Source organism: Alosa alosa, chromosome 7 (assembly GCF_017589495.1).
Source record: "Alosa alosa isolate M-15738 ecotype Scorff River chromosome 7, AALO_Geno_1.1, whole genome shotgun sequence".
Lineage (NCBI taxonomy): Eukaryota > Metazoa > Chordata > Actinopteri > Clupeiformes > Clupeidae > Alosa > Alosa alosa.
Window position 1 is genome coordinate 25,462,835 of NC_063195.1, and position 71,207 is coordinate 25,534,041.

The following is a 71,207-nucleotide window of genomic DNA, read 5'->3' on the forward strand; positions in this document are numbered from 1 at the left end:
ACAAGGACGCCCACAGCCGGACACAAGAGGACCCCTGTGCCTGGACCTAACGAGCACCAGGTCTTATCTGCTTATCTCGTTTGCGGTGCCAAAGCAACCTGGGATATATATAGCCTTGGCCGTCAGCCTGCCACATTAGAGAGGGCCAGAGCACACGGCTGGGTGTGGGAGAAATGAACAGCAACAGTCTCCTCTTTGTCACCCTCTTTCACTTTAGTCTCTCTTTAGACTCTCTTTGTCCTCTCTCTCTCTCTCTCTCCTCTTTCACTTTAGTCTCTGACTCTCTTTGTCCTCTCTCTCTATCTCTCTCTCTCTCTCTTTTTCTTTAGTCTCTGTCTTTTGTCTCCTCTTTCTCTCTCTCTCTCTCTCTCTCTCTCTCACTTTAGTCTCTGACTCTCTTTGTCCTCTCTCTCTATCTCTCTCTCTCTCTCTCTTTTTACTTTAGTCTCTGACTCTCTTTGTCCTCTTTCTCTATCTCTATCTCTCTCTTTTACTTTAGTCTCTGACTCTCTTTGTCCTCTCTCTCTATCTCTCTCTTTCACTTTAGTCTCTGACTCTCTTTGTCCTCTTTCTCTCTCTCACTTTAGTCTCTGACTCTCTTTGCCTTCCCCCTCTTCTTCTTGGTCCCCCCCCTCTCTCTCTTTCTCTATCTCTTTCACTCATGTTCTTGTTCATCCTCATTTCCTCTCTCTTTCTATGCATCTCCTTCACACTTGTTTATATGTCTATTTTAAAAAAATAAGTTGACATCTATCATATGTATTTATGACAATAAAAATAACAAGCACAGGATATTTGTAGCATGAAAGAAGGATGGAATCAGACAGCATCACATTATCTTCTTCTTCTGAGAGTCAAACAGTGTTGCTTTAACAGCTCATTACGCCTATTACTAGTGACCAGACATTGACCACACACGTCTGTCTTGGTTCACTATTGAGAATGGGAAGTTTTGTCTTTCTTTTTCTCAATCACATGGCATTTAGGGGGGGTCTAGGGTTGGATGCAAGTAAACCCTTGTGGAGCAAGGCTTCTGCAAGAGAAAAGAGAAAAATGGTAGTGGAGGAAATGCATAGACAGGAGGAGACTGTAAAATGTACTAAGGCAGTGTCGCAGGCAAAACAAGGCCAGTGGGTGAACTGGGAAGGGGTGCAAAGAAGATGGATTAAATGGAAAGATCTATGAGGCATGGAAGCTGGTATAGGATCAGATTTTATTTTAGGTGCTACGTATGATGTGCTCCCATCTCCCAAGAACTTAAGTCAATGGTTTGGTGAGGATGATAGATGCACACTTTGTTTGTGTGTGGGCAGCCTCCACCATATCCTATCAGGGTGCAAGGTCAGTCTCACCCAGGGGCGGTATACATGGCGTCACCACCAGGTATTGAAATGTTTGACAGCGGCTATTGAGGATAAAAGGAGAGAAGTCAATTCATTAGCAGCTAGTAAAGGGGTTAGGGAAATTAACTTTGTACGTCAGGGGGATAAACCTCGTTCTGCGAAGGCCAGGTGTCCAAAGTCCTTTTAGGCAAGTCCCTCCACTCGGCGGCCATATTGCAACGCTTTTTGGGCACTTATCGGGCATCTATTTCGGCAGAAATGCGCGTGCGCAAGGCTTCACGACACCAATCTTGCTCCAGCAGTGATATCACAACACATGATTGGCACGATGTCTTCACAGCACACCACATTATTGGCTCAATGTATTCACAACACACCACATGATTGGCTCAATGTATTCACATGTCAACGTTTTGCCGCGGAAGGGGTGGGATAGGTGTAGACAACTGCCATTTTGGTGTTACAAACTAAGCCCATGCATTTCTATGGAGTGCTGTGTCTCCTCATTAGAAAGTCTCTGATAAAACCGGCCAGTTGGAAAATGGAGCGGGCTGGGAAATGAAGGTTGATCTTGGCCAGCAGATGGCGGTACCTCAACATATAGTGAGTACTAGGTTAAGACCCGATTTACTTCTGTGGTCAGATTCAAGAAGATAGTTTATATCATTGAACTTAGTGTTCCTTGGGAAGACAGAGTGGAAGAGGCCAATGAGCTGAAGACAGTGGCATGATCTGCCGACCCGACCTTCTACCAGAGACTTTCTAATGTGGATACACAGCACTCACGCCAATATGGCCATTGTCTACACATATCCCACCCCTTCCTCGGCAAAACATCGACATGTGAATACATTGAGCCAATCGTGGTGTGATGTGAATACATTGAGCCAATCATATGGTTTGTTGTGAAGACATCGTGCCAATGATGTGTTGTGATCTCGCCGCTGGAGCAAGATTGGTGTCGTGAAGCTTTGCGCATGCGCATTTCTGCCGAAATGGATGCCCGACAAGTGCCCAAAAAGCGTTGTCATATGGCCGCCGAGTGGAGGGACTTGCCTAAAAGGACTTTGCTTCTACTAACCACGCTCTAGCTGCAGTTCCATTATTGGTCGACAGATTTACATAGACAAACAGCAGGCGCTGTTCAATTTCTTCAGGGCAGTGACGTCACTGCCCTACCAGAAATGAAATGTAACGTTACAGTAGGCCTACAACAACTACGGATATGATCAATGAGATCTTTGCGATCTTTTCAAAATTTCTTTGCAAATCATACAAAAATGTAACAGGATTGAGTACTTTGCAAGTGATTACAATAATAAACAAACAACATTTTATTTAAAAAAATATTTTGTGGATCTACTTTTCTAGTGGATGAATCTTTAGTAGGGCTCTGCCCCTCCTGCCCAAGTGAACGAGCCGCGCCTGGATATTGGATATTTCAATGTGGTAATATGGTGGCAGCATGGAGGGGAGTGGTTTCACTGTTAAGCCTTCATGAGGTGTCGTGGGCCTAATTTAACGGAACATCGGTGAATGAGGGTGCCTACTTGATAACCCCAATGATATGCTGCATACTGTATACTGCTGTTAAATGGGCCATTGTCATTTGGTGGTTAGCATGCTTTTTTAAAAATTAATTTGGGTAGGGGCTTCTGAATGTGTTTTTACCTTGGATTTTGGCACAAGGGATTATAACATCTCATCCTGTGTATTAATATAATTGGCAGATTTTGGCAAGGGTTCTTTACACACTCACAACAATATTTCATTAACATGTGACTTCAGAATTCCATACTGACATTTCAAATGGAAATTACATAATGTCCTTAGTAATTGCAAGGCAGGTATATAAAGAAGATATTTTTTTTCCTATGTTACTATTTTTTTCTATGTTTCTTACTGTCATGAAAAAGGGAGTAATTATGTGTGTTAAAACACTACACTATATTAATCCGACTTTTTCACTGATGTTATGTCAGTATTTCATCTGACACACAACAAACAATCAAGCAAGAAAGGAGGAACAAGGCCGCACTCTGCATACACATTTTTTTATAATAGGGGTGTAAAGGTACATGTATTCATACTGAACTGTTTAGGACGTTAGGTTCAATCAAAGTCCTTTTAGGCAAGTCCCTCCACTCGGCGGCCATATGACAATGCTTTTTGGGCACTCGTCGGGCATCCATTTCGGCAGAAATGCGCGTGCGCAATGCTTCACGACACCAATCTTGCTCCAGCGGCGAGATCACAACACATGATTGGCACGATGTCACAACACACCATATGATTGACTCAATGTATTCACATCACACTACATGATTGGCTCAATGTATTCACATGTCGATGTTTTGCCGAGGAAGGGGTGGGATATGTAGACAACGGCCATATTGGCGTGACAAACTAGCCCCATGCATTTCTATGGAGTATTTTTTGAGTGCTTTGTCTCCACATTAGAAAGTCTCTGGTTCAATACAGATGTGTACCGTATGTACCCAGTGCAGTACCTAATGTAGTAATCAACAGTAGCCGAGGCTTTTTTGTCCTAGCACTCTCAAAGACAAAAAAGAGAATGAGTGAAGCCTGCTTCTACCAAGCAATTCCCTGAGACAATCAAGCCAGCCATATCCAGCTAATAAATTATTGAGTGAGTGAGTGAGTGAGTGAGTTTGTTTTAGAGACCCAGTGATTCAAACTGCCTTGGTTTGCTAGGTCTGTAACCTAGCTAAACTAACAAGGAAATAAATACGAATTTGATAGTGATGTAGCCAACCTTTGTATGGAAAGACAATAACATATTTGGAAGCTTATTTTTACCCTTGTCCTCCACTAGAGGGCAAGAGAGTGTTATAGCCCACAAGCATTGCAGTATAGCCAGAGACTTTCTAATGTGGAGAGACAGCACTCAAAAAATCCTTCATAGAAATGCATGGGGTTAGTTTGTAACGCCAATATGGCCGTTTCTACACATTTCCCACGGCAAAACATCAACATGTGAATACATTGAGCCAATCATGTGGTGAGATGTGAATACATTGAGCCAATCATATGGTGTGTTGTGAAGACATCTTCCCAATCATGTGTTGTGAACTCGCTGCTGGAGCAAGATTGGTGTCGTGAAGCCTTGCGCACGCGCATTTCTGCTGAATAGGATGCCCAATGAGTACCCAAAAAGCGTTGCTATATGGCCGCCGAGTGGAGGGACTTGCCTAAAAGGACTTTGGTATAGCGGCTAAGGCAAGATTTTTACCTGAATTGTTCAGTTTTTGCAGAAAGCACGAAACTTGGTACAGTTATAGCAGAGATTTTCTAATGAGGAGACACATCACTCAAAAAATCCTCCATAGAAATGCATGGGGTTAGTTTGTAACGCCAATATGGCCGTTGTCTACACATTTCCCACCCCTTCCTCGGCAAAACGTCGACATGCGAATACATTGGATCATGTGGTGTGATGTGAATACATTGAGCCAATCATAAGGTGTGTTGTGAAGACATCTTCCCAATCATGTGTTGTGATCTTGCCGCTGGAGCAAGATTGGTGTCGTGAAGCCTTGCGCACTTGCATTTCTGCTGAATAGGATGCCCAAAGAGTGCCCAAAAAGCGTTGTAATATGGCCGCCGAGTGGAGGGACTTGCCTAAAAGGACTTTGGTCATACTTTTGTCATAGATCTGTAAACATACAAGGATCCAAACGTCAAGTATTGGTGTTCATTTACACACATCAAAACAAACACAAGTGTGTTTTTCCAAGTCAAAACACAAAATAGCTCTTTCACTGAGACAAAACAAATCAGTCTACCTGTGGCTTATCTATAGTGCTTAGGCTGATTGCAAAGTGAACTAATGATCTAAAACAGTTTTCACATGAGAAAGTGTGCCAGAGAGTTGGCAAAATAGTGTAAATAATACCCATACATGTGTATAGATTTCCTAGGAGTGTGTTGATCATTTGGAAATTGAGTGAAGCATGAGTTGTGTTTACAGTTCCGCAAAAAGAGTGCTGTGCAGTGAATTGTGCCTACAGTGTGTGTTACAAAGTTGCAAACTGAGTGCAAAGCAGTGTTTGTGCTTTTAGTTTTGCGAACTCAGTGAGTGGTTTTGCTATAAGTATTAATAGTTTTAGAAATTGTACTATAAGAATCACGGTTGTGTTTAAACATTCAGAAAAAAAATGTAGACTTTTTGTCTGGCGTTGTAAAAAGTAGGCTATCAATGGTCCTTCTTTATTTTGTTGTGAAGTTGGATGAAGCTCTATTGTGGGCGTTTTTGGTGACGTATATTCGCCTAAATGCCCGGACAGTCTAAAGGAGGGACTGTGAAGGGGCAGTTCTTACTAGCTTTCACCAACGTCCTCTCTGTGGAAATTAGTAAGACTTGCGGGTCACAGTTTCGACACATTCGCGCATTTCGTAAGAAGTTTGAAAATGTCCGGCAGAGGCAAAGGAGGCAAAGGTCTTGGAAAAGGAGGCGCAAAGCGTCACCGCAAAGTTCTTCGTGATAACATCCAGGGGATCACCAAGCCTGCAATCAGGCGTCTGGCTCGCCGTGGTGGTGTGAAGCGTATCTCTGGTCTCATCTACGAAGAGACCCGTGGTGTACTAAAGGTGTTCCTGGAGAACGTGATTCGTGATGCCGTCACCTACACCGAGCACGCCAAGAGAAAGACTGTGACCGCCATGGACGTCGTCTATGCTCTGAAACGCCAGGGTCGTACTCTGTACGGTTTTGGTGGATAAAGGATCAGATATCTCCCGACTAAACCAAAAGGCTCTTCTAAGAGCCACCCAATTTCTTTTAAAAGGCAGTATTACAATTTGTATAGGCTACTGTGAATTGTAGAAGCCCCACTTGTTCTCGGTCTCGATGGCAATTTTGGGGATACTAGGGCGTTGCGATCCAATGGAAGGCTTAACATACACGTAGTCCATGTAAACTACGTATTCATAATACATTTGGTCTCACAGCAGGAGCGTCAGAATGTATTCATGTAAATCCAAGGGGTGTTTTTCCTATGATACTTATATATCCTATCTTTTTGCACAGTCCTGCAAAAACGTGTTTACTTCATAGGCCTACTGTGAAAAGCCCTCTTTCATGGCCTATAAGAATGAGCTTAAACAGTACTTTAATCAACTTCAATTCTGTCCTAACTCTAAAGCAATAAGAACTATTACAGTAGTAGCCTGCACATTTTGTTTTGGATAAGCTTTGTGATCTCTTATTATAACCTTTCCTAGCGTCTGAATAGCATACATGTTTTTTTGTCTTTATCTTTGTAATGTTGAATCGTTCATGGTACCATCGTGATTTTTAACTTGTACTATGTATGTTGATGTACCAATGTATATTCATAATAAAAAAAATGTCTGTCAATGTTTGCGCGGTTATGTCGCGCAAACGTTAATGATGATTCGAGAAGTGCACCAAAGTGACTGACAAAAACTCCAATCATGAATTGCAACGCAAAATGAAAAAACGATTTAGTATAGATTTCGAAGGATTCCCTTCCTTTAGAAGAAAAGTGCGGGAAAATAACAAAGAATGGTGTAAACTGATGATCTGTGGGTGGTGCTAACATTCTCTCACTGACTGCCCCCTACGACACAAAATGACCAACCGTGTCTGGGTATTTGGTTTAGGAGGGAAATTACAGCCATTCTGGTCGTTGGGGTGTGACGCAGTGACGCAGTCCTCTATTTGCATATAACCTGGAATATATACTAGATAACTTCGGTAGTCGTGTACTCTCATTTTGTTATTGAAATCATCATGCCCGATCCAGCTAAGCCTGCACCGAAGAAGGGTTCCAAGAAAGCCGTGACCAAGACGGCCGGTAAAGGAGGAAAGAAACGCAGGAAGTCCAGGAAGGAGAGTTATGCTATCTATGTGTACAAGGTCCTGAAGCAGGTCCACCCAGACACTGGTATCTCTTCCAAGGCGATGGGTATCATGAACTCTTTCGTGAACGACATCTTCGAGCGCATCGCTGGAGAGTCCTCCCGCTTGGCCCACTATAACAAGCGTTCCACCATCTCTTCCAGGGAGATCCAGACGGCAGTGCGTCTGCTTCTACCCGGAGAGTTGGCCAAGCACGCCGTGTCTGAGGGAACAAAGGCCGTCACCAAGTATACCAGCTCCAAGTAAAGAGTTCATCGAACACTTCACAACCCAAAGGCTCTTTTAAGAGCCACCCACATTCTCTTTGAAAAGTAATTCCACTTCAGTCATACATGCCTAGCTACAGCTAAACAGTCGTGATACCGCCATTCTTTCTAATAAAGAATGGATATACGCACATCCTATTGATTAGATTATATATATAGGATATTGATATAAAACTTTAAAAAATACTACTGTTGCGTTACAATACAAAAGCCTAGCAGGTGACCTTTTTATGTAGGTTCATAAAAATTAGAGGAACCGCGGAAGTGGGAGAAAATACAGTTGACCAAACACAGTTCTAGTGCTGGGTGAGACGCTAACGTCGAAAAATAAGACACGGGAAAACCTACGAAACGTACAGGGTCCAAGAGAGCATAGTCATGAATGCATTCATTATAAACATAACAGTACGTGTTTCTAAAAGAGCATTAAGCGGGTTTCTGCAGGCAGTTTGGAAAATAGCTTTTCTGAATGTTTGGGTGGCTCTTAAAAGAGCCTTTGAATTGAGTCTTGACTTGGATTAATTTAAGCACGCTCCCCACGGATACGGCGAGCCAGCTGGATGTCTTTGGGCATGATTGTGACCCTCTTGGCGTGGATCGCGCACAGGTTAGTGTCCTCGAACAGGCCGACGAGGTAAGCCTCGCTAGCCTCCTGAAGAGCCATGACAGCAGAGCTCTGGAAACGCAGATCAGTCTTGAAGTCCTGAGCAATTTCCCTGACCAGACGCTGGAAGGGCAGCTTGCGGATCAGCAGCTCCGTAGACTTCTGGTAACGGCGGATTTCTCTCAGAGCCACTGTACCAGGCCTGTAACGGTGAGGCTTTTTCACGCCACCGGTTGCTGGTGCGCTTTTACGCGCAGCCTTAGTGGCGAGCTGCTTCCTCGGAGCCTTACCCCCGGTAGATTTACGGGCTGTCTGCTTGGTTCTTGCCATTTCTATTTATTATTCCGGTTGGAGGGGTATGAACACACATGCGGAACCTGGGTATATAAAGCCTACGACAGCAGCCTGCCCCCCCTGTTTACGTCAGGTTTATTGTCTCCGCTGATTGGTCTTCTAAGTTTCCTCCGAGTGGCGCCTGAGATTCAAAATACAAAGCCCACCCCCTAAATGCCTTCATCGTTGCTTTGATTCACCATTCAAAAATCAAAATAAATCATTTAATTTAAACATTCCATCGGCCAGTGCATATAAACTCATGTAGAAACAAAAAAAATAACTAATAGCATGAACACAAATTATTACCTAAGGTATACAATGAAAAAATGAAATATTGAAACTAGTTACTGATAACTACATTATGTTGAAGTAGAGGCCCCAAGACCATCCCGCAGTCCTGCATAATAACTTGTATGCATCATCCCTCAGTACTTCCTTATTTTATGCTTGTGTTTGTGTACACATGTGGATGGTGGGGAGTGGGTGAGAATATGTCTGTGGCTTGGATATATTGCCTTTACATTTATTGAATGCACCATTGAAAGACTAACCAATGTTTAACTCCTACGCAATGGCAAGAAAGGAATTCTGTTTCTGAATTCTGCATTAGAGAGGAATGGGTATTGATCCAGAGTATAAAGGGGTCGTATTTATTAATTACTTTCCAGACGTATGTGATGACTTTCTGAACTAAAAGGTAACTTGGAAAGTACGTTTCAAGTTATTTGGGTGGCTCTGAAAAGAGCCTTTGTATCAGAGACTTAAAGAAAGCAGGATTACTTTGACTTCTCGGTCTTCTTGGGCAGCAGCACAGCCTGGATGTTAGGCAGCACACCACCCTGAGCGATGGTTACACCGCCGAGCAATTTGTTCAACTCCTCGTCGTTACGCACAGCTAGCTGCAAATGGCGGGGAATGATAAGGGTCTTCTTGTTGTCACGAGCAATAAGAAGTGTTACCGGATATACGGTTTCTGAGATTCTGAGTTTCCAGGGCGGAGTTTAGCGTGAATATTTATGAACGGAGGATTTGCGCGAATGCCTAGACGCCCATTGCTGAAGCGTGAATGAAATGGAACTGAAAATGTTGTCAAAGAAAGTAGAAGACCACGGCGTTGTAACACGTTTTTGGATGTTGTCATGTGTTATTAATGGAAAGTATGACTGTGTCGTGTTCGAGTATAGATGCAATTTGGCGTCAATGTTGTTATCTTGGGTCGCAGTCAGTCAAACAAAACTTTGTGTCAGATTCAGTGGATCGCTTACCATTAAGGATATTGGCGATTTTTACACAGTAGGCCTTGATGGTAGTCCTAGCCTAGCTATTATGTTTTTATCGTTTTGATTGTAGCCTAGCCTCTCATTGTGCATCTGTAGTGATGTTAGCCCAGGCAGCAACATAGCCTACATCAGATTGACCCACTGTATAGCCTACAACACAAATGTCTGTGCAAGAAATAGCCCATGTTGCCTGTGTATGTCCTAACTCTGAACAAATGGCATCCTGTCATTGCCCTCATGCACATGTGATATGTTATTCTGAGACATAATCTATAGGAATTACTACACATAACTAAACACACAAAAAGTTGTAAAAACAATGTATTGTATTAGTTATTTACAGCCAGGGCAAATAAACTGTCCTTCAGTGTCAGGCCAGTTTACACATTCAGTGGTAGGCCTACCAGATGGCAGCCATCACATTTTATCTTCAAGACAAAAAACATTGGCTTGACATCAGTATTAACTCAAAGTTAAACAATATTATCATACCAAAATACCCACAGAGTATTGTGTGCAAGGATAAGGATATACAAAATAAAGTTTGGGTAATCAGCCTTGAAAGGGCAGAAATGGGGTGCCCTGTCTATCTATTGTACAGCAGTTTATTCTTTTCAATTTTACATTGTAAGAGGTAGTCTGGCCAAGTTAGCCTAATATTCTTAGGGAATAGAACATAACAGCAGATTTGGTCGAAAATGTAAATTCATAAGCATATACATATAGAACAGCATGATATGAGCCTGTCTGGCATCAAATGCACGAGTGGAGTGGTGTCTTTTGGTAAGTGCTGGTGAACATATTTTCATCACAGCAGGCAACTAAGTAACTTGTCATCTTGATGATACACTACAATAAGAAAGCAATAATTCATATTATAATGAACATACTGTAAACATAATTCTGTTGTCTGTTTCTCTGTTCCTACCTGAAGGACCTAACTGTTCCTACCTAAACTTTCAAAGCGATAAGACCTGCTCAAAATGCCATCAACTCTATTAAGAGTGTATGGGCTTTCAAAATTATTTTGGAAATGTTGTTTTAAGGTAAAAACTCTTCAGGCGTCCTTTATGCATCACATGACTCATTTGGGGTTTGAAGGGCCAGATTACTACCTGTTATAATCAGCCCATATGTAGTCATTCACCTCAATCTGATGAACTTTATGTTATAGTCCCCCCAATCATCCTCATTGAGCACATAGGTTCTTGTAAAGTACTAATTAATTGCATTTGTAACCATTACCTTTTGAATATACAGATTCTATATGAACATACCCCACATTAACCCATTCATCTTGTGTATCTGAAGGACTTATGTAAGTAGGCATCATCCATGTAAAGCTAGACAGTGTTTGTAAGGTAATAAAGCATATTGACTTAATGTAGTTATGACCTTTATGGATAAACATAACCAATATACTTTAAGTGCATGGCCCATATTGATGCCCTGCTTCCCTAATGGTACAATAACAACATGATTATATAAAACAAGTTTTATTATTTCACAAGACTCCAAGATATCAGAACGTCCAATAAAGCATGCCTTAATGATCTGTTTTGGCAACAGAGGTAGCTGGGCATTGTAATGCAGCACAAGTAAATTTGTCAAACTAGGCTAACATGTTTGTGTAGGCAAGCATGCATGACCAAACCTCGAAACTCATTGGACATCACACACAAAAAAACAGATGATGTACTGACACTTAAAAGACATCTACCATGATGTCCCACTGACATTACAACTAAATAGCCCATTTAAACAGGGCTAAATGAAAGTAATGACAATTTGATAGGCTGTAGTCTGCCTGTCTAGGCTACACAAGATCAAAACATGTACGCCAAATTGCATAATCGTACACTTACTCGACCACCGGTGGTCGTCGAAATTGTCAAGTTTTTCCACAATAACCCATATCAACATTCAAAAACGTGTTAAAATTGCTGTAGTCTTCTAGCTTCTTTACCAACTTTCAGTTTTATTTGAGTCACGCTTCATGAATGCTCTCTAGGCGCGCGCGCACGACATCCTCCGTTTATAAATATTCACGCTAAACTCCACCTGACTCCACCCATGGAAACCCAGAATCTCAGAAACCGTATATCTGGTAACACCGGCCAACTCCAGAATCTCAGCAGTCAGGTACTCGAGCACAGCAGCCAAATACACTGGTGCACCAGCGCCGACACGCTGAGCGTAGTTGCCTTTCCGCAGCAGCCTGTGCACACACCGACGGGGAACTGCAGTCCTGCCCTGGACGAACGAGTCTTGGCCTTAGCTCCGGCCTTACCACCGGTTTTGTTTTTTTTTTTTTCAATCAGAATGGGATCATAACGAAAATAAATTCACAATCTCAAAGCAAACCATTCATCATTTTGATACATATGTATATTTTTTTCCTTTTTTTTACCAACATTTCAGAACCCCATTTTTACTCTTTTTTTCCCTTCTTCTTTTCAATAAAATACATGAGTACATGCAGATATATGTGAAAAATAATATTCACCTACTATCACCAAAAAAAAAAAAAAAAAAAGGCACATGTATACAAGAAAATCAAAGATTTAAGGTATCCCATGGTATGTCCAACCCTCTCTTCATATCTATATTTTTCCTCCGCTTTAATTCCTTAATTAATTGTTTACATACAATCTGGCTGGAGACATATATATGGTCAATTGTCATTCGGCATCTGATTTTCCAAATTTGTGCATTTACTAAGAAAATAATTTGTTTGTACAATTTCCTTTGTTTGTTTGACATATTTCCTTTAATTTCACCAAAAAATATTGTCTTACTATCTAAATCTATATGTACACCAATTGAGATCATTTTTGTCCATATTTCTTTTGATCTTCTACAACCTAATAATAAGTGTTCAAGAGTTTCTTCTTCACTACAGTTTCTCATAGGGCATTCTGTGGTGGTTACATAACAGCTCCACCTCACCACTGCTCTAACAGGGAGCCTCCTTACAGAAATTAACCAGGTTGTGTCTCTGATTTTCTCAGGTAAATTTTTTGACCATATGAACTTGGCAAATTTTTCACATTCTTTCAAATTTAGATCTCTATAGTTAATAAGGCCTCCGTACAAAGATTCTATGACACTATAATATATAGCTTTTGCTGATAGACTATGCCAATTCAAGTTGTTACATTTATTTATAAAGTCTCCAAACATTAGTTTATAATATGGAACATTGGTCCTTTGTCTTCCTTTCTTTTTGTTCCATTCTGCATGAGTAGCCCATGGTGCTTTTCTCATCAAAGCCCTGCAAACATAGGCACAAAATTTGACTTTTAAATAAAGTGTCATGAGCTCTCTCTCTGCCTGGTAACACACGCTGATTGAAGTCTGACCTCCACCTGTTCCTGCTCTGCTCTGCCTCACCCTCGTTACCTACCAGCTGCACTGCATTCACCACTCATCATGCCCTGTATATAAAGCCTTGCTTTTCAGTCCACACTTGTCAGATCGTCTGCAACCAGCACCAGTTACCTGCCTGTTTTGGAAAACGCCTCTGACTCTTTGCCTGTGATCCCGGACCAGCTCGACTACTTCTGTGTTCTCCAGCCCGGTAATCTTGGCCTGCCTTCCGTCCCTCTTTCTGAATACCGCCTAGTCCTTGACTGTACTGCTGCTTCGTTTCAATTGCTGTTTGTGTGTGTGTTTACCCCAGGACTTCCGGTCATCCAGCTCCTGCCATGGCTGTTAGGCTACTGGGGAACACACACACGCAGACTCTTGGAACTCCTGTACCCTGAAACCCCCTGGAACCCTGAAACCCCCCCCCTGAAACCCCTTAACCCCAACCCTTAAATAAACTTTTGAACGTGGCGGCTTTTGTGGTCCTCATCCTGTTTGGTGTCTGACATAAAGACCTATGCATATTGCTCCAAGTCCTCCATATTTCCGTGGTTTGTACATTAATACTCTTTTTGCTACTTCTCGTGTTGAAGACCAAATTAGTTTAGTACATTCACGTTCTATCATTTGAATATTCTTATCCATAGGTGGGAAAATGATGCTTAAAAAATATAATTTTGATAAAATATATATTTTGATCAGATCAATCCTTGTCTTATATGTACTTTTGTTGGTCCATTTTTCTATTTCTTCCTTAATTTCATACTCTTCTTCCAATTATTTTCTGCACTATTTTGATTACTAAAAAAAATCCTAATTTTTTTATTTCTTCCTTTACAATAACATTTATTGGCAATTTCCCTTCAGGTCGACCAATCCATACAGCTTCTGTTTTAGCATCATTTAATTTAGCTCCTGATACCTCTTCATACTTTTTAAAATGTTCGTTTATTATGTCCATTTCATTTAGAGATGTAACTAGAACAGTCAAATCATCAGCATATGCCAATATCTTAATTTTGTTTTTCGGATTTAAATTCACCCCATTTAACCGGGTATCCTGCTTAATGTTTGTTATTAGAGGGCTGATTGCAATTATATACAAAGCTGCACTAAGTGGGCATCCTTGTTTCACTCCTCTATTAACTAGAAAGGGGTCTGTTAATTCACCATTCACTTTAGCTTGTACTATTGATGTATTGTACAGAAGTTTAATAAGACTAATAAAACTGTCAAGAAGACCAAACCATTCTAACACTTTCCACACGTATTCTCTTGATATAAAGTCAAAAGCACTTTTTTTGGTCTAAACCCACAATATAAAAACCTATGATTGATCTCCCATCGCAAAGTTCTCTCAGGGTGCTTAGATTATCCCATATATATCGGCCCTTAATTGCACAGGTTTGTTCTTTTTCAATTTCTTGTAATAAGGGTTCAAGCCTTTTCTTTAATATTTTTCGCAAAAATCTTGTAGTCAACATTCATGATTGTTAAATGCCTATAATTGTTAATATTAGACTTGTCCCCTTTCTTATACAGGAGGGACATAGTGCCATGGTAGAAAGATTGGTGAAAATAATTGAAAAATACCTTCGTTGAAGACTTTCTTGAGGATTTCTGCCAGTGTGGAAATAGACATTTAGTAAAATTCTACCGGAAACCCATCCGGTCCAGGAGTCTTACCTTTATTCAGGCAGTTGATTGCATTTTCTACCTCACCAGAAGATATCGGGTTTGCAATTTGCTCCTGCAGATGGTTATTCTTGATGGTTCTACTTCCTAAAAAATGATTAATTTCATCTCTGTTGATGGTGATTGAGCTGTACATGTCTTCTAGCTGGGCCTTTGTTTCAGATTTGATTTCGTCAATTAGATGGACTTAACCATTTGCAACCAATTTTCTCTTTTTAAAACTATCCAATAAGGAATGAATAGTTGGTGTAGATTCATAAACGTGGCCACTATAAAGTTTCAAGTTCGTTTTTGATTCTTCATTGAATACATCCAATTTCTTCTTTAGTTTTTCCAGTTCATGTTCATTATCCTTGGCTAGTTTTAGTTCAATATATTTTCTTGTTAGGTCTCGATATTGACTTTCTTTTTCTTGGTTTAAAGCTTTACACTTGGAATGAAAAAAAAAATCCGTAGACGATCCGTTGACTGATTCCCAAAAACTACATTCTGATTTCCAGAGAGGACGTAAGTTTTCCAGGTTTTGAAATTCCTTCTGAAGAGCATCGACGACTGAATATTCCTTTAAGTATCGAGTATTTAACCTCCATAATCTCTGAGAGTTTCGTTTCTCAATTTTACATTGGTTGATTACAGCTAAATGATCCGAATCTACGTATTTTGTCTCATAAGACTTAACAAAAACTTGGCTCGACACATAAATTCGGTCGATCCGAGTTTTAGTATTCGAATCTATTCTCGTGTAACCTACCTGTGTAGGAAAAATTACACGATAAGTCTTTCAGGTTCATGTTTTTACATATATCTCGGAGGATTTTCCCTTCTCTTGTTAACTTAAAAGGTTTTATAGCTACTCTGTCATTTTCTTCTGTTACTGTATTAAAATCACCATACACGAAAACATTTAGCCCACCATACAAAGTGTTTTAGTACATTTACAGTCTTTAGTACAATTTTCTAAAGATAGAATTTTTTTTATGCCTGTCGGGTGGAGTGTATATATTAAATCACTCGATTTTTTTTCCCTTTGAAAAAAAAAATCGACTAAGAGAAGTCTTCCTGGAATGATTTGTCTCACTTTTAAAACAGCAAAACTCTTTGATTTTAAAAGAATTCCTACACCGTCCGCTTTGTCTTCACCGTATGAAATGATGCAATGTCCATGTGACCATTGATTTTGCATATCCTGAATGTCTTTATCATTAGTTATTCGTAATTCTTGTAAACAGGAAATGTCAATGTTTTGTTGCTTGAGTAATTGCATCATCTTTTTTATGTTTTCCACTGACTGAACTCCACGTACATTGTAAGATAATAAAAACATTGAGAGGAAAAAAAAAAAAAAGCAAAAAAAGTTTTAGTTAGACTTTAGCCCATCATCCGGACTGGTTTGATCTTTCTTTTTTTTTACTTTGTGGTGGTGTTAGGGATAATTGTCTCTTTACTTTATCAGAGATCCTCGAGTTACTTGGTGGGCTTATTTGTAAAGGAGGGAACTCCGTATCATATACTTTTTCTTGTGAGCTTTTTGTAGGTGCACTCTCTACTTTTACCTGTCCCTGTTGAACTTCGTTCACCTGATTGTCCTTCGCCAAAGAAGTCTCCAGGTCAATAAGATCACTACTCTCCGATTCTTCCTCAGATTCGTCCTCCTCAGGTTCATCTTCTTCAGATTCCTCTGTAGATTCACTTTCACTCTCGGATTCATCAGATTCCTCGGCGACATTATCAGCCCCAAAACTCGACTCACTAGCACTTTTAAAATGTTCTTCCTGTAATGCTTGTACACCCTGGTTCTCATTAGTTTGGTTTTCTGGTTGTTTTTCATTAGGCTCACCAGTCTCAGTTGTTTGCGGTGGACTTTGCGCCGGGTTTGGTTGTGGTGGAAAAGGCGCCGGGTTTGGCTTAGGCTTTTTGATACGATTAACATATGATTTAGGGCACTTGAAGTACGTGTGGTTTTTCTCGCCGCACAAAGTGCAAGTGCTTTCACTGACGCAACTGATAGCTTTATGCCCGCACTGACCGCATCTCCAGCATTTAACTGTTGGACATTCCTTATACTGATGTTCAGTGGAGTTACAGGTGAAACACCTTTCGACTTGACCATTATAAAAGATCCGTCCATGGTGTGGACCTAATGAGATCGATGTAGGTAGCTCGGATTGCTCTCCAAACTGCGTCTTTTTTAGTTACACTTTGTACCTTCGTACTCCATACCAGATTCCATATTTATCAACAGGTTTTTCGAATAAAGTAACCGAAGAACAATATCGATGTAAGAAAACTTCTACATCAGCGTCGAAGATTCTCCCAGTCCAAAATTTTACTACGATTACTTTTTCGTTGGCGTTATGTGATGTTATTAATTCCCAATCTTGCCAGATCTCTCGTTTTGAATTTACTTCGTAGAAATCATTGAAACGTTTAAATGCCAAATCATTCACAAAAACTAGCTCGTATTCTTTGCGATTTGGAAGGGCTATGAAGGATACTACATCTGAAGTTGCCATCCATTGAGAAGCAAAGAGAAGATTATCCCCAACATACTCTCTATTTGGTGCCAAACGACACCAAAAAACTCGCCTATCTGTGCGTGGTGTGTCCATTATAAAGCAACATTTTTGAAGCTAGTTAGGTCTAAACACGGACTAACCCGCCGGTTATGCCTCTGCCGCTCATTTTTTTTTCTATTTTTTATTATGAGTTCGTCTACTGACTTAAATGGTCAGCTTAGCTATAGCCAGGCATGTCTTATTATACCACACCAGCACGGGCTACTCAGTGCCTCAGTGGCTGAGAAAGGAATACTGAGAGCCAATCAGCGTGTAGCTCGCTGCTGCACGTCAATTTCAGTTTCATTTGGTGGTGGTTTGTAGCACTTCCACCTCCACAACAGCACATCGTCTTCAATCATTACATTTAACACGTGGCATAGTAGAAAAGCAATATACTAGATTACATTATAGCAAAGTTTCCGGATAAGAGGTTCAATCAGAGACTTTCTAATGTTGAGACACAGCACTCAAAAAACACTCCATAGAAATTCATGGGGCTAGTTTGTCACGCCAATATGGCCGTTGTCTACACATATCCCACCCCTTCCTCGGCAAAACGTCGACATGTGAATACATTGAGCCAATCATGTAGTGTGATGTGAATACATTGAGCCAATCATATGGTGTGTTGTGAAAACATCGTGCCAATGATGTGTTGTGATCTCGCCGCTGGAGCAAGATTGGTGTCGTGAAGCCTTACACACGCGCATTTCTGCCGAAATGGATGCCCGACGAGTGCCCAAAAAACATTGTCATACGCCGAGTGGAGGGACTTGCATAAGGACTTTAGTTCAATTTAATGGCCATAATAAACCAACGAAACGTCCTGTGGTGACTCAAGCAGTTTTCCGAACACTGTTACAATGTAGCAAACTAATTTAACCAATATAACAATTTGGATACTTTGTGACACATTTGGTAGGCTACTGGCAGAGGCTGTTAGAGTGTAACAGACTGAAGTGGTTGTGTGAACTATTAACCCCATGCATTTCTATGCAGGATTCTTTAAGTACTATGTCTCCTCATTAGGAAGTCTCTGTTTTAGGTAGAGACTTTCTAACGAGGAGACAGCACTCAAAAAATCCTCCAGAAATGCATGGGGTTAGTTTGTAACGCCAATATGGCAGTTGTCTACACATATCCAGAGACTTTCTAATGAGGAGACACAGCACTCAAAAAATCCTCCATAGAAATGCATGGGGTTAGTTTGTAACGCCAATATGGCAGTTGTCTAAGCATATCACACCCCTCCGCGGCAAAACGTCGATATGTGAATACATTGAGCCAATCATGCGGTGTGTTGTGAATACATTGAGCCAATAATGTGGTGTGTTGTGAAGACATTGTGCCAATCATGTGTTGTGATCTCGCCACTGGAGCAAGATTGGTGTCGTGAAGCCTTGCACACAAATATTTCTGCCGAAATAGATGCCCGATAAGTGCCCAACAATCATTACACTATGGCCACCGAGTGGAGGGACTTGCCTAAAAGGACTTTGACTGTAATGCGGCTGTGAGGAAGACCACTGCACAGTACTTGGAGAGGCTGGCAGAGGTCATGGGGGAATCCCGCGTCCTGTCTGGCAAAAAGAACCTGACTGACCGCTTCATCCACTCCACCAGCCGCCTTGCCCTCGACAGTGCAGAGGAAGTCAGGTGGGAGTGCTACTGCTCTGAATAAACCAATCAGCTACCAAATGAAAACAAGCAGCTCTCCAAAATAATGCTAAATAGTCAGTTCAGTGGACTTGGAATGGTGTGCTTACCACAGTTAAAATAGTGAAAAGTTAGGAGTAAAAAAGTTTACATTCGGGGAGCACTGTAGACTTTGCACATACTGTACAGGCTGTGAATGAATGAGTGTGTGGCATCAAATCTATTTGAATGATATTTTAATTTACAAAATAATGGTACTTTGATGCTGTCATTATTTTGTCAATATATGGGCGTGGATGTATTTTGTGTCTGAAACAGGACCCATGCCCAAAACACCCTGACATTCCTGGCTTCCCATCCTGACCTTATCAAGATGGTGGACAGGTTCGCCCCTCAGAGTTACCAAGTCACTGTCAAGGACCAGGGTGTCTACAGGTATAAACAACTTAAATGTAAGACTTTTTAAGACCTTTTACAGTAATATAATTAATACAGTAATATAGTAATATCACTTCTAAGTGAAATTTAAGACCAAACTTACGATGGAAAAGTGGAATACAGTACTCTTTCCAAGTTCACACACTGATGTCTGAACATCAGGCCTATGGTACCTACAGTAAAATGACAATAATCGGTTTTCACTTATTTGACCTGAGCCCTGGTCATGGCAGACTTTGGGGTCATAGGGCACACCAAGATAAACCCAACCCCCCCCCCTAGTCAAAGGATGGGTCCATAAATCTATCTATATGGGTACATAAAAATATCCTTATGATTACCATTATCACAATTATTATATATCCTTATTATTGTTATGCTATATTGTTATACATGCACTTCGAAGCAGTCAAAGTTTCTGAAAACATGCATATCAGAGGACCGCTTTACTAATGTAAAATATAATTACAATAGTTTCATTGCTTTACTCTGCATGTTTGCATGATGCTTGCATGAGAAAAAAGTACTTCCCAAAACAACAGCAATTAGGCCTATATGGGTGCCATTGTTCTGGGATGCTTCCCTAATGCAAGCAGCATACTAGTACAGTAGGCAAATGGAGAAAATATTTAGGCTACATGCTTTTTAACGAAATTTCATTTGAATGTCTGAATGTAAGGATTCAGGAAACACAATACCAGTTTTGTATGGTATAATACCAGTTACCACACAATACCAGTGTGTATGGTAAACAGCAGAGCAGTATGTAAATCACTGATTTGGAGATATTAACAGGAAGAATAATTAGTCAATAGCTTTTGGCCACGTTATATTCAAATCTGACTATACAATACTCAATGCTAGACTAGACAGTGTATTATCCAGTCTCTGCTCCGTTTTTGTGGAAGTTGCTAGAATCAAGTTCGTTTGTTTATGTCGTTACCTCGTAGCCGCGGAGCGGAGCTTTGTTTCAACGTTATCGATTGGTTTCCGTTTCTCTCGCAGACATGCACACGTATGCATTAAATGAAAGCTCATACCACACGCACACAATTGTATGACTATGCTTAATGATACAAAATCAGCAAGTATTTCTTCCTGATTGCCGAAACGTTTGTTTTCTTGTTATCTGTTGGTCCGCGGTTCCTTGATCAATTGCTCAGCAAATTAGCAGACGAGTGACAGAAGGACTGGGCATAATTAGACTCCGCGGCTCCGCGGACCAGCAGTCATTGTAGTTTGAGAAACGCTGATGTAGGCAAGTGGCTATCAACCATTAGACCCTTTCAACAATAAAAACAAAAACAATGCTTGAACGTTCTATTTGGGCCCCAATCTACTTCCTCTGCATTAAGATAACATATGGAATGTTAAAACGGAAGTCTTGTGGGGCCAACTATGACGCTGATAATGGAACTCTCTTGAAAGGCGTCATTAAAAGCTGCGCAGTAGACAAACGGACTCTGACCTAACCACAGACAACGCAGCGCATACCCAGAATATTCGACCTGGCAGAACAGATTGCCTGCATTTTCGCGGTGACATGACTAAAAACAAAAAATTTAAGACAATATAAACCCAATCTGAATTTAAGACAATTTCATACTTTTTAAGGCCTTATTTTTATGAAAAGTGATTCAAGACTTTTAAGGACCAGCGGCCACCCTGAGGACACTGCCAGAATAAGTGAGTGCAAAACAATGGTGGACACCAAACATTTTTATTTTACGTGAATCTATCAGTGTGAAATATGTGCCAAAATCTCTGTTTATTATTATTTAACCTCAAGAGGGGAAATTATTTTGTTCTTTTGCTTCCCTAAACCAAAGTCCTTTTTAGTCCTGGGCGGTATAACGGTGTTACATGGCAACTGGCTCCTGTGTTAACTGGCTGCGTTGATGACGTTTGATGATTGATGACGAGTCTTTGACAGATGTGGCCGCTTGCAGATTTGTCACTTTCTGATATACTAGAGACGCACACAAATATGCATGACATGTTTAAAAGTCAAAATTGTATGTAGTACTACATGCACTGGACCATACATATGCCACCCAAAAAACAAACACCTAAATAGCATAAATTAACTTCACTTGGGTATCGAACCACGAATAAATTGACCTGTTTGCTTGGTAATCAGACGTCTATCAACTTGCGCCACGAGCCAGCTGACGGTACTCACAGAAATTGACTTCAGTTGTATGATTAAAAGAAGTCAGCTAACGTTATGATAATTGTAACAAGTTAACATAGCTGTTCATGTTATCTGGCTACCATGTTATCATGCTACCATTGCCAAAGCCATTTAGTAGGCCTTCAAAGTATCATGGTTAAGTTTGTGGCCGCCCCACAGTGTCTGTAGAGCAAATAAATCAAATAAAAATGTGTATCCTTGTGTTTAGCCTATTCTTTTAAGAATTCAGTTCATGAAACACAGGCATTGAAACCCACACTGCAATGGGCAGGAGAAGTCTATAACGTGTCCATATTTTACACAAAATTTGCGCACAGGGAGAGTCAAAACTCTTAGGCTTATAGGCTAATAACGTTAATGTTGCTGACATGTAAACATGGGTTTGATATTTTATTGATATTTTATTTCCCAATTCACACGTTCATGCTTCTCTTGTGGCGCAACAGGTTAATGCTTATATAGGCTATTGCTTTTTCACGCAGTCGACATGGGTTAAATCCTCCCCATTACACGTTTTTTTTATTATTATTATTATTTATTTATTTTTAGACCAGCAACGCTTCCTCAATTTAGGCTACAGATACTAGGTGGCCACAGAGAGCCTGACCAGCAGTCAGTGAAATGTTTGAAAACTTAACCATGATACTTTGAAGACCTACTGGCTTGGGCAACTGCTGTAGCAAGACAACACAATCAGCCATGCATGTTAACTTGCTACAATCATCAGCTGACTTCTTCAAATTGTATAGACTAAGTGAAATAAATTTCACTATGACTTATCAGCTGGTTCGTGGCGCAAGTACGTAGATGAATGGTTATCATGTAGCCTAAGTGGTTTCATTTAGGAAGCAGGTTCGATACCCACGAGTTATTATTAGGCTATTTGTATTTATGTTTTTGGTGGCATATTCATGGTCCAGTGCATGTAGCGTACTACAGACAATTTCTACATTTAAATATGTCATGCATGTTTGTAATTGTTCGTCTCCAGTTTCCATCAGAAAGTGACAAATCTGCAAGCGGCCACATCTGTCAAAGAAACGTCATCACTCGTGAAACGTCACCAACGCATCCAGTTAACATGGGTGCCAGTTGCCATGTAACACCGGTTCACACCGTAAACCGGTGTATATTTTCGTTATGATATGAATTTTTAATATACCGCCATACCGGTGTATTTGATTAGGCCTACACAACGTTTGGAACGCTGCGCCGCACGACAGTGTTTCAGACGGAACTTTTTTCACACGCACGCATGGTGCGACTGCGAGGCAGGCATAGTCTCTCTCATAGTCTCTTTCTTTTACTGTCTATGGGCATACAAGGGTAAACACAAAACACCTTAAGTTTTTCCCCTGAAGTATGACCCTTAAGGCTTAATTTATCCTTAGGTAAGGGGTTTATTTAAGGGTGTTGCACAGAATACCTTAAATTGTTTCTTTAGTTAAGGAAAAACGTTAAATGATACTGCATTGAAAGGGATTTACCGTCACGAAAATTCTATTGAGATTGTTCAATAGCTGTAACTAGCTGGCTAGTAGGTGATGTCGTTAGTTAGCAACCCACCGAACACAGTGAAGTTTAATGATCTTATCATTCATCTCATCCCCAGGTAGCAAGTAAACCATGTTATGAACTGAGCAATTCTAGTTGGCTAGTTAGAAATGATCCTGACTGTCATCAGTGCACCAAAACAAACTTTTTTGTTAATGTTTTGCCTAGCAAACCGAACCGAAGCTCATGGCAGGCAAACAAGACATCTACATCTGGGTCAATGACGTGATGCTCATTTTTTTGTGTACATATGGGTTACATACATTTAAAATTGTTAAAATGTGAAAATAATTTGACAAATTATTTTCAAATATCAGTTTTCATCAAACCCTAATCTTAATGTTTTGGGTTCATTTAATTTTGAAAGAGTCTTAACTGAATTTGGGTAAAATTGTCAACACGGTGTAACCACAAAAACATTAACCAAATAATTACACTTGCTGAAAAAAATGTGAAATTCTCTCTAAAATCCCTACTAAAATAATCTGGCATGATCTTGCACAAGAACTTTTCTATATTTAATACAAGTAATGAAACCCCATTGTTCTGAATGTTTGAATTAATATGGGGAATCGTGTCTGTCACATCAACCACTTAAAATGTCAAGTGGTGTAACCACCATTTAAGGAGCAATTTTGTATGTATTATGTCAGAGAATTATGTGACAGGAAATTATGTCATAGAGAAGGACCCTTCAAGACCCCAACTGCTATGAGTCAAGGTTAGCAACTCTCTTAAAGTAACATAATAGTGTTTTTAGGCCATGGCCAGGCAAGCTTAGGTTACATGTCAAATGGTATGACCTTTTAAAAATGTTGATAAATCATAATAATCATAAAATATTCAATTTAATGTAAAAACTGTGTTTGAATATTCACATAAAGGTGAAGTGTGTACATAGTTGTCCATAATAATGCCTGCACATTTTGCTTTTAAATAGAAATGTCAAATGGTGTAACCGGTTACACCATTTGACTCTTTTCTGTTTGAGACCAGTTTGATCAGATTCAGGGCCAAGAGTATGTAATTTTAGGTGCCAATTATATTATTTTTATAATTTAAATAGTGACTAACTGTTTAGCATGAACAGTAGTTTTAAAAGGGTTTAATTAGATTGCAATTTAAGCGATTTTTGAAATGTCAAAGCTTTTCATTTTAAATTTGAACTTCCATAATTATTTTTTAATATTTTTTATGATGTATGTAAACAGTATGTTCAAATTATAAATAAATAATATAAATACATTTATTATATATAAAATGTCCCCCAATGGATTCCACTTACAAGCAAGAAAAACTTACAGAGTGCATGTGAACGCAGATCCTGCTGTTGGTTGGTTGTTAAGAAATGATCATACCCACTTTTTCACTCACTCTTATTCTCTCTCACACACACTTTGGGCCCTAATTTAGCAATACAAAATGCATGGTCACTAGCGAATAGCGTAAATACATTTAGGGGTTTGTCCAGTCCACATTCGGGGTGGTTTTGTTATCAAACGTCAGGTGCCTGGCATAAAAAAGGTGGCTCTTATGTTTCTTAATCAGTCATGGGTGTGTTTTGGGCTTAACATCCTTTAAACCAATGAGGAGGACATCTGTCATTCCCTTTAACAGCAAGCAGGGCAACTTCAAACAGCGCATCAGTATTTTGATAGTCAGCGGTGTATTTGAAGGAATCTGCTTGTATGCGCAAGACCATTATGGAACAGGTATTCCACTAAGCCATTCTTTACTAAAACCGAGTAGAGTATAGGCTACACACATCTGCACTTGTCTATTAATTGAACATATAGGCAAAGTGAAACTAACTTCACTGTGGTGTCATAGTCAATGACAAAACAGTTATATACAGTTAATTACTTTCAATATTGACTGACAATGGGTTACCAGCAAAAACATAGCCTGAAAAAAACAACACTTCCCCCTATAATGTTCGAATGACTGAATAAATAACCTAAAGGACATTTATTCTGCAGAGGAATTGCTGCTTACATCTCGTGACAGTGACATGTTTTATATGCGCCTTTCGCTATAGACCAGGCTTTTCTTGGTCAGTGGCATAATGCTTTTTAGACGGTATAAGATAGCGATTTTTAGATCATGTGCCAGACCACACCTTATGTCGGTAATTGCCACACCCCCTGGGCGCATTATTTAATAAAAGTGAAGTGTAAGATAGGAAAAAAGTTTGCGTCAGAATAATAATACACTTTGCGCCAGGTTTTGCATCGCGAAAATAGGGCCCTTTATCTCACTCTCTTTGGAAATAATGGGTATAGACTGAAATTGTATGAGAACTGAATTGAAATCAAATAGAACACAAGTTTCTTCATTGATGTTATGAAATGATATTTGATATAGAATATGATGAATGACATGAATACCAAAATATCCAATTCAGTTTACCTTGATGCCTATTTTCTGTGTCAATTTCTTGTCCTATTGCTATAAACGTTTTATGGTCAATTGGTGTAACCGATTTATGTCAATTGGTGTAACCAGTATTTTGTATAAAATACTAATAATGTACAAAAAAATGTATATGGATAATGATTTAATACTCTACTGTAATAATGGTTGTTTAAACCATTTTTACTCAAATGGTCAAAGAATAGACAGAAAACAAGATGTTTTACAGCATATGGTCTTGGCTCAGTACAATGAAAAACCTATATCATTCATCAATTTAGAAATAAATATAATAAAACATATTCTCATAGGATATTACAAAATAAACTAATAATGTCATGAGAACAATTGCATGAACTCTAGGAGGTGTGAAATATTAGATATTTGTCATTTTTGTGGTTACACCATTTGACAATTTAACAGGCTGTTAGTTCTATCTTTTGTTAAAAAATAGCATACACGTCATATTAAACTAGATGTACCGCAGAGCGGTACAAAATACGACCGCCGCCCAGTCCAGCACATTTTTTCCACAAAAAGAAATCACGCTGAAAGGCCTATATGATTCTAACTGTCTCACTAAATTACATTATCCACACTCAATTCTCACTGGTATCTGCTAGACAAGTACCAAAACATGATTAGTTCAAAGATTTCACATGTAAAATTCATTTTATACAACCCCACCTCCATCTTGCCTGTTCATAATTCTGAGAAATTCTTGATTGTTTGTGTTATGTTTATGTTATGTGTGTGTGTGTGTGTGTGTGTGTGTGTGCGTGCTTGCTTGTGTGTGTCTGCGTATGTGCCTGTGCATGCAAGCGTACATATGTCTACTGTGTGAGTATGTGTCATACGTATGATTACTGTGAAAATCAATGTAAAAAATGGTCATCCTAGGCCCTACAGTTCTCAAGATATTCACAGAGAACTGTGTCTGCCCTACCCTCCTTTCGGGGGGTCCAGTCCAGCGGGGGGGCTACAGATCAAAACGAAAAATGACAGTTCCATGCTATCCATGTGGGGGTACAAGTTTTGTGTACCCGGTCTTTCAGTGTCGGGAATCCTTGTTGGTGTGTGCGTCACTAAATGTACACATAAATTATTTTATTGTAAGGCCCCCATGAACGAAAGCACACAAAACTTGGCATGCATTCGGAGGGTGTCATAATGATCCTACACTTTTAATTTCGTGCAGTTTGACCTTGTCAGCCAGAGATATTGTGATGAAAACACCTAATTTTTTTGCTTTTTAATTTTTAACTAGGTGGCTATACATGAAATAAGTGGTAATGGGATGGGTTGACATGCCCCTTAAGACCAACATACATAAAAATGTGGACCTCCTAGGCCCCCACGGTTCTCGAGATATTCATAGAAAACTGTCTCCGCCACCTACAGGCCAGTTGGTGTATAGTAACATAAATTAATTTATTGTGTGGCCCCCCCATGAACAAAATTCCACAAAACTTGGCGTGCATACAGAGGGTGTCATAATGATCCTACACTTGTGCAGTTTTGACTATGTTAGGTCACAGATACCTTCAATTACAACACCTCATTTTTACTTTTTTGTGTTTAACTAGGTGGCGCTATACATGAAATGAGTGGTTATGGAATGGGTTGACATGGCCCCTTGAGATCAACATACAAAAAAAAAAAAGATATTCACAGAAAACTGTGTCTGCCCTACCCTCCTTTTCGGGGTCCAGTCCAAGGGGGGGGGGGGCTACAGATCAAAACGAAAACAGTGGTTCCATGCTATCCTTGTGGGGGCTACATGCCCACCCCGTGTACCCCGGTCTTTCAGTGTCCCGGGAATCCTTGGCGGGAAAATTGGCCCAAAAAAAAAAAAAAAAAAAAAAGTCTGACTAAACCTATATAATAATAATAACTGTTTTATTAGGGTTATATAGCATGCATATAGTATGCTTTTGCTACTAACTGATAATAAATTAATTTTGGTATCGTAAATGTGCTAATTACCAACCATTTTGTTTGAAAATTCTAAAACAACAATGTTTTTTAATACTTCAAAATAACATTTGTTAAATGAACCTTACATTTTTCAGTAGCCATAGGTGTGTAGATTTGAACAAAATCTAGTTTGGTTCTTACCGGGGCTTTTACTGCCTGAAATATCTAATTTTGTTTACCACGCTCAGAGTTTAGTGCTGGGCTGGTGGGTAGCCTACCCAACCTTTCTCACTGCACATCAATGGTTAGCCTGAGAATTCTTGTCTTCGCAATTCAAAATTCCACTGGAGCTCCAAGCGGATTTGTACACGCAGCCTTACAACACTGTTTACAGCTCTTTGAGTCACGGTAAAATGTAATTTTTGGTACATAGCTAATTTAGGTAAACTTATAGTGTGGGTGCTTGCGTTTCTTTAGGAATCTGCCGTCTTAGTTTGTATAGAAATTAATATTAAGTGACACATACACGTATGAGGTTGGACATACCTGACGGTTGGTGTTGGCTGTGTTAATGTTACAGTGGTTTAGTTAGGTAATTGTGCCTAATAAAAGTTTTATGACTTGATGATCTATTTTTGCACAGAAGAAGAAACAAATGTCTAAACAAAATTTAGTTCATTTGAAAAAGATGCAGAATATTGTAAAATGTTCACAAAATTATAATTGGAAATGTAAGAAATTGTGGACTGTTCATTCTGATTTATCATTCATGTCCACAGGTTTAAATGAACTATGCACATTTTCAGCTGCTGTCATAGAATAAAGTTAATTTTGTATCTTTTATATGTCCATGTATGACAGTAGTTAAACGTCACAGAACACATAATTCTACTCAAACATGGATGTGGTGATCAGGTAAGATTTCCAGGTGCTATCTGTAATAACGTGGTGGATTGCATGCTTTTTACAAAGTATATGATAGACACTTGTATTCGTACAGTATAACACTTATATCTCTGTATGTACCAATCAATGTGTTGCTACAGTGTAGCCTTAGGGCTATAAACTATGAGATTTTCAGAGTTATCTATCCCTCAAAGTCAACCTGACTGTCCGCCATCCTGTGCTGTGGAGGGCAGCTGATTTGAAGATATTGATTTCTAAATGTGTCACATGCAACCCTCATTCCAGACAGGACCTCTGTGATGAAGAGAAGAGCTACATTCAGAAGAGGCTTCAAATAGTAGGTGACTGTCTGCGCAGTCACGGCATTGTCTGTAAGCCTGTGAGTGGTAGTAATAACTTCTCCATCCCATCCATACATCATGTCCAATAACATCCTGTCTTTATTTGTTTGTCTTTGATTGATTGATTGATTGATTGATTGATTGATTGATTCATTCATTCATTCATTCATTCATTCATTCGTTCATTTACTACTCTGGTACATTATTTGTGACATCAGGTCATAAACATGCCATTCAAAAAGAATGTGATGAAAAAGGTTCACAAGGAAGTAAAAAAAAAATTAGGAAGTTATGAGGAAAATCATTACTGACCAGCTACCAAATCAAAACAATCAGCTCTCCAAAATAATGCTACACAAATAAATTTGCAAATTTGCGTGACTGCTTGAATGAAAGAATGAATGAGTCAGTTGATGAATGAGTCCACAGACACATCTGAAATGAAATGGTATTTTGTCCAGGATGAAGTACCTCGTGTTGCACTACTCAGCTCTGGTGGAGGAGAGAGGGCCCATATCTCCTTTCTGGGTGTCCTACGTCAACTGGGGCAGGACAATCTCCTGGACTGCTTCCTCTACATGGCTGGAGTGTCTGGATCCACATGGTCAGTACATCTTAGTCACTGTAACACCCTCCACACACACACACACACACACACACACCCCTGTAAGATCTGCAGGTCTGACGGGTGTAGTTCTGATGTCACACAGGGCCATGTCTTCACTGTATGCTGATGCCCATTGGTCGAAAAACGCGAAGGTCACAATCAGCAGTGTCCTGAAGAGCATATCTGAGGGGGGAGACATGGCATTTTCCGAGGGTGTGCAGTGGCTCAGGGAGAGATATGAGGAGGGGGATCTGTCCCTCTCTGATGCCTGGGGAGTGATGACTTGTGTTATCAAAGGTGTACCGGTGAGTGAGTGAATGACTAAATGGTTGAGTGGTTGGATGAATGAATAAATGCAATGCATCTATCCATTTAAATAGGCAATGTAACTGTGTTTGTTTGTGACACATCAGCTGGAGACAAGGACCCTGTCTGATGAGGGATCCAGAGACCGAGATGGTGCCAATCCATACCCACTCTACAGTGCTATAGACCGGGCATTCTTTGACAAGGACAAAGCGAAAAGGAAAGGTATCAAAGAATAATAGGCCTACAGGTTTTGTTGTGCAATGTCCAACATATTAACACATCAGAATACAGTGAGAATACCCCAGAATTCTACACCTTGAAGGAGTGCTTTTTCTCTCAGTTTTTTTTCCCAGTAATTCCAGAATCATTCTATGCATATAATTCATATACCATGTGGAATTTACTGAATCAACTGATATTTAAAACTATGTTGAGGACATTATCAAGTGGAACCCATAGTTAGTAACAGTCAAATCACATATCATATGCTATAAGGTCTGCTACAGTATACTATACAGTATTATTCCTCCTTAAAGGGAGCATTTCCGTTAGTTGTTATCACTAGACAAAAACGGCATCATATTAGTATATGTTAATAGTAACATATCTTTGACACAGTAAAGGTATGGAAACATATGTCTTAAGTTTGGGAAATTCCGTGTCCGTGTTTAAATAATGAACTGAAACTGCATGTCTTTTGTGACCCTGGGCATGTGCAAAGGAAACTAGACATTAATTGCGGATGCTTGTGACTTGAGAGTGAAAAACACTTCCTCTCCAGAGTTGTGGTTTGAGTTGAGTCCCCATGAGGCTGGGTTCACGGAACCTGGGGCTTTTGTTAAGACATCCCTGCTGAAACAGGACTTTGAGGGAGGACGTGTAAAATACTCTCCTAAGAGGAAGCCAATGGACATGGTTCAACTGCAAGGTATTTTTCCACATACTTCATTATATCATGTCAGACAAACACACACACACACACACACACACACAAAACATGTGCACGCACGCAAACAAACACAGACACACACACACACAAAAACATTTTAAAGTCCAGAGGGTGTGTTTTTGCAGGGATTTGTGGAAATGTTTTTGGAGATGAGAAGCAAAACCAGAAACACATCCTGGATTGGATCAAAAAATCACTTTTGCCAAGTGCGTATGATGATCTTCACTCTGCTATTCACGAGAAATTTGCTTGCTGACACACTTTTACAGGACCTTGGAGGTGTCAAGGCAAGATGTTTTTGTTGTGTATATCCAGAAAATCTGCTGTCATTTTTGCTATCGTGCTCTCTAAATTGTGCAATAATTTTGATTTTTGTAAACTGATTGCATAATTTGAAGGTAAACTATGCAGTATTGGCAATTTCCTTACCCTTTTTTTCGGTTTTTGCTTATTTTCGCTTGCTCTGTCATGACGAATGTCTGAGAAACTCCATCGCTACCTTTTTCTAGCCGGTGCCTGGCATGTATGTGTATTTGAATCAGGGCCGTAGTCACCATAGACATTGAGGGGGACGTGTCCCCCCCAATATTCAAATATGACCAAAATGTCCCCCCCAATATACGGAAAAATAAATAAAGAAAAAAGCGCTAGACTAGGCCTACAGGAAACCTACACGCATCTGAAATGTAATCAAACATACATAACGCACAAATTAGTGACCTAGTGACCGAGTGGTTTTCCGTTTTTCGTTAGTGGCGTGCGCTATCAAAAGCTTCCATTTACTGCACCCTACTGCGGTGAGGTAGGGCTGTCAACAATATCGCAAAAGCTACCGGTACAATTTCCACAAACTTGTTGGAAAGGTGTAGCACAGACTAGTAAGGATAAGGAAATCCCATACATTTTTGGAGCCGATCAGACTCAAAGGGAAGTTTGAAACATTTTTCATATTGTAGCCTATTCTTAGCCTAGAAATCTAGACGCGCCCCTAGTGGCAGCAAATTACATTTTAATGTGGGTCTGGCTCGCCAGGCTAGCCTATTCTCGCAATGATAGCGAAAGTGAAACATTTTATTTTAAATGATGAATTTGTGCAAGTCTGTGTCATTAAGTTCTTTCATGTCTTTCAACATAAATAATGCATTCATATGCTAGTATTAATGCCAGACATTACCGTTTATAGGCCTCTTAGAAATGGTTGTTGCATCTTGCATATTATTTAGATGCACACTCAATCGCGCATCCATGCAGGCAAAACGTAGGAATCAAATGTAATGCACTGGCGGTGATAGCCTACAGTTAATGTGGATCGCGGACAATAACCAAAGAAAGGAATTTGCACCTCCATTCACCAATTAAAGGCTGTAGTAGGCCTAGTGTTTCTATGTTGGCACAAAACGTCATTTCAGTCAGAAGCCAGTCTATAGCCTAATGCAGGGGGTAACGTGAGTCAAACAGAAGAGGGGCCTGTCTTAGTAGCCTATTCCTGAATCCTGTCTCTTTCAAACTACATTAAAATTGTGTGATTAGCCGCCAGCATAATAAAATCTAAATTAAAAGACAAAATCTTATTAGGTTATACAGTGGTTAAATTGGCTTTTGTAGGGAGGGGGAGCCCTTATTTACGGTGAATGGTCATCGTTCAAAATCGCGCCGTAAAATTACTTAATGTGTCCTTATACGAAAGGGGCTCTTTTTCCAGTATTAATGTATGTAGTTATTCAAACAAAGAGAAATACTTTACAATTCACTTACTTTATTATTATTTTTTACCTTTAATGTTAAAGGGCAGGTTGTGTCTTTCTGATTATGCACTTCTGGGTTTACATCTTCAATCTGTACCGCCTCCTAAAATCATCTTCCATCTTCATTATTACAGATCAGGGGTGTCATTAGATCTAGAGGTGCACTGGGGGACAAGTCCCCCTAGGGGGGTTCGGGGGCATGCTCCCCCGCAAGAACATTTTGTATATTTTAACGTTTAAATGCATCAATCTGGTGCTCATTTGTTATTTCTCGTGTAATTTGCCTTCAAAAACAAACAAGCACTCACCTTGTTCCACCAGACAGACAGCTTGAATACACGTAGGCCTACTGAATCTCAAAACAACTTTATGAAGTTCAGTTGTCTAAAAGTCAACTCTAGTTTCCCCTTGATGGCTGTGGGCGGGAACGATGATAAACTGTGCAGGTTCAACACAACGCAGGTTACTAGACAACTAGAGAACGCAGCGATAGATCAATGCATTATGACGTCTTATGATTCCATGTAGTCTGGGTGTCTGTGTGGTCTTGCTAATTAGTCTCATAATATGCCAGGAGATTAAAAATAATTCAAGTGGAATAGCAATATTTGGTGTTGAAGGAGACGGAGCTGAGCTCCGGTAGGGTGTGTTGTGGACCTGAGGAGGCGGAGCTGTGCTCCGGTGCGCTCCGGCCCAATTTAACCTCTGAGGTTATAGGTCCAAACCTATGAGTCTAAGCCTTAGTTAAAAAAAAATCTTAGTAGTAATAAGTAATAAGTAAAAGAACCACATTCTGTGTAATATAGAGGTTAACAAAGAAACTCTAGTTTGTAATTTTTTTAAAAGTATACATTTTGAAGACAAATGGAGTCATACCACAGGTCCAGGGATGGATTACTGAATTGGCTTACTGGGCCCAAGAGCTCAGGGGGCCCTGATGCCCAAGCCTCTGTGTCAAGTTGCTTCTTCTCCAACCTTCTCTTTTCACAAAACTCACCAGAATTCATCATTTAAAGGGTCATTTTTTTACAAATAAAAAATCTTCCGTGGAAGAATGCCTCAGGACCCCTCTCAGGCCATGCCTATGTCCGTCATAAGTTTGGAGTTTTAAGACTTACTTAACTAACGACTTGTTTGGGATTTTTAATAATATTTTTTCCATGGTAGGAGATGTATTGAAATTCTGTTTGGGGGTCCCTCAGACCCCACCACAGATTTGGTCCCCCCCAATGTTGACATCATGACTACGGCCTTGATTTGAATGCAGTAAAGCAATTCGTTACACTCATTATACTTCCTGACACTGAGGCCGTCGGCCCGCCGGCCCACAGTTGCAAGGGTGTTTTTTCCACTCACAGGCGCTAGGGGGAGGCGAGACGGCCACCATTCAACCCGAAAAAAGTCATATAACCATTCTAATGACTCTGAAGCTGGTAAATGAAGGTAAATTAAGCTAAAAAACTTGCATAGTGTGCCTTTTAAGAAAACGTGTACATAATTTAGTTAAACGTAAGATTTACCTAATTGAGCGCACAATCTAGTGAAAAGAGACCACATGAGCAAACTATGGTGTAAAAGGAGCACACAATATACTAAATTGTGTGCGCTAGTAAATTCAGATCACAATTTAGTAAAATGAGCACACATTCTCTCGATATACAAAAAATATCTTGCAATGACACCCAGGCTCCACAGACTTTGCACTTTGCCCTCCATACAAACTAGGGCCCATGATCTTACTATCTGCTTATGTTTGGACAGGGTCGCAAGGTGAAGCAGCCCCACTGTCAGGTATGAAGACTGTTCAAATGCTTTCTGATGCCAGCACACTGGATTTGACTGTTATTTGACTGTTGAGTCCTGTTATAAGACAGTGTGCCTTCCACGGCACACCTACCCCCTTCTCCCACTTCCCCCTAACATTCTAAATCAATTGTATGCACCATATTGCTATGTAGCATAGTAATGTTATACACCATTTGAAAGCTTAGGTTCTTGGGAATCCATATATGACAACGTTTATCCTGTACAATCTGTATAGTGCTTTACATTGTCAGATTAATCTGGCTATGTCTCAATTAAATTGAATCAAAAATGCCCTCTTCCCCCTCCTCTGCCTTTTGGTGCTTCCCCACTTTCTAGTTGCAGGGCGTATCCTTAGCAATAAGTAGATGCAGCATATTGGGTCTTGAAATATTCACAGGAATCCATAGAAATTGAATATGCATGTTATTTCATCCAATATTAGTTGTGCAGATGTATAGTCCATCTTATACACACTCACTGAACCTAAAGAGAAAATGCAAAAATAGATACTTTAATGTAATTATTCCATATTTTGTGTAGTCGTAGTCTATATCAGAACCCCTGACATACAATCCAAATAGTCTACAGGGAACTTCAGAATGTTACCTTTCATTTGAGACCAGGATTATGCTTCTACACCAAGAGGTTGCCACACAGTAAGGCTTTTATGGCCAGTATGCATTTTGGGTAACCAAAAGTCCTATGGGGAGTTTCTATAGGCTATTTTACAAAACGCATGAGCATACATTGGCAAATGGTGGTCTAAAGCACTCATCTTTTTATTCTATATTGATCTACTTTTGCACACAGCTACACAAGACCTGGTGCTAGAGCTCAGTTGTGTTTCTAAGTCATATCAAGTGACTTGAAGGGCTGAAATGTGGTCAGTTCAGAGATGCTTGTTATCTGGAAGAAAAAAAAACAATATTCTAGCCTCTATAACTCTGTGCCAGTACTTCACACAATAGGCCTTTATCACAGCAGCCCACAGGCAGCTGAAGCAGGGCTGTTCACTTCCTGTTGGCAGGCAAACCACAGGTGTTCCTAAAAACATTAACAAGGCCTCTGGTTGAAGTAACTGTGGCCGAATCTGACACTTAATTAGAAACAACTTTGCTCACACAGAAACAGGGCTGTTCACTTCCTACTTCGGCTGCCATGATAAAGGCCTATTATTCTGATTGTTCCCTAAGAAACTACAGATTTATAAAGAGGTCAAGCATTTGGTGGTAGGCCAAAATAGACCTCTGAAGTAGTCACAGTGCAATTTCAGGGGAAAAGCCTAAAAATGCACATCCCATAGGAAGCATAGAATCAGTCGATGGTTCTTAAACTGGGGGGGGGGGGGGTCGCCAAACATATTGAAGGGGGGTCATGAATTGCATGGTCTGGATTAAAGATTTTTTTAGTCAAAGGCTGCCATTGACATAATGGCTTTGGTGTTGACATAGCCTATCTATGAGAGAAGACATTTTCTGCCTCTGCTTCCAATGTCCATCTCACAACATTTCGAAACCAAATTCCGCCGGTTAGAGAGAAGGAGGTCGCAAGACTTGGCCCATGTTTTTTGTGGGGTTGTCCGACAAAGTTTAAGAACCACTGGTCTATGTTAACATATTCATAAGATGGCTGGATGTAAGGTTTTTGTTTTGTAATGTTTTTATTCATAGGTGTGCTTAAGATTGTGATGGCACTGGTTGAATTGGTGGAATGTCCCCATAACATGGATCATTGCCACACAGTGTTGGCCAGGTTGAAATCTGTTCTCGGAGGTAAGACCTGTGGATTTTATATATTCCTCATATGCTAACATTTCAAAACACCAATAAGGAAAAGTTCTTCACTTCACTCAATTTTATTTATTCATTATGAGCCACTAATAATGAACCCTACACAAAAACCATGCACAGCAAACAGAAAAAAATAATTTTAGCATTGACGTCTTTGCATTGCATAATGTATGCTCTGAAATGAGACGGGTAAATTCTGCCATCTAGAGGACTATGGAAAATTCAGCACCACACTCCTTGAACTGGATCATGAGATGTGGACAGACATGGATGACCAGAAGAGGAAACAGCACATGGAGAATATCTTTGAAGAACTCATAGGATCAGCAGAGGAGTGGGGCCAGGAGTTGAACAATCTTGATAACAAACTAACTGATGGTAAGAACTCAGTTCAGTATCAACCATTAGCACTAGTAGGCAACCTCTTTGAGATACAAGGATTTCTTTGGCTGTGAAAGTTGTGTGTTAATTTTGAAAGAAAAAAAAATCTCTTTTGAAAGGTAGAGATATAAGGATACTGCCAACACTGACCCTGATTAAATATTTCCTTTTCAGTGTGGTGGGTCATTAAACACATCTTGCCATTATTCAATGAATGGCAATTTGGAAACGTGGCCAATTTCCTCTACCAAATCAACGGTAATAGTCCTCTGCACTGAATCATATCAGTGAAAGGTTTTCGAAAGAGGTCATGTAAACATCTTTCTGTATCAACATTGGTGTCCTTACTGCAATGTATTTTGGTTATGTGCAGAGCCCAAGGTTCCTGAGGAAATGTGCAAGGAGGACACAATGCACCTGATAGATGCTGGGCTCTTCCTGAACTCTCCGTATCCATCCGTGCTGAGAGAGGCGAGGGATGTGGACATCATAATGTCCTTTGACTTCAGTGAGGATGCTCCTTTTAAGGTAAACCATGCTCCCTACATGCAACTCCAAGCATCTAAATACAGTGGACACACATAACCTAGTGGCATATTGATATGCTCAAAGCTGTAGTTGGAAACTTCTCCACAATATAAAATGTCTTAATGAAATTAGAATATAGAATATTTAACACCAACGATGCCCCAACGGACTGTCAATCACTGCTCACTGCTCAATCACTGCTCACGCAGCTGATAGGCTCCTCTGTAGCACAGGAAGGGGCGGTGGACTGAGTTGTACTCGTTCAAATTTTCAGCCAAGTCATCTCATTGTGCAAACCTCCCCACTACACTGTTATAATGTATTGCACTTAATGTGTGCTGGGAAGGTTGTATGTGAAGACCCAGCTCTTCAGAGAGTCTCTCCTCTTGTAGCACTACCCATAACTAGACTTGATATACAAAGTCTAAATTTAGGGAACATATCACCCCAGTTCTACCAGAAAGACTCAGTAGACAGAATAGAATCAGTTAACGATTTAATTAGTAAAGGAACGGCTTGGATGCAAGCATGATAGAGTCCTGAATAGGTAACAGTCTTTGGCATAGGCCCGTCTCCGGATCCGTCCAGCGATGGCGGATCGTCGCCTCCCTGCCGATGGATGAAGGCAGGGCGGGGAGCCTACCCCACCGAGCGAGCGAGGGGACCAACTGGTGGCGGTGGCTGAAGGAAGATGTGGTAGGCAGACCGTGCCCGATGGGCGTGGACTGCTGGCAGAGGTGGCTGGAGGGAGGTGGAGGGGCGTCAAAGTCAGCGTACTGAGAAGCAGAAGCAGTGTTAGGTGGTACATATTTAAAGAGTCCACTGAATTCCCTATAGGCTAGCTGATTGAATGAGTGAATGATCAGATTGCAGGGCTTTTCCGAAAGTAAAGCAAAGCTAAGATTGGCTCCATGTAAGCATGGGAGGAGTAAGCTACACTACTGAGTCTTCCTAGTAGAACTTTCGCTGAAGCTATCATTTCTACCAGAAAGACTCAGTAGACAGAATAGAATCAGTTAACGATTTAATTAGTAAAGGAGCGGCTTGGATGCAAGCATGATAGAGTCCTGAATAGGTAACAGTCTTTGGCGTAAGCCCGTCTCGGATCCGTCCAGCGATGGCGGATCGTCTCCCGCCGATGGATGATGGCAGGGGCGGGAGCCTACCCCCAAAAGGATGAGTGATGCCCGCCAGGGCGGTGACTCAGTAATCTGGTTCTGAGAGGAGCAGAGACATTAGTATACATACAAGATGAATTAAACAGCATGACTGGGCCAGGGTGAAGGCGTTGTGCCAGGACGCCGACACAGAATTTTAAAGTAGCTAGGTGTTAACCATAAACCTAGGGTTGTAGTGGGGCCCGCAGCATGCTTTTTGCTTTAGTGGGATTTAGGAGCTTGACGAGCTGGGCAACCAGCGTCTAGGGGCAACCTAGACCAATCGCGGCGGCCGGCAATCCCGGCGTCCAGGGCAACCTGGACCATAAGCACTTCACGATCTGAAGCCCAGTGACTAGCGAGCTAGTACATCGTGACGAGCCAGGCCACCGGCATCCAGAGCAACCTGGACTTTAGTGCTTATGCGAGCTGGGCAACCAGCGTCTAGGGCAACCTAGACCACGAGACGTGCCGGGCTACCGGCGTCCAAGGCAACCTGGACCATTAGCTGGGCAACCAGCGTCTAGGGCAACAGACCTGGACCACCGGCATGGGCAACCTGGACCAAACTAGGGCAACCTAGGCAACCTAGACGAAGCGTCCACGAGCGCAACAACGGCGACGACGCGACCTGAACCATGAGCTGGGCAACCAGCGTCTAGGGCAACCGGCATCCAGGGCCACCTGGACCAAACTGGGCAACCAGCGTCTAGGGCAACCTAGACGAGCGTCATGAGCCGGGCAACCGGCGTCCAAGGCAACCTGGACAGTGAGCTGGGCAACCAGCGTCTAGGGCAACCTAGACCAACGTGACGGCCGGGCGACCGGCATCCAGGGCAACCTGGACCGAACTGGGCAACCAGCGTCTAGGGCAACCTAGACGAGCGTCACGAGCCGGGCAACCGGCGTACGGTGCGACCTGAACCATGAGCTGGTCAACCAGCGTATAGGGCAACCTAGACCGATGTGATGGCCGGGCGACCGGCATCCAGGGCAACCTGGACCAAACTGGGCAACCAGTGTCTAGGGCAACCTAGACGTGCATCACGAGCCGGGCGACCGGCGAGAAGTGACCTGAACCATAAGCGTCGAACGAGCTGGGCAATCAGTGAAAGGGCAACATGCCCATGGCTGAGACTAAATCACCACAAGCTACCGGCATGCTGGGGCCCAATATGTTTCAGCAATTAGTGCAAAGGCGAATGCCAGAATTTAACCTACCGCCACCAGGATTTGTGAAGGTAAAATGAGGTACCTGAGTTAACATGGGAGAGCAACTTCTGAGCATCGAAAATGTCAAGAGGAGTTAGTTTGATGCATCCTGATGGATGACGTGGATAGCCCCTTTTGGCCGGCAGTCTTGGCTGCGCCGATGCGGAATGAGTGAGAAGTGAACCTCTTTGAAGAGAGGTTACATTTAAGCAGCACGTTAGCTAGATGGCTGCTGAAAATCGGGTAAAGTGTGAGCCGTAGTTTAAAGGAAGTGAGCGGGGACCAGGGAAGCAAAACATGGTTAGGGTTAAAAGGTTAAACATGATGTACTCAGGATCAATGCAGGGGAATAGAGCTTGTGGTTGCAGATGCTTGGGACCGGAGCAATGAGTTAGTTGATATGGGTGCTTGAGTATATCCGCATCGAAGTCATGTGGTTTAATATTTAGGATAGATAAGCATTATGACTAGTTTTGTAGAAGACTAGTGCTTGTGAAGCCAGATGTGTGTTCTGGTTCGATAGCTCACCTGCAGCGGCTAGAGTGAGATGAATGCATTGAGCTGCAGACCCAAGGCCAGGATGGATGCGTGTGAGCTACACCTTAGCACCTGTTCTTGGAAAGCCCCCCAAAATAAGATGAGCAGCATCAGTAATGCGAGGGAAGCATGACCTTGCGACGTAGACAAAGGACTTCGGGACAATTCATGCCTGTATGTGACAGGAGGAAGAAACATATGTTACTGAAATATGACGAGACAACGAACAGATGAGTGCTGGGGGTACCACCATGGTGCTTATGCATCTCAGAGTGCAGAGGAGCTCTGAGAATGACTTAACTTGCGAGCTTGCTATACCAGCTGCACCATTGTGGCAGGATAGTACAGTTTAGAACTGGCTGCTGGAGAGACAATGAGTAAAGGTAGCAATGAGGAGAGAATAAGCAATACATATCGCCCAACTGGATGCAGAAATTATATTAGTCATGCGCCAAGCACTGGCCCCTGAGTGAGTGGAGGGGTGTGCATTCACACGACATTCCATGTGGCCAGGACATTTTTAATCAAAGCGACTGACAATGTACCCTGGGAATCCAGAGTTCTCCACGGAAGCATTTGCTCAGGGAGGACTTCGAGTCTGGCAAGGAGTATGATGCGTAACTTTGCCCTTGCATGCTGGGGAACCAATATATGTGTAGCTGATATAGCGGGCCAGAGGCGATCAAACAGATGACAGGCGTAGTGTCATCCAATTGCGTCGAAGTCGGAATCAGGCAGTTAACATTGACCGTATAGCGGTATCCTGAACCATGAGCTGGGCAACCAGCGTCCAGAACAACAGACAGACATGACGGCCGGGCAACCGCATCCAGGGCCACCTGGACCAAACTGGGCAACCAGCGTCTAGGGCAACCTAGACGAGCGTCATGAGCCGGGCAACCGGCGTCCAAGGCAACCTGGACAGTGAGCTGGGCAACCAGCGTCTAGGGCAACCTAGACCAAAGTGACGGCAAACAGGTTAAAGCTAAAACAATTCTCCCACAATGCCAGTGCAATTAAAACAATTTACAAGGTAGAGCACAATAACGAAAAGTGCATCAGTGAGTGCCGGTTTTACACAGTCAAGAGTCAGTTCTAGACAGGTGATAAGTGCTGGGATTAGGAAGGCTAGTTTGAGAGCCGTGCTACAAGAGGAGATATCCTCAAAGCGCCCGCCTTCGGAGGAGATTTGTGAAGGCGGAGGGATGACCCCCCAGTATGACCCCTCCAGTATGAACTGGAAACATGATCCACACGATTGCGTGATTCTGTGAACCGGCACTGCCATCCCTGTAAGAAAGTAGATATTAGTGTGATATGTGGAACTGCTTCTCCATTGACGAACTGCATCCCCTCAATGGAAGAGGGGAGGCATGATGCACCTGCAGGGGTTAGCAAATTAAAGATTGGGAGGAGAATGTAAAAGGAACTTGCACGTCCTCCCTGGCGCGATCACTTCGGGTGAGCATATCTGCCAAAAACAAAACAGCCAAGGCAAAATGGAGAATGGAAATTAGAGTACACATTATTTGCAGAGGATCCTGCTAAAACAGCAATTCGAGTCAGCAATCAATGTGACTGATGGCGTGACTAGATGGGCTGAAATCACACGGACACGCAGAGACCCGTTGTCTAAAGAGAGTGCATGAAGGGCGCGGCGTTGGCCTGAAGGAGACTTGAGTCTGCCAGTGATGGACCGCTCCGTTTGACCTGCGAGAAGGAAGGAGTGGTTAGACAGGTGACATGTAACATCGTCATCGGTAAAACAACCAGCCAACGGCTACGTTGGTAGTCGTGATCAACGAACTTCCAGCATAGGCCACCATTTAAACCACAACTAGCAAAATGTAAAATTACCGACATAATCATGAACAGCCGGTAACCATTAACACCAATATATGGAGTGCTGAAGCGACCCACTGGTGGCAGTGAGCAAAGTGAGGCCTGCCACAGAATTCCTAGGAACCCAATACACGATACGGAATCAGAAGACATTTTAAACATACAAAAGACGCTAGAAGGATATGTTATACACAAATGACACAGCTTCTTAATTAAACCATTAAACCATTAATTCTCAACCATGGGGGCATGAGCCCACACTATGGTGTCAGCTCATGAACACTGACATAATACGGGCATTGAAAAAGAAAACACCTATTATTGCCTAGATAATAGCTTGTGTGACATACTGGCAATTGATGACCATGGGCGTGCCGTCATTTTGGTTCGAGCTTTGGTGTAAGACCCCCAAAATTGAGAACCCAGATAGCCGAGAGCGTCGGGGCGTCCACGGCATACCTGGGACATGACAGATCAGCGGTAGCTGAGAGTAGTTGAGCAGCGGCCAGTGCATGCAGAGAATCACCCGAGGAAGGCCGTGTAGACTTCCTACCAGAAGGTATGGGGCGCAATCCCAGATGATCAAAGCGAATGCAGCGATGAACTGGCTTCCCGCAGCCATGCGAGGAGTGATACCTGAACCGAAGGTCCAGCAGGCGAGTAACCCTAGCCGAAAAGCCTATGCAGCCCAGCGAGCAGCGAGGCAAATTAAGAGGCTACACAAAAAGACAACTGGTTTGACGACGCTCAACCAAGGTAGACATCGAGATAACCACAGTGAGTGTAGAACATCAATTCTTCATCAATTCAGGTCTTAATACATGGTTGGGTTCAACGGCAGCGTGGTGCAGGCCAGCAATTTACAGCACACATCGCAAGGATTATAAAATCAGCAGGAATTATGTAAGGAGGCTTAAGTGAAAGTTAAACCGTGTCAGACAAGTCAGTTTGTTTGCTGCCCGCCGAATATCGTTGGCAAGCAGGTTGCATGACTGTGGGTAGAGTGTAGTCCAGCTCGAGGAGCTTGGGAAGAGAGAGCACGATAACCTTACCAACCAGACGCTGAAGCTTGAGAAATTGTTGCGAAAGCGACATGGGCCTGCAACAGAGTTGCGCGAGGGCGGCGACCGGCAGTAGGTTATCGTGAATTGAAGGCTGCAACAGCGTGGCGTGACTGGCTCCGATAGGCAGAGATTAGCGATGGCGACATGCAGTGGCCCTGACTGAAGGGCGCACAGGTCTGAACAAGCGCAGCAACAAGCTGTAGGATTGTAACAAATGCGCCACTGAGGGCAGAAGGGGCGAATGTAAAAATGCAGAGAGCCCAGGTCCACGCGGAAGCCTGAGCTAGGACGTCAAAGTCAGCGTACTGAGAAGCAGAAGCAGTGTTAGGTGGTACATATTTAAAGAGCCCACTGAATTCCTATAGGCTAGCGCTGATTGAATGAGTGAATGATCAGATTGCAGGGCTTTCCCGAAAGTAGGCAAAGCTAAGATTGGCTCCATGTAAGCATGGGAGGAGTAAGCTACACTACGAGTCTTCCTAGTAGAACTTTCGCTGAAGCTATCATTTCTAGCCAATCTTCACTGGTTGCCAGTGAGTTTTAGGATTGATTCTAAAATCCTCCTAATATCCTATAAAGCTTCAATTGGTTTGGCACCTAACTATTTAAAAGATTTATTAACCCCCTACTGTCCGGCTCGGCCCCTCAGATCCTCCAGCCTGGGACTTTTAGTTGTTCCAAAAAGTAAACTGTCAACTACTGTAGGGGTGACCGATCGTTTGCAGTTAGAGCACCCAAACTTTGGAAATCTGCCATCAAATCTGCACCATCAGTGGCTGTTTTTAAATCTAGTCTAAAGACTCATTTATATACAATTGCCTTCCTTAATTAGTGAATAATTCCACTTACATTACCCTCCAGAATTATTGGCACCTCTGCTAAAGTTGACTAAAAACCGCTATAAAAAATAATCTGTTGGTGATTTATTGTAATCTCACAATGGAAAACATTAGGAAAAATACAACCTTGAAAGGAAGCAATCTCATACAGAAATAAATATTTTGAACTAAAACACGTTGCTCACAAGGCACCCCTCAAAAATCTTATAAACAAAACCTAACAGAAGCATTTTTCTATCTAATTTCAATTTATTTAAGTTAATCAGAGTGTCTGTGAACTTTCAGAAGTAGTTCATGACTTTCTTTTTCACTATTGTATGAAAATGAAGTCACACAGAGGCTAAATCGTCTAGTCATTTTTCAACATCGGAAAGACAAGAGAATACACTAAATTTAAATAAAAAGAAAGTCTGTTGACATTTGTAAGTCAGAGAATGTCTATGACAACTAGGTCCTTTGTTGAAAATGCCTATATTTACAGGTAAAACAATTATTAAAAGGTTCTAATCATCTGGAAATGTGACAAACATGCTTGGACAAAGACCCATGGTTATCTTCCCCCCACGTACAGTATGGAGGATGGTAAGATAGGCAAAAAATTCCATAAGAACCACTGTTGGAGAGTTACAGACAAAGGTATCATCTTGGGGTCACCAAGTCCCCAAAAAATCTTCAAAAGTGACCTCACTGCTAATAGATTATTTAGAGGGCATGCCAGGTAAAAGCCGGTCCAGTCATTTAATTACCAATGTAAACGGCAGGAGTTACTGAATGGTACAGCCACTTTGTCTGGAAGTGTGGTCTATTGTCAGTATAGCCATTCTTCTATGCATGCCAAACACACCTAAAGTGTTTAGCTCTTTGGCTAGAAACACTTTAGGTGTGTTTGGCATACATAGAAGAATAGCTATACTGAAAAGAACCCCATGCCTAATGAGAATTAAGGTGGAGGGGCTGTGCTATTGTGGGGCTGTTTTTATTCCCAAAGGCCTTGGGAACCTAATTAAGGTGCATTGTTTCATGAACACCAATAAAAACCTGAACATTTTCAAAGGAAATCTGTCAATCTCTGCCACACTAAAAGTTGGTCATGATTGGATCATTCATCAGGTCAATGAACCAAAACAAATGTGCAGATCAAAACCAATATGGTTGGCTGAACACAAAATCAAGCTTCAGACATTGCCATCTTAGTCCCCTGATCTAAACTCCATAGAAAAACAGTGGGGTGAGTCAAAGAGGAGAATGCACAAGTGTAGACCTCATAATCTGGATGATCTGGGGAGATTTTGTAAACACGAACGGCCTTAAAGGAATTATCCGGAGTAAAATGCACTTTAGATCAATTTACGGATGATTGGGAGTACATACGTTCAGTTGACATCCAAATCATGTCATTCGGATGTGTTTTGAGAAAGTTCGATGTTACCGTTTTTAGTCAAAACTCGTTAGCCTGGAAGTGACACGGGCATGTCATTTCGCCGCTACAAAATGCTATTTTTATACCTCTTCTACAGTTCCAAACAACATTACACTTACGTGGTAGTGAGTAGAGGGTCCCTAAAGCCAAACCGAAGTATCCCGAGGTCTTTATGTGGTCGTATAGAGAGTCCAGAATGAATTTCATCAAGCCAGTACCTTTCCGGAAATGTTGCCATCTTTGCTGCCATCTTCAGGGGAAAGTCCGTAGGAGTCGATTGCTGAGTGTGGAGTAACACGCTCTGGAAATTCACAATTTCGTCGTTTTTTTTTTTTTTTTTCCTCCATGTACTGTATGTCGCTCCTAATTTATTATTATCATTATTATTATCATTTTTGTTTGTTTTGTCTTGGGTACTGTACTATATTATTTCCTTTTGTTTCTTATATTGAGTTAAGTTTGTGTTTGGTAGTTTGGTAGTTACTTTATTGTTTTAGATTATTTTTTACATTATTATTATTATTAGTAGTAGTAGTAGTATTAGTATTATTATGACCGCCGCGGAGCGGTTTTTCGCATGTCCAAATTTCCGTCAAGGATTCCTGGGACACTGTAAGACCGGGGTACACGAAACTTGGTGGGCATGTAACCCCACATGGATAGCATGGACCCCCCCCCCCCGCTGGACTGGACCCCCCGAAAGGAGGGTAGGGCAGACACAGTTTTCTGTGAATATCTTGAGAACCGTAGGGCTTAGGATGACCAATTTTTTCCGTATGTTTGCCTCCAGGGGTCATCTTAACCCATTCCATGTGCACACTCACAATACATTCACAGTAATCATACGTATGACACATACTCACACAGTAGATATATGTGAGCATGCATGCACATGCACAAACACAGGCACATACGCAGGCACACACACAAGCACGCACACACACACACATACACACACACACACACACATAAACATAAACATGTACATGTACACGTACACGTACACATGCACACAATTCAAGAATTTCTCAGAATTATGAACAGGCAAGATGGGGGTGGGGTTGTATAAAATGTATTTTACATGTGAAATCTATGAACTAATTATGTTTTGGTATTTGTTGTCTAGCAGATACCAGTGAGAGTGTGCATAATGCAATTCAGTGAGACAGTTAGAATCATATATGCCTTTCAGCGTGACTTATTTTTGTGGAAAGAAATGTGCTGGACTGGGCGGCGGTCATATTTTGTACCGCTCTGCGGTACATCTAGTTATTATTATTGCTAATTCTAGCATGTATACCACCTGACTAGAACTGACACTGACTGTATGGAAGTAGCACTTACTGCAGCACTAACTGTCCTTATCACACTCTAACTTAATTGTTTAAATTGTTTGAAGTTGCTTTGGTTAAAAAGTGTCAGCCAAATGTAATATAATGTAATGTGTGTGTGCAGTCATTAGAGGGAGCCTGGAATTATGCAGCCGCCAACCAAAGAGCCTTTCCCGACATAGACTTTAAGGTTCTTGATCATGACTGTCCAAAGTCCTTCTATGTTTTTGAGGAAGAAGGGAAGCCAACGTTGATCCACATCCCCCTCTTCAACATTAGGAATTGCAAAGGTGAGTCAAGCACAAACATCTCTCTATCTCTCCTCTTTTCACCTTCCCCACATTTGATCTATTGATTATTTTTTTTATCTTTTCTCATGACAACAACCTACTATTTTGCCATTACCTTTTCTTCTTCTAATACTCTGTCTTCGTCACTCTTCTTTTGCCACGTTACCTCTCCAGATGAGGCCACCATCAAACAGGAATGGAGGGAATACGCCACCTTTCAGATGACCTACAGGGGCAAAAAGAAGATTGACCACCTGGCAGATCTGGTTGCAGAAAATGTGAACAGAGACGGCATCCTGAAAGAGATCCGAAAAGCAGCAGCCAAACATTGAGAGAACACACACACACACACACATGCACACGCATGCGCACACACACACACACATAAGCAAACAAGGACACAAAAATTAGTACAGCTAATTAGTACAGTTGTTTACACGCAATTTTGAAAACTGGGTTATTTTTTTTCAAAATATAATCACAATTATCACCACACCACATCAATTAATCACAACACCACACCCAATTTGCATAATTCCTAGATTGTTTGCAAAATGACACACTTCAGTCAAAACATACACACTGCTGTGATAAATAAAAAAACACATTTGTAAAAAAAATAATTTTAGGAAATAGCATGTGCTAGATTTTTAGCCAGACATTGTTATGTAAGGGATAATTTAGATGACAATAGTGACAAACCCACAACATTCTTCATGATTAGTTTGAGATATACTGTAGGGAGAATGTACACAAATAGGCCTACTATAAACCTACCAATCACTGCACAACCCTAATGTTGCAGACTATTTCAAGTATTTATTTCAATACTTTTTTTTACCATAATCAGTTACAGTAATCAACCAACAATGAAATCAATGAAACAAATAAAATCTGTAGACAAATAAAACATACTTCATGAAGTACATACACTTTGACTCTGAAGAAAAACTAAGCAACAAGAATACTGTAACTATTCATCATCTCTCCGTCTGCCTCTTCCTCTATCTCCTTCTTCTCCTCTTCCTCTACCTGGGCCTCCTCCTCTACCTCCTTCTCCTCTTCCTCTACCTCCTTCATCTCCTCTTTGATCTCCCCCTCTCATTCTCACTGTTCGTTTTCTTCAAGCTCCTTCCATTTTTGTTGAAGACAGGTGAACTCAACTGCTGCCTTTTATAAGACACCTGAGTGCTGCGTTTTCAAATGAGCACATGTGTGCTTCCACAACTGGTGGTTGTGATTATCCAATTCGTTCATTAGTGTGGTCATTGGCAATCCGGGGCTTTGTAATGACAAGGAAGTAACCTTACAATCCTTATCTGTGTCTAAGGTGTGAAAATGTGTCTAGAGTTTTACAAATGAAATGTTTTGCAAAAAGGGTGAAGCAGACATTGTGTGTAATGTTGTGCTAATCTGTGGAGGTTTTTTGCTCCTTGGAGTAGAATTTTGCAAATTGTGTGGACATTTTTATTTTAGTGTGTAAACAATCGTAAAAAACTGCAATCATTGCAATCATCCCTAATCATTTGTGACAAATAATTATCATGTTTAATTCAAATTAAACATTTACAATGTTGTTCCAACAAAAACCTATATACCTACACATTAGTTAATAGTCTAATCATATTCATTCTAACTGTTGATTAAGTTACTGAAGGCTGGATGTACAAGGGCAAAGTCCTTTTAGGCAAGTCCCTCCACTCGGCGGCCATATACCAACGTTTTATGGGCACTCATCGGGCACAGTCTTTGGGTCGAACTGCGCGTGCGCAAGGCTTCACGACACCAATCTTGCTCCAGCGGCGAGATCACAACACATGATTGGCACGATGTCTTCACAACACACTATATGATTGGCTCAATGTATTCACATCACACCACATGATTGGCTCAATGTATTCACATGTCGACGTTTTGCCGAAGGGGTGGGTGGGATATGTGTAGAACATGTAGTAACGGCCATATTGGCGTGACAAACTAGCCCCATGCATTTCTATGGAGTATTTTTTGAGTGCTGTGTCTCCACATTAGAAAGTCTCTGACAAAGGTCACACCTAATCATATTTATTCTAACTGTTGATTAAGTTACTGAAGGTTGGATGTAAGGGCATTTTCACTATACCTTCAGTTAGAAGCATTTATTGCTTCTTTGTTCATTGCCAGTGCCATATTTACACACATGCTAAATATTGTTTTTTTTTTTTTTAGCAGAGTCTAGGCTACCCAGATGTGCCACAATTTGATGTATTAATATTTGCATTGATTTAATTTTGATTTTTAAATAATACAAATACAAAAAGCGTATTATACAAATTCTTATATTTTGACATGTATCTCACCCCTGCAAGCTGGCAGCTCGACTTGCCTTTCGTAGGTGTGTAGGGCAGACTGTCCTGAATTTGGCAATATCATTGCCATGGTGGAGGAATTCTCTGGGGCTGAGCAAATGTGAAAAATATGTGGCGTGTGCCTTACGGAAATAAATGCCATTTTTATTTAACGCTGAAGTCCAAGTCAAGTCCCAAGGCAATAGGGATGTCTCAAGTAAGACCAAGTCGAGTCTCACCAAAGCCAAGCCGAGTCCAAGTCCTTATTTTTTTTTTGAGTCCTAAACAAGTCACTGTCGTATTATGCAACCACATATTAATATGCCATCAATTATGGTTTCAATATCATTCTTATCAATATATCATAGGCCTACTTTACAAATTGAAAAAGTTGTAAAACACTTAACACTCCGAAACACTTTGTCCGATGGGCAAAGATGGCAGCTTTGGTTCCATTTTGTAAGTGAACTTCAGAGGTCTATGAGACATCCTCGATGACGTAGAGCTTTGAACGTTTTCCGGGGCACGAGCTGCAGGATCGAGGAGAGAAGCCGTATGCAAATAGAGCCTTGGTGCAGCACACAAACACACCCATACGCAAACACATACACACACACACCATTACCCCCCACACACACACACACACGTAACATAAAAGTAAACACACACATGCACTCATTTACATACACAAGAGTAGGGGGTGGATTAGGAGACTACAGTCTCCCAACATTTTTTGAAACAATTTAAAAGATGAAGGGAAAAAAAAATCTGTGCATTTGTCTGTCTCACTTGCCTCAACATCACTAATAATAAACGTTGCTGTGCACATGTGTCTTTTTGTGCACATGTAGCCTCCATTGCAGTCTTACAAAACATTTATTATGATAGATTTGATAGATAGATATGGCCTCTCAAAGCCATACGTAGATAAACATCTAAGGTAAAGTAAGGGGAATATCTGCCAACATGAGATCCTGACTTGCATCATCCTTTACTACAGCCACTTATGAACAAACCAGGGGGGTATTCCAGAAAGCAGGTTTACTGGCTTAACTGGGGGGGTATTCCATCAACCTCGCTAAAGGCCAACCCTGGCTTATTTCGATAAGTCTCACTAATTTTAGTGAGAATTCCGTTCCATTAATGAGGTTAATGTGAATCCCAGCTTGGTAACCATGGGAATTTATGACACAGAACTAACCTGCTCCGTAGCAGGTTAACTTTCAAGCTAAATTAAGCTGTGTTGCAAAAAAAAACAATCAGTCGGAAAACGAGTCCAAAAAGATGGTTCCGTCAACCTGTGCTCTCGTCACCTGTAGCCTACAACTTCAAAAAATAGAAGTAGGCCTAGAAATGTTTTTTTTCCGACAGTGCACCAAGCATGGATTTACACATTCACTACCTCCAAAGAATGTATGAAGATTAGCCTATGCGATTAAAAATGTTTTAACTTCACATGCGTGTGGTTCTAGGAATCGTGCTACTCTGTGTCACTTACGTTCGGTGGTGGTGTAACGTGCAGCGAGACGGCATAAGAAAGGATACATTCTTGCGTGTTCGCTGGTTCGCTTTCCATACGAAGAATTAAGGCTACATTGTTTATCACCTTGATAATGGCATTTTTAGTTATAATCTTTGATGAAAGACATATGTCTACTGCTGATAATGGGTCATGCACATTTGGTAGGCTGTTCAGTGACAGCTTTGCCAGTGGGCTATATTAGGCTATATCTGATGCAAGCCCAAGGATAATTATTCTTTAGCCTAGGCAGCTAATAATTGAAACGTCTTCATGTGGCTATGGCTATTATGTTGATACTTATTTATTTTATGACCACCTACACCTATACAATAATTTGGAGCGAACACTTTTAATCTAAGAACGTAAGCTATAGATAGTTTTGAATATCCATATGCATATCTAGCCTGGCTAGCGCCACCACTTCTCAATGAGACATGGTCTGGGAACCAAACATTCATTTTCTCGTATTTGAAAAAAATGCCCAGATCCGTTTATTGGGTGCCACGGATGTCTATCAAATGCGTCTGTGCATAGCTCATCATCTTCTTGCTTTCTCACCTGTTCTGTGATTGGTTCCCTATCTCAGGCGAAAATTTGCTCCATGGTCTCCAGGCTGCCTTAGCAGCGTGAATCAAATCGCGAGCAAGGCAGCATGGGAACACCCAGGCTAATGCATATCCATAAGTTGTTTTTGAGTTTATACTATTTAATCATTCACTCGTTTTGTTTAAGCATAGACTGTATAGTCTATGTGTTCAAGAGTGAAGCCAATCAAACTCGCAATTGATTTCAAACCATACCATTGCTGTTTTAAATGTATGCTTCCATTATTCTCCAATTTCTGTAGGAAATCTATTTTTTTCTCTCGATGTTAAATTTGATGACTTTAGATGAAAATCCTGTAGATGGCGCTTGCCAAATCGAACAGAAATCGTCTAGTGTTGTCTTAATTTGACGACATATATCCTCTTTTCGTCAATCTACTGTTTTGGTCTACTGTTCTACCTCGTGCACGAGCAGAGATGAAGCTGAACTAAACCTCGCTTGAATAAACGAGGCCAAGATGCCGCTAACTTGAGTTAATGGAACGGCTTCAGCCCCAAGTGAAAGTCTACGCTAGTTCAAGCCAGGCTATTTCTGTTAAGCGCCGCCTTCATTAGCGAGGTTGATGGAATATCCCCTGGGTATGTTAACCCAGAGTTAGCGGTAAACCTGGGATTTCAGTTCCAGAAAGCTCAAAAATGATCAGGCTATGTAAGTAACTATGGTAACATAGGCTCTGAACTGAACTGGGTATGTAAACCCAGAGTAAACGGTAAACCTGGGATTTCAGTTCCAGAAAGCTCAAAAATGATCAGGCTATGTAAGTAACTATGGTAACATAGGCTCTGAACTGAACTGGGTATGTAAACCCAGAGTAAACGGTAAACCTGGGATTTCAGTTCCAGAAAGCTCAAAAATGATCAGGCTATGTAAGTAACTATGGTAACATAGGCTCTGAACTTAACCTGAACAAAACCTAGGTTTTACCAGGTTATGTTCAATTATGTTCGGTTATTTCAGTGCATGTTCAATCAGCCCGCTATTTTTACACTTGTCACACAATGGCGTTTCATTTTGACGAAGGTCCGATTGACAAAGAAGCACAAAATCATGTAATATTCATCCGTGCAATTCACCGTGAGAGGGCGATAAGACCACGACATCACATGATGGGACTAGCCTATCCATTCTTTTCCAAACGAGTTTTTCAGCTAAATCCTACTTATATCCATATCCTACTTGAAAAGCATTATCCATCCCTACATTACGCATGGTGGATTAGAATAGAATAAAATAAATCTTTAATGTAGGCTAGCTAGCCTAGGCTACACCATAGTGGACATTTGTGTTTGGCTCACCAGACAGATGGACAAACAACATCTCAGACACATTGAAGATATAATTAAAACAAGTACAGTACAAAAAGGGGAAACATAGCCTATAGAAAATTAATAAATAAGTTTAAATAGCTGTACAACTCAGCCGGGTATGCATGTTGTCACTAAGTTTGGTTAAGAATGCTGATGGCATTTGGGATAAAATATTTTTTTTATTTTTTTAATAGGCTACACACGCTCTCCGACTGGGAGTTTTTGTACTGTTGGAGACGCAGAGCATATCGGCAAGCTGTCGGTTGGTGCGTAAAGTTTGCCTTGCGCTAAAGCAGTTCCTGCGCAACTTCATTCGTTTTCCTGGACACAAACCCACGATGATCATTAAAGTGTAGTTTCACCAACTGGCAGGTCAGCATCACTTATTCAATTTTCCAAATGTGCACCGAACTGTATCCAATAGGCTACCCATGCCTTCCGACATTCACCCTTCCGATGATGGAGCGCAAAAGTTTAACTTGGCCCACAGCTGCAGAACCCGCGTTAAAATAGAAAATTGCATTTGGGATTCTCAAAGAATTCTATGGCCCACTCAATCTGTGACAAGGTAGAGTAGTTTAAGAAAGCATCATTGAAAGCAGTCAATACAATACGTGATGTCCAGTGAATTATTTAATTGTGCTTTTGACATCTTAAACATAACGCATTTACACGGTCAGTTAGGCTATTCTCTGCCAAGCAAGGTCTCGACGCCAGGCTTAAGTATTGCTTTTTTGTTATTACAGTTCTCTCTTCCTCGTAAGCCTCGACTACTCCGCCTCTGAAAAAATACGGTGCTCTTCCTTTCGCCGGTTTCACTCATGGTTTCAACTCTCAATAGATGATGTCTTTATAAGTTCGCCGTTGAGCAGACAACTCTAGGTTATCTAACACAGGGTTGATTGAACTAACTGGTAACCGGTGTTTTGGAACCGACAGCTTGGGTTTAGTCGCCACAGGTTCAGACAACCCAGAGGTTAAATTTTATCTCAGTGTTTGTTAAACCTCCTTTCTGGAATACCCCTCTGGCAAATAGGTTTATCATGTACTGCTGTCATATAGTGCTCTTTCTTTCTCGAAATACTCTAACTTCCATGTCAGTCTTTATCTTTTTCACCAGCATAACCTACACCAGCATAATGAAATTGTCAGTGCAGCAAACATTCAAACAACAAAAATCGTTGCAATATGGCCGCCGAGTGGAGGGACTTCCCTAAAAGGACTTTGGCTGTGTCTCCTCGTTAGAAAGTCTCTGATGAAGCTCTGATATGGCCGTTTTGGTGACGTATGTTCGCCTAAATGCCCGGGCAGAAAAGGAGGGACTGTAAAGGGGCAGTCCTTTGTAGTTTTCACCAACGTCCTCTCTGTGGACATTAGTACGAGTTGCTAGTCAGAATTTCGCAGAACTCGCAAGAAATTTGAAGATGTCCGGCAGAGGCAAAGAGGCAAAGGTCTTGGAAAGGGAGGCGCAAAGCGTCACCGTAAAGTCCTTCGTGATAACATCCAGGGTATCACCAAACCTGCAATCAGGCGTCTGGCTCGCCGTGGTGGTGTGAAGCGTATCTCTGGTCTCATCTACGAAGAGACCCGTGGTGTGTTAAAGGTTTTCCTGGAGAACGTGATTCGTGATGCCGTCACCTACACCGAGCACGCTAAGAGAAAGACCGTGACCGCCATGGACGTCGTCTATGCTCTGAAACGCCAGGGTCGTACACTGTACGGTTTTGGTGGATAAAGATCAGATACATTTCTCGATTAAACCCAAAGGCTCTTTTAAGAGCCACCCAATCCCTTTCAAAAGATAATATTCCTGTGTCTTCATGGAGTGGGCAGCCGTGGCTTGCTGGTGTGTGTTTCGGACTTGTAACCGGAGAGTTGCCGTTTCGAACCCCAGTAGGCACGGCTGAAGTGCCCTAGAGCAAGGCATCTAACCCCTCACTGCTCCCCGAGCGCCGCGCTGTTGCAGGCAGCTCACTGCGCCGGATTATTGTGCTGAGTGTTTTTCACCAATTCACAGATTAGGATAAATCAAAAGAATATATATACTTATATACTATACTTATATGGCTTTCATCAGGTCCCGTTCCACAGGCGTTTTAATCAAGCACCATGCAGTCTGCACTGATAATCTGGGCGCTTGAGTTTACTTACACACCTGTCGAAATGGATCTGCTGAAACCCATGAATTGGGTAATGTGAATTATAAACACCGACTTTCATTCAGTATGGCAATTTCGGGCCGACTAGGGCGTTGCGAGCCAATGGGAAGGCTTAACATGCACGTAGCCCATGTAAGCTATGTATTCACATGCCAATATGAAAAGTCCCATGATAATTTCTCCAATAAGGTCCGACGCCATAAGCTTAAAAGGGTTCAGATATACAAACAATACTCAACAATACAAAATATAAAGCAAAAAAAAAGAAAAACACATGTATGCTGGTTCCATGCTGAAATCAAATCAGACCTTCCTTCATCATTTGAGTCATTCACGTTTTGCCATAACTTTTTTTTTTATATAATCAATCAAGCAGATGCATACATTTGGCCTCACAGACAGGAGCATAAGAATGTAAATCAATGTAAATCCAAGGGGTGTTTCCTATATTTTACTCATCTATCCTATCTGTTTTGCACTGTGCTGTAAAAGCGTGTTTTCTTCAAACTGAAAATGTCTCAACAAATTGCAGTGGCAACAGTTCAATAAATAACTTGCGGTTATGTCGCGTTTCAAACGTGAAAGTCACACAAAAGTGACTGAGAAAAACTCCAAGCTTGAATTGCAACGCAAACTATTTGGCAGATTTCAAAGAAGTCCTTTCCTTTAGAAGAAAAGTGCGGGAAAAGAACAAATGTGTAAACCGATGATCTGTGGGTGGTGCTAACACTGACTGCCCCCTTTTATACAAAATAACCAACCGTGTCTGGGTATTTCGTTTTGGAGGGAAATTACAGTCATTCTGGTGGTTTGGGGGTGAAGTGTCGCAGTCCTCTATTTGCATATCACCTGGCATATATACTAGATAACTTCGATAGTCGTGTATTCTCAGTTTATCATTGTAGAGAAGTCAATATGCCAGATCCAGCTAAGCCTGCACCCAAGAAGGGTTCCAAGAAAGCCGTGACAAAGACAGCCGGTAAAGGAGGAAAGAAACGCAGAAAGTCCAGGAAGGAGAGCTATGCCATCTACGTGTACAAGGTCCTGAAACAGGTCCACCCCGATACTGGTATCTCTTCCAAGGCGATGGGTATCATGAACTCCTTCGTGAACGACATCTTCGAGCGCATCGCTGGAGAGTCCTCCCGCTTGGCCCACTACAACAAGCGTTCCACCATCTCTTCCAGGGAGATCCAGACTGCAGTACGTCTGCTTTTGCCTGGTGAGTTGGCCAAGCACGCCGTGTCTGAGGGAACAAAGGCCGTCACCAAGTACACCAGCTCCAAGTAAAGTGTTCGTCTAACGCTTTACAACCCAAAGGCTCTTTTAAGAGCCACTCACATTCTCTTTGAAAAGTAATTCCAATGTAGTCATACCTAGCTATAGCTAAACGGTCGTAATAGGCTACTGCCATTCTCACTAATAAAAAATGGATATAATCTCTGATCAATAGGATGTGTAGGATTTTGATTTAAAACTTAAAAAAATACTCTTGACTGTTGCGTTACAATACAAAAAGGTTGGCAGGTGACCTTTATTAAACTACATAAAAGTGATTGGTAGAGGACAAGTTGGAGAAAATGATAACGGTGAATGCTGGTTTGTAGTGCTGGCTGAGACTAACATCGAAAAATAAAAAACTACGAACCTTGTCATGTCAGCTTTTCAAGAGTAGTCTGGCCTTAGACCCAAACATTAACTGGACACACGACTAGACACACTGACATCGGTGCTAGCACGCTAAACATTACACACTTTGCTTTAAGCAAAGTCCTTTTAGGCAAGTCCCTCCACTCGGCGGCCATATAGGCAAAGTCCTTTTAGGCAAGTCCCTCCACTCGGCGGCCATTTACCAACGTTTTATGGGCACTCATCGGGCACAGTCTTTGGGTCGAACTGCGCGTGCGCAAGGCTTCACGACACCAATCTTGCTCCAGCGGCGAGATCACAACACATGATTGGCACGATGTCTACACAACACACCATATGATTGGCTCAATGTCTTCACATCACACCACATGATTGGCTCAATGTATTTACATGTCGACGTTATGCCGAGGAAGGGGTGGGACATGTGTAGACAACGGCCATATTGGCGTGACAAACTAGCCCCATGCATTTCTATGGAGTATTTTTTGAGTGCTGTGTCTCCACATTAGAAAGTCTCTGGTCCAGACCAGCAGTGGACAGTAGAGCCTACACTGCTTACTTCACCCCTAAGTAGCTAAACAGTTAGTTGTAGAAACTACTTTCCCTAGCTAAGAAAGTACTTAACCCTCTGACTAATGTTGCATGTGTAATTCAACTTGATTTGCATTTCAATGAAAATTCTGAATTTTTTCCTTTTCACTAGTCTCTTGAATTATTCTGAGAATGTCTTACAGACATTGGATCCAAAGCTTGTGGGAAACATTTTGAAAAGGGCAAGAAAAAAGATCCCTATGTCCAAAACCCCACAGTAGAAGGCCTCCAACGCATACTTACCCTTGCTCAGCAGAGAGAGAGATGGCGATGCCCATAAAACTCTGGCTCCATATACAGATGATATTTTCTCCAAAATCAAAGTTTCATATAATTTATCATGTATAGCGAACTACTGCAGTAAGACAAAAATCAGTGAGCAGCAGCAAGTTGCAAATGTTGAGAGTGAGAGCACATCTGCACCAAGAAGGCTGAGTAGGGCTGATGAAACATAATTTCAAATGCGGAGAGATTGTTTCATTTGTGGCAAGGCCAGCTCTAAACCAGAACCTCTGACAGCAATTTCAACTGGAACAGTCGCAAGTACCAGAGACAAGGTCCTTCGGGCAGCTTCTGAAAGGCTTGTAGATGTACATCTTCGAATTCTTTCATGCCCAGATCTTTTTGCATGATACCAAATACCATAAAACACTACATCTCTAAATGAAATATAGCAGAAGCCATAGAAAAGAATGAAAAAAGCAGACCAATGTCTATAACAAAGCCTTTATTAAGCTCACTGAAGACATTGATAAAACAGTATTGTCCAAAGGTATGAAAGTGAGGACTCAACTCCTTGACTGATAGCTATGAGAACATACTAAAGACCATTGCTGAGCAAGAAGGTGTGTCAACACAAGAAATATAGATCAAGGACAGTGGTGTCTACATCCCAACTGTTCTCACTTGAGTTGCTGAACATGGAATTGTTGATGCAGCCATCAACAACTTTTACCAAAATGAAAACACCCTGGATGGGAAGTGTACAACTGATGCTATGACGTCTGTTGTGTTCCGAAGAGGCCAAGTCTCCACAGCAGATAAATGCCTAGCACAGGTTCCCTCAGGTTCAGAGGTCCCTCACCACCTTGAACACGATTGATATGAATGGATGGAGATAAACTTTACAGGTACATTTTGTCTATTCTTTTACGCTTCACATCCAGGGTGTCTTCATTTTGGTCAAAGTTGCTGATGGCTGCATCACAAATTCCATGTTCAGCAACTCCAGTGGGGCCAGTTGGGATGTAGACACCACTCTCTGTCCTTGATATCTGGTCTGCTGCAACAGATGTGAGAAGTGGCTAACTTCTGTATAGGAAACACAGTGTCCCATTGCACTGAGCTCATTGATGACTGTCTTACCAGACACTTTCTAATGAGGAGACACAGCACTTAAAAAATAACTCCATAGAAATGCATGGGGCTAGTTTGTCACGCCAATATGGCCGTTGTCTACACATATCCCACCCGTTCCTCGGCAAAACGTCAACATGTGAATACATTGAGCCAATCATGTGGTGTGATGTGAATACATTGAGCCAATCATATGGTGTGTTGTGAAGACATCGTGCCAATCATGTGTTGTGATCTCGCCGCTGGAGCAAGATTGGTGTCTTGAAGCCTTGCGCACGCACAGTTCGACCCAAACACTGCCCGATGAGTGCCCATAAAACGTTGGTATATGGCCACCGAGTGGAGGGACTTGCCTAAAAGGACTTTGGTCTTACTACCAAACTCATGATGTATCAAAATGGGAAGTCCCAGTGTGATTGGCGTATGGATGTGACAGCTCTGTTCAATGAGATCATGACAAATTAACACACAGATTCTCCTTTGAAGCTGGGTCATCACCACATGTTTGGTAATTTCTGTGGGCATGTTAATCAACACACCAGTTCACAAAGTCATACAGGATGTTGGGTACATACTTGCTGCATTGGAAACATAATAGACAGTCACTGCTGACATATTACTCACTGTCATGCTCTACCTGATCCATGCTTTTCCTCAATATGTCTGCAGCCCTGTGTAATATTTGGATTTCGGAAAGACTCTGACTTGTCTGTGGAAGCGTAGTCTCAGTCTACTGTTATTTCTGTGAGTTTAGCAGCTTCCCTCAGTGCACAATATGGTTATACTATCTGAGCAGATCAGATCTTACTGTCTTGGACGTGGAACAAATGCAAGCCTGTCTTTGTAATGCTGTATCAGCTTTTCCTTTAGTTTCCAGGATCTATATTTCTTGTGTTGAAGTATAGACACACCTTCTTGCTCAGCAATGGTCATTAGTATGTTGTCATAGCTATCAGTCAAAGAATTGAGATCTCACTTTTATATCTTTGGACAATACTGTTTAATCAATGTCTTCAGTGAGCTTAATAAACGCTTTGTTATAGACATTGGTCTGCTTTTTTGATTCTTTTCTATGGCTGCTGTTTATTATTTAATTTAGAGATGTAGTGTGCAAGGCACATTTTATGGTATTTGGCATCATATGCAAAGAGATCTGGGCATGAAAGAATTTGAATGTACATCTTCATCAAGCCTTTCAGAAGCTGCCCGAAGGACCTTGTCCCTGGTACTGGGGACAGCCGTGGCCTACTGGTTAGGGGTTTGGGCTTGTAACCGAAGAGTTACCGGTTCGATACCCGACCCAGAAGGGAAAAAGGCGGGGGAAGTGGTTGAGCACTGCTCTCCCATGCCCACATCCATGGTGCCCTTGAGCAAGGTACCTAACCCCTCACTGCTCCCCGAGCGCCACTGTAATAAGGCAGCTCACTGCTCCGGGTTAGTGTGTGCTTCACCTAATTGTGTTCACTGTGTGCTCTGTGTGCTTCACTAATTCACAGATGGGATAAATGCAGAGACCAAATTCCTTGTATACACAAGTATACTTGGCCTATAATTTACATTGCCCCTGTACCAGTCGAAATGTCCGTCATAGGTTCTGATCTAGAGCTGGCCTTCCACAAATGAAACAATCTCTCAGTATTTGAAACTCAGCCTTCTTGGTGCAGATGTGCTCTCACTCTCAACATTTGCAACTTGCTGCTGCTCACTGATTTTTGTCTTACTGCAGTAGTTCACTCTACATGATATGCAACTTTGATTTTGGAGGAAATATCATCTGTATATGGAGCAAGAGTTTTATGGACATCACCATCTCTCTCTCTGCTGAGCAAGGGTAAGTATGCGTTGGAGGCCTTGTACTGTGGGGTTTTGGACATAGGGATCTTTTTTCTTGCCCTTTTCAAAATGTTTCCCACAAATTATACAAAGCTTTGGATCCAATGCCTGTAAGACATTCTTCATAATTCAAAAGACTAGTGAAAAGGAAAAATTATATACATTTCAGAATTTTCATCGAAATGCAAATCAAGTTGAAATATAGCCGCAAGCGGCAATGGCGGGCCCGAGCACCTGCGGGCTTCACCCTGTGACATTTCGGAATCCAACAAAGCACCGACGTGGTGCGTTTGCGAAATGTACATATTTGATGTGTGTGCTATTTGTTTTTGCATTTTATTTTCTGGCTTGGCCAGGTGGGGGCGCAATGCAAGGCAGGCCCATTGGATGTCATCATAATCATAACCTGAGAAATTTCAAACTATTCATTTTAAGCAAAGAACATTTCTGATGCATTTTTGGTTGGCCAGATGGTGGCGCTATGTTAGGCATGGAAATTATACATGTGAATATCATCAAAATAATGATATTTAATTAAATTGTAAATAAATTCCAAAAACTATTCTGACTATGGCCAGCTGATGGCGCTACGCCACACCGGCATATTGGGTGCTAGGATGTCATATACACCTAATCTGACTAATCTGATGCATCTGATTGTAATATCCAACAGACTTGGAAAAAAACACATTCCTTCTCTTGCCAATTGGTGGTGCTATGCAAGGCATGTTAAAAAGACATATGAACATCATCATCATGATATCTAATTTTGTGTAAAATTTCAGATCAATCCATCAAAGCATAGAACATTTCTGGCACATTTCCTGCTTGGCCAGATGGTGGCACTATCCTAGGCATGTGAATTACACATGTGAATGTCATCACAATAATATCCAATATTTTATAAAGTTTCAGATTAATCAGTTAAGGCATCGTCCATTTCTGGCACATTTCCTGCTTGACCAGGTGGTGGCGCTATGCCAGGTAGGCCCATTGGGTGTCTGGATATCATCATAATCATAATATGTATTAACCTGTTAAGTTTCAGACCATTCATTCAAAGCATAGAACATGTGAATATCATCACAATAATGATTTCAAATATTTTATACCTACCAAGTTTCAAATAAATCAGATAAGGCATTACCCATTTCTGGCATATTTCCTGTTTGGCCAGATGGTGGCGCTATGTTAGACATGGAAATTAGACATGTGAATATCATCACAATAATGACATCCAATATTTTGTAAAGTTTCAGATCAACCAATAAAGGCATTACCAATTTCTGGCACATTTTCCTGCTTGGCCAGGTGGTGGCGCTATGCCAGGCAGGCCCATAGGGTCTCTGGATATCATCATAATTATAATATCTATTAACCTGAAAAGTTTCAGACCATTTATTCAAAGCATAGAGCATTTCTGGCACATTTCCTGCTTGGCCAGAAGGTGGCGCTATGCTAGGCCTGTGAATTAGGCATGTGAATATTATCACAATAATGATATCCAATATTTTATAATGTTTCAGATCAATCACTTAAGGCATTGTCCATTTCTGGCACATTTCCTGGTTGGCCAGATGGTGGCGCTATGCCAGGCAGCAACATCAGCAACATCTTGGCATAATGTTTGCCAAATTTCAAATGAATCTGACAAACCGTCTAGGAGGAGTATGTTCAAATTGATCATGTGACATCAGTATAATTGTCATTCTTTCTGTTGCCAGTTGGTGGCGCTATGCCAAACATGCATTATGGGCATGTGAATATTATCATTAACATGGTCTTCAATGACCTGTGAAATTTAAAACATTTCAAGCCATGCATGGTGAATTATGACACATTTATTGTTTATGTGGAAGGGTATTAAAATTAATAATTTCGCCATTTCGTCAAATTACAACATATCAAAAAAAACGTCACAATTTATAATCAGGAACATCTCGGCATCATTTATACCAACTTTGACATAAATCGGATCAACCCGTACACAAGGGCAGGGTGTGAGAGGGGAGTAATGCGTTAAAATTGATCATGTCCTGGCGACAAAATCTCAATTACCTCACTTCCTGTGGGCGTGGCTAATGGCATGTTAATACAAAAGTTGGGGCTAAGGTACTTTCTTAGCTAGGGAAAGTAGGTTCTACAACTAACTGTTTAGCTACTTAGGGGTGAAGTAAGCAGTGTAGCAGTGTCCACTGCTGGTCTGGACAGACAAAAGCTAACAATATTATTTTCCATTATTCAGTAATGACTTGACCAAAACAAAATTCAAGTGAATATAAATATTTTAATAAACGTGTTCCATTCCAATGTTAACCTGATTCAATTGGATCTGTGTTTCATATGAATTGTTTAATACTGGGACATATGAAATGTATCATTATTAAATGTAAATATAGAGCAGCACTTACCTTATGTAACTTACCTTGCAGTAACAATGAATGTCAACATTCTCCTCACCACTGATAATGTGATTTGGACTTGGAGACTGTATTTTGCCAGTGTTCCGTTTTCTTTCACTTTGGACACCTCATACATTGAGTGACAGAACACCCTGATTCGTCATACTATATTTACATATTTGGTATTGTTGGATTCCGTACAACACCACCTTTCCCATAAGCCATCATATGTGTTCTTATGATAGTCCCTGGTAAAGCAGCTACAAAGTAAATGAAAACATTCTGCATAGATATTCATTTTTTGCATGTCCGCTTATTTTAGGTGTAAGTTTACATGTCTCTATTCATTCCATACTTCAAGATATTCACATCCAGTCTTTTCTAGTAGGTAAAGCAACTTCCTGACTATAAACATGCCAAGTTTCAAAGCTCTCAGAGCTTGTGTGATTGATCTGCACTAATTTATATGCCTTAACTCCAATACAGACAGGCTATATTTTAGTTCTTTTTTGGTTTTGGGGTGTATAACAATATCTGTTAATTTAACAATCTTAGCAGTAAAATATTTTTAGCTAAGAATCCATTTCATATATGGGAGACCTTAGAGATGAGGAAAAACATTGTTGGGTGTAGTTCTACCTCCGGTAGGGGTATCTCAAACACTGAAGCCCTTTCTGACCATTTGTCACTAGCCTAATATGGCAACACTTTTTGGGCACTATCTCGGCAGAAATGTACGTGCGCAAGGCTTCACGACACCAATCTACTACAATCTTGCTCCAACACATGATTGGCACGATGTCTTCACAACACACCACATGATTAGCTCAATGTATTCACTTGTCAACGTTTTGCCGCTGAAGGGGTGTGATATGCAGACAACTGCCATATTGGCGTTACAAACTAAGCCCATGCATTTCTATGGAGGAGTAAGTTATAAACATAACAGTAAACGTTAAAAGAATATTAAGCGGGTATCGTGGGCAGTTTGGAAAATAGCTTTTCTAAATATTTGGGTGGCTCTTAAAAGAGCCTTTGAATTGGGTCCTGATTTGGATTGATTTAAGCACGCTCCCCACGGATACGACGAGCCAGCTGGATGTCTTTGGGCATGATGGTGACCCTCTTGGCGTGGATCGCGCACAGGTTAGTGTCCTCGAACAGGCCGACGAGGTAAGCCTCGCTAGCCTCCTGAAGAGCCATGACAGCAGAGCTCTGGAAACGCAGATCAGTTTTGAAGTCCTGAGCAATTTCTCTGACCAGACGCTGGAAGGGCAGCTTGCGGATCAGCAGCTCAGTAGACTTCTGGTAACGGCGGATTTCTCTCAGAGCCACAGTACCAGGCCTGTAACGATGAGGCTTCTTCACTCCACCAGTTGCTGGTGCGCTTTTACGCGCAGCCTTGGTGGCGAGCTGTTTCCTCGGAGCCTTACCTCCGGTAGATTTGCGGGCTGTCTGCTTAGTTCTTGCCATTTCTTCTTAGTCTTCAAGTATGAATGTTTTTGCGGAACGTGGGTATATAAGGCCTACGACCGAAGCCTGCCCCCTGTTTACGTCAGGTTTTTGATCTCCGCTGATTGGTCTTCCAAGTTCCCTCCGAGTGGCGCCTGAAATTCAAAATGACCCCCGCCCCCATTCAGATACCTGCGTGTTTAAATGAAAAAGCCAAACTACCATTAATATGTTAAACATATATTACTGAAAAGAAAGAAATGCGTCTGAAAGACTGCATATTCATGTTGACCTAGGAGGGTCTAAGATCGCCCCGCAGCCCTGCATGATTAACTAAGAACATGTATTTATCATCTCACTACTTCCTGATTTTATTCTTGTGTATGTGGGACTGGGTGTCAATATATCAATATATAAATATTAACATTTAAAGTTATTTATTGAATGCACCGTTAAGACGGCAAACAATGTATTTTTACGATCCGTAATGACAAGATATTCTGATTCTGGTCTGGCGTAATTACAGTTTAATTTAATTAAAAGGAAAGTAAATAATTTAAGTTAGATGAACTAAGAGTTACTTAGTGGCTGGATGGCTAAGCATTGATTCAGAGTTAAAGGGCTCATATTTCTAAATGAATTTTCACACGGGTAAGTGAAGAAATCATGTCAAGGGCAACCTGGAATGTACTTTTCTAGATATTTGGGTGGCTCTTAAAAGAGCCTTTGTTTCAGAAGTTTATAAAAGGTAGATTTACTTGGACTTCTCGGTCTTCTTGGGCAGAAGCACAGCCTGAATGTTAGGCAACACACCACCCTGAGCGATAGTCACTCCGCCGAGCAGTTTGTTCAACTCCTCGTCATTACGCACAGCCAGCTGCAAATGGCGGGGAATGATACGAGTCTTCTTGTTGTCACGGGCAGCATTACCGGCCAACTCCAGAATCTCAGCCGTCAGATACTCGAGAACGGCAGCCAAGTAAACCGGAGCACCAGCGCCAACACGCTGAGCATAGTTGCCTTTGCGCAGCAGCCTGTGCACACGGCCTACGGGGAACTGCAATCCAGCTCTAGATGAACGAGTTTTGGCCTTAGCTCTGGCCTTGCCACCGGTTTTGCCTCTGCCACTCATGTTTGCAGTAAGTGTTTGGAGTTAACTCTAGTGCTCTGCAATGGCCAGGCATGTCCTAATATCACACACCAGCGCAGGGGTACACCAGATTCCCAGTGGCTGAGAAAATAATGCTGAGAGCCAATCAACGTGTAGTTCGTGGCTATACGTCAATATCAGTTCCATTTGGCGATTGTAGCACCTCTCTCAGCACATTATCTCCAATCATTAAATTAAATGCGTGGCATAGTAGAGAAGTAATATACCAGATTAAATTATAACAACGTTTCTTCTGAATGAAAGTTTCATTTGAATGGTCACAATAAACCAACGAAACTTCCGGTGGTGATTCAAATAGTTTCCCGAACACTGTTACAATGTAGCAAACTAAAATGGTTGTGTTGCAATATTTTGGCTACTTATATTGGATATGTGTAACAAACTGAAGTGCTTGTGTGATGCATGATTCTGGATACTTTGTAACTTGCTTGGAAGCTAGTGAACAGAATGAGGCAAATGTTTTTTCCCATTTTTAAATAAAAACTACATTGTAAGAGAGAATGTTTTATGATAATATGCCTAATGAAATTCATATTATGATCCGTTAGTTCATTGCCTACGCACTGCGTAATGCCACTGAGTTTTGGGAATATTTTGTGGCAGTTTATGGTTATAGAAGACAAAAATCAATTATCGTGGGCGTGGATGTGTGGGAAAAAGGCACAATCAATAATAAATGCATTCAAAGAAGCTTTGGTTGGCTCTTAAAAGAACCCTTTTGTTTATCGACATAAAACAATCTGCACATTTACTTGTTCTTGGGTGCAGCGTTTTGGGTTTGGCAGCTTTAGGCTTAGCCACCTTGGGTTTCGTTGCCTTGACTTTCTTGGGGCTCTTCGCTGCCTTCTTGGGTGCAGCAGGCTTCTTGGCTTTTTTTGGGCTCTTCGTTGCTTTTTTCGGTGTGGCAGGCTTCTTGGCTGCCTTCTTTGGAGTCTTTTTGGCGGCCGCCTGCTTCTTTGCTACTGCCTTCTTGGGCTTCTTAGCCACGGCAGGTTTTTTCGGTGCTGGCTTCTTCGCTTTAGGTGCTGTCTTTTTAGCGGGCTTCTTTTCCACCGCGTTTTCCTTGTTCAGCTTGAAGGAGCCAGAAGCGCCGGTTCCTTTAATCTGGACCAAAGTTCCCTTTGTGACCAAACTCTTTATAGCCACCTTGACACGAGCGTTGTTTTTCTCCACATCGTATCCACCAGCCGCTAGAGCCTTCTTCAGGGCAGCCAGCGATACTCCTTTCTTCTCTTTAGAGGCAGAGACAGCCTTGACAACGAGCTCTCCCACACTTGGTCCAGTTTTCTTGGGTTGGGGTGCCTTCTTCTTAGGGGACTTCACTGGGGCCGTAGCAGGGGCTGGAGCAGCTTCTGCCATTGTATCGTTTAGGTTTTCACGCGCGTAGTATTCGATAGACCTGAGACAAATGAATGGCTGCTAGTACCCTACTGCCTGGACTTATAATACACATGAGGACCATTTAGTCTCAGTAGACCGAGATCTCTCCCGGCCTTCCTGTGGCGAAGAGATCACTTGTGTTTTCTCCCAGCACTGTTTGTAACATATGAGTGGCAATAAGACATTAACCAAAAAGACGATGTCTGTTGTGAAGAGCACAGCCTGCACGTTAAAAGGGAATATATGGGCGCTTTGGTTGCCCTTTATCACTTTTGCAACAAACTGAGAACGTCGGACCTCTAGGTGGAGAGGTTGCAGTCAGTCTGAGTTTTGTGAGGAAATCATGCACATAATGATAGTAAAACCGCGCAATACGTCGACAAAAAAGTACCACAGACCAAGACATGAGCCTCTGTTACACGTAAAAGCAGTTCCAATGTAGTTTTTGCGAATGTGTACTTTACACACGGGTGGTTTGTGGACACAGCGAAACACAATTGACAAACATGCGCCACCCAGGCTATGTATAGGTCGAAATGTTACCGGACCAATTTGTGATAAACGGAAGTTATGTGGCAATATTTGAAGGCTGATTAAATAAGAGAGTGTGTCACACCTGAAATTTTATTATAACCTTTACAGCTCTGCAAAGGTGCAGAAATTAGTGGGTGTGTAAGGAGATTGTCTGATGATTTGTGCATGACGTGTGATGTAAGCAATCCCTTAGCAAAATGAGAAGAAAATTATGTGTGGCGGTATTTGGATGAACATTAAGAACGGCATATTTAGTTCCTCTTCAGGTCCTCAAGTTGGTTAATGGTAATATATGTATACACTTCCAGTCAAAAGTTTGGAGACACTTAGACATTTACATTCCACTCCATTATAATCAGAATATCATATCAGATGAGATTATTTGCATTGTTTTTTTTATTAATCAGGGTAGTTTTCAGATTACATTATGTGCTTACATAATTGCAAAAGAGTTCTCGACTGTTGTAGAAAGAAATGGCTGCTCTTTAGTGCAATATCTATACATTGGCCATTGTCAGCAACCATTCATCCAATGTTGCAAAGGCACATTCTGTTTACTAATCTGATATCATTTTAAAAGGCTAACTGATAAAACATTGGAGAACCCTTTTGCAATGTTTCTCTCATCCTCTCAAAGGAACTCTGGATCTCATAGTGACCATTGGGTCCTTGGTTACCTGTCTGACCAAGGCCCTTTGTCTCGGATTACTTAGCTTGACTGAGCGACCAGAAGAAGGCTGTTGGTTGTTCCAAACTTTTCCATATGAGAATTATGAGGCTACTGTGCTCTTGGGCACTTTCAATGCTGCAGAAATGTTCTTGTATCCTTCTGTCTTCACACAACCCTGTCTTATAGGTCTACGGACAATTATCTCGACCTCGTGGCTTTTCACTCCGACATACAACTGTGAGACCATATATATAAAGAAATGTGTGCCTTTTCTAATAATGTCCAGTGAATTAATTTAGGCACAGGTGGATTCCAATCAAGTTGTAGGAGCATCTCAAGGATCAGGTGGGATGCACCAGAGGTCAATTACAAGCATCATAACAAAGGGTCTGAATACTTATGTAAATTGATTATTTCTGTCTTTTATTTTTTACACCTGTTTTTGTAAGTGTTGGAGTATTGTGGGTAGATAGATGAGAAAAAAAAATGAATTGAATCCATTTTAAGATGAGTCTGAAACATAACAAAATGTGGAAAAAGTGAAGCGCTGTCAACAATTTCCATATGCCCAATTGCATTTCCTGTTTATTTTCATAATTTGTTCCTAGCCATTGTCATTACCGAAACAATTTGCATACAAATTCCACTATATGCACATTTGAATATGATGCTTCATCGGTGTATATGCCATTTCCTACTCTGTCTCTCTTGTAGCAGGGTTAGCAAGAGTGATATAGTGAAGTGAAGTGGTTTTTACTAATAGAACTAATAGAAGAGCTCTACAGCTTTGTACTGCTGGGAAAATGAATCTAACTTACACATTCATACAGTCTGCAATTGGATCTAAATAAAATGTACAATATTTTAAGCATTATTATTGTTATAATTATTTCAAAAGTTGCACTAAACTAAAATGTCTATACACTTTTAATGCATTACATTCCACATAAGCTGTAACTGTCTTTAGGTACCTCTTTATCTCCATTTGAACATTGTATTCGTACAGTCGGACATTAGACACACTTTCTGACGCACAATCTGACTATGTAGGGTGGGGATGGCATACACAGCTTTGGATCCTAGAACGATGTCCCCTAGGTATGAGCGCTTATAGCTGTACGTTAGCCTACTCCCATTCACCCAGCCTATCACATTTTGTATTTGCCAAAATACACTTTTATATATGTGCATTTTTATTTGTGTGTGTGTGTGTGTGTGTGTGTTTCAAGGAGCCCACACATGAGAGTCATCAAAGCCCAAGCTAGACATGATGATTTTGCTTGCTTTGCACAATTTGCAGATCTCACTTACAATTTTTAGCAAAATTTTGAACACATTCTCATTCTCAAAACACATTCTGCTCTCTAATGCACAACATGCCATCCATACTGGTAAACACAAGTGGCAAAAATTAAATAGAAATAGACATGTCATTGATTAAACACAACCACTCAAAATTGATTTAACTTGTTTCAGATGATGTGATTTAACAATATATACCAGTTTAGAGAGCAGACAGGTTGTTGAAGGTGGGAATGAGAATGGAGAGAAGAAACTATATGAGAGGACGAGTGCATATGTGAGGTGAGGGACGGGGAGGAAGTGAAGTTGGGCAAGAAAAGGATTTGTATTGGACACTGTACAGTGCATTGTAGGCTGTATACTGAAAAATACTGTAAACAAATCGTATGGCGTATGGCCCTGAACGTTGTGCTTTCCATTTGTTTACAGTACTGACTGCTCAATAGATTTTCACTGGTTGCAAGTTCATATAAACAAAGAACAGTGAAATTATGTCTGGTGACCGCTATGGATTTTGTCTATGCTTTGAAACGCTAGGGACGTACTCTGTACGGTTTTGGTGGTTGAAGATCAGATCTCTCCTTCGTCTAAGCCTAAAGGCTCTTTTAACAGCCACCCAATTCCTTATAAAAGCTGGTTTTCCTGTTTAATGGGGTAGTGGAAGTTATCCTAGCGTAGAGATGCGCACATACAAATTCGTCAGGTGCAGGTTAGTAACAACGTAAAAAAGAAAGGATGCTCACTGCCTCGTATGCTCCCAGTTTAAAGGTAGGCTAGGTTATAACGTTTTGACCACTCAGGTCTTCGTGAGGTATAAGGTATACCCAGAGACATTCTAATATGGAGACACAGCACTCAAAAAATACTCCATAGAAATGCATGGGGCTAGTTTGTCACGCCAATATGGCCGTTGTCTACACATATCCCACCACTTTCTCGGCAAAACGTCAACATGTGAATACATTGAGCCAATCATGTGGTGTGATGTGAATACATTGAGCCAATCATATGGTGTGTTGTGAAGACATCGTGCCAATCATCTGTTGTGATCTCGCCGCTGGAGCAAGATTGGTGTCGTGAAGCCTTGCGCACGCGCAATTCGACCCAAAGACTGTGCCCGATGAGTGCCCATAAAACGTTGGTATATGGCCGCCGAGTGGAGGGACTTGCCTAAAAGGACTTTGGTATACCTGACTAAGACCCGAGTGGTCGAAACGTAACCTAGGCTACCATTAAACTAGGAGCATACAGGGCAGTGTGCGGATATAGCCTATGTTATAGACCCCCCACTTGAATTAGTCTCAATGACAATATGCATTATCATAAGATTCGCAAAACTGCAGCATTGAATGAGCTACGTTTGTCAAGAATATGATGTCCAAATGTGTAGCTTCCTAGTATGAAAACCAAACTCCTGTAAATAAACATACGATGCGAGGTCATGAGCACGTTAAAGAATGACACCAACGTGAAATTAGACATTCAAACATCAAACAAAATATAAAAATGCCAAATAACCTATAAAGAAAACAACAACAAAAACATGTTTGTTCCATGCCGAGTAATCCTACCCCATAAATCAAATAGGCCGCCTTTCATCGTTTGAGTCACGCAAACACGTTGGACCAGTTGTCACTTTCTATAATAAATCAAGTATATATTTGGCCTGACAGACAGGAACGTAATAATGTATAGAAATACAGTGAGTTTAAACAAAGTCCTTTTAGGCAAGTCCCTCCACTCGGCGGCCATATGGCAACACTTTGTGGGCACTCATCGGGCATCCATCTCGGCAGAAATGCGCGTGCGCAAGGCTTCACGACACCAATCTACTGCAATCTTGCTCCAGCGGCGAGATCACAACACATGATTGGCACGATGTCTTCACAACACACCACATTATTGGCTCAATGTATTCACAACATAGCACATGATTGGCTCAATGTATTCACTTGTCAACGTTTTGCCGCGGAAGGGGTGTGATATGCATTGACAACTGGCGTTACAAACTAAGCCCATGCATTTCTATGGAGGATTTTTTGAGTGCTGTGTCTCATTAGAAAGTCTCTGGTTTAAATCCAAGGGGAATTTCCTGTGTATTACTGTGCCGTGCTATTTATTTTACTGTAAAAATGTCTGCCAACAAATTGCAGCGCAAACAGTTCAGTAAAAAGGACCATTTAAACATGTTAAACAAACATCAATGATGATTCGAGAAGTGCACCTAAATTACTGCGAACAACTGTAGGCATAATCATGAATTGCAACGCTAAATGTACAATTATTTTATATATATTTCCAACGATTCGCTTCCTTCAGAAGAAAAGTGCGGGAAATTACGCGAACCTCTGGGTACTCATATTA

The 71,207-nt window shown here is 41.3% G+C and overlaps 9 protein-coding genes and 2 pseudogenes across 11 annotated transcripts in view; 6 read left to right on the forward strand and 5 right to left on the reverse strand.

Moving 5' to 3' along the window:
* The first annotated feature begins 5,699 nt into the window (after positions 1-5,699).
* Positions 5,700-6,692, forward strand: LOC125297121 (histone H4). Its single transcript, XM_048247287.1, has one exon. The coding sequence runs from the start codon at positions 5,775-5,777 to the stop codon at positions 6,084-6,086; it is 312 nt and encodes a 103-aa protein (XP_048103244.1). The 5' UTR covers positions 5,700-5,774; the 3' UTR covers positions 6,087-6,692.
* A 388-nt stretch (positions 6,693-7,080) lies between these two features.
* LOC125297125 (histone H2B-like) lies at positions 7,081-7,494 on the forward strand. Its single transcript, XM_048247292.1, has one exon. The coding sequence runs from the start codon at positions 7,120-7,122 to the stop codon at positions 7,492-7,494; it is 375 nt and encodes a 124-aa protein (XP_048103249.1). The 5' UTR covers positions 7,081-7,119.
* A 543-nt stretch (positions 7,495-8,037) lies between these two features.
* Positions 8,038-8,448, reverse strand: LOC125297108 (histone H3). Its single transcript, XM_048247275.1, has one exon. The coding sequence runs from the start codon at positions 8,446-8,448 to the stop codon at positions 8,038-8,040; it is 411 nt and encodes a 136-aa protein (XP_048103232.1).
* A 782-nt stretch (positions 8,449-9,230) lies between these two features.
* On the reverse strand, positions 9,231-16,524 carry LOC125298321 (annotated as a pseudogene).
* A 4,404-nt stretch (positions 16,525-20,928) lies between these two features.
* Positions 20,929-48,033, forward strand: LOC125297090 (cytosolic phospholipase A2 delta-like). Of its 2 annotated transcripts, none has more exons than XM_048247251.1 (15): positions 20,929-21,136; positions 28,389-28,442; positions 28,719-28,812; positions 29,236-29,378; positions 29,485-29,686; positions 29,795-29,912; positions 30,472-30,618; positions 30,765-30,845; positions 34,146-34,175; positions 35,861-35,962; positions 36,188-36,358; positions 36,536-36,619; positions 36,735-36,889; positions 46,416-46,581; positions 46,756-48,033. In XM_048247251.1, exons 2-15 carry the CDS (start codon positions 28,426-28,428, stop codon positions 46,911-46,913), a joined length of 1,668 nt encoding a protein of 555 aa, XP_048103208.1. In that variant the 5' UTR covers positions 20,929-21,136; positions 28,389-28,425; the 3' UTR covers positions 46,914-48,033. The 2 variants fall into 2 exon arrangements, with proteins under 2 accessions (XP_048103208.1, XP_048103209.1); XM_048247252.1 differs by having other exon boundaries at positions 28,719-28,770.
* A 5,734-nt stretch (positions 48,034-53,767) lies between these two features.
* On the forward strand, positions 53,768-54,078 carry LOC125297120 (annotated as a pseudogene).
* Positions 54,079-55,417: 1,339 nt separating this feature from the next.
* On the forward strand, positions 55,418-55,792 carry LOC125297116 (histone H2B-like). The gene has a single exon (XM_048247282.1). It carries the CDS (start codon positions 55,418-55,420, stop codon positions 55,790-55,792), a length of 375 nt encoding a protein of 124 aa, XP_048103239.1.
* A 7,604-nt stretch (positions 55,793-63,396) lies between these two features.
* Positions 63,397-65,789, reverse strand: LOC125297126 (histone H3). The gene is made up of 2 exons (XM_048247293.1): positions 65,780-65,789; positions 63,397-63,812 (listed from the first exon to the last, which is right to left on the reverse strand). Exon 2 carries the CDS (start codon positions 63,805-63,807, stop codon positions 63,397-63,399), a length of 411 nt encoding a protein of 136 aa, XP_048103250.1. The 5' UTR covers positions 63,808-63,812; positions 65,780-65,789.
* On the reverse strand, positions 64,089-64,918 carry LOC125297110 (histone H2A-like). Of its 2 annotated transcripts, XM_048247278.1 has the most exons (2): positions 64,551-64,918; positions 64,089-64,107 (listed from the first exon to the last, which is right to left on the reverse strand). In XM_048247278.1, the coding sequence occupies exons 1-2, from the start codon at positions 64,916-64,918 to the stop codon at positions 64,089-64,091; spliced, it is 387 nt and encodes a 128-aa protein (XP_048103235.1). The 2 variants fall into 2 exon arrangements, with proteins under 2 accessions (XP_048103235.1, XP_048103234.1); XM_048247277.1 differs by lacking the exon at positions 64,089-64,107 and having other exon boundaries at positions 64,541-64,918.
* On the reverse strand, positions 65,624-66,346 carry LOC125298322 (histone H1-like). The gene has a single exon (XM_048249024.1). It carries the CDS (start codon positions 66,314-66,316, stop codon positions 65,624-65,626), a length of 693 nt encoding a protein of 230 aa, XP_048104981.1. The 5' UTR covers positions 66,317-66,346.
* A 4,629-nt stretch (positions 66,347-70,975) lies between these two features.
* LOC125298323 (histone H2B-like) overlaps positions 70,976-71,207 on the forward strand; it is a 780-nt gene continuing 548 nt past the window's right edge. Inside the window, exon 1 of the mRNA XM_048249025.1 lies at positions 70,976-71,009. Within this exon, the coding sequence (XP_048104982.1) occupies positions 70,976-71,009 (34 nt within the window). The remainder of the gene's footprint in view (positions 71,010-71,207) is intronic.

What these genes read in the sequence shown, in the direction of transcription:
- LOC125297121 (XM_048247287.1), top strand. Translation starts at nt 5,775, where the DNA reads ATGTCCGGCAGAGGCAAAGGAGGCAAAGGTCTTGGAAAAGGAGGCGCA.
- LOC125297125 (XM_048247292.1), top strand. Translation starts at nt 7,120, where the DNA reads ATGCCCGATCCAGCTAAGCCTGCACCGAAGAAGGGTTCCAAGAAAGCC.
- LOC125297108 (XM_048247275.1), bottom strand. Translation starts at nt 8,448, where the DNA reads ATGGCAAGAACCAAGCAGACAGCCCGTAAATCTACCGGGGGTAAGGCT.
- LOC125297090 (XM_048247251.1), top strand. An exon ending in ACGGCATTGTCTGTAAGCCT is followed by an intron (nt 28,813 to 29,235) that starts GTGAGTGGTAGT and finishes TATTTTGTCCAG; the next exon opens with GATGAAGTACCTCGTGTTGC. An exon ending in TTTCCTCTACCAAATCAACG is followed by an intron (nt 36,620 to 36,734) that starts GTAATAGTCCTC and finishes GGTTATGTGCAG; the next exon opens with AGCCCAAGGTTCCTGAGGAA.
- LOC125297116 (XM_048247282.1), top strand. Translation starts at nt 55,418, where the DNA reads ATGCCAGATCCAGCTAAGCCTGCACCCAAGAAGGGTTCCAAGAAAGCC.
- LOC125297126 (XM_048247293.1), bottom strand. Translation starts at nt 63,807, where the DNA reads ATGGCAAGAACTAAGCAGACAGCCCGCAAATCTACCGGAGGTAAGGCT.
- LOC125297110 (XM_048247278.1), bottom strand. Translation starts at nt 64,918, where the DNA reads ATGAGTGGCAGAGGCAAAACCGGTGGCAAGGCCAGAGCTAAGGCCAAA.
- LOC125298322 (XM_048249024.1), bottom strand. Translation starts at nt 66,316, where the DNA reads ATGGCAGAAGCTGCTCCAGCCCCTGCTACGGCCCCAGTGAAGTCCCCT.